Source organism: Ips typographus, linkage group LG7 (assembly GCF_016097725.1).
Source record: "Ips typographus isolate SLU linkage group LG7, UJ_Ityp_2.0, whole genome shotgun sequence".
Classification (NCBI taxonomy): Eukaryota; Metazoa; Arthropoda; class Insecta; order Coleoptera; family Curculionidae; genus Ips; species Ips typographus.
Genome location: NC_138428.1, coordinates 8,030,956 through 8,103,044, shown reverse-complemented (window position 1 = coordinate 8,103,044; position 72,089 = coordinate 8,030,956). Strand labels below are relative to the sequence as shown.

The 72,089-nt window shown below is 37.3% G+C and overlaps 2 protein-coding genes and 1 long non-coding RNA gene across 3 annotated transcripts; all 3 read right to left on the bottom strand.

The window, feature by feature from the left end:
• Nucleotides 1-37,806: 37,806 nt before the first annotated feature.
• On the bottom strand, nucleotides 37,807-40,196 carry LOC145731904 (uncharacterized). The gene is given in 3 exon segments (XM_081983898.1): nucleotides 37,807-37,991; nucleotides 39,259-39,964; nucleotides 39,966-40,196. Coding segments are annotated over 3 exon segments (1,122 nt in total).
• An 11,790-nt stretch (nucleotides 40,197-51,986) lies between these two features.
• Nucleotides 51,987-57,425, bottom strand: LOC145731960 (uncharacterized). Its single transcript, XM_081983954.1, has one exon. It carries the CDS (start codon nucleotides 57,423-57,425, stop codon nucleotides 51,987-51,989), a length of 5,439 nt encoding a protein of 1,812 aa, XP_081840080.1.
• An 8,959-nt stretch (nucleotides 57,426-66,384) lies between these two features.
• Nucleotides 66,385-67,002, bottom strand: LOC145731672 (uncharacterized). Its single transcript, XR_014178851.1, has 3 exons — nucleotides 66,824-67,002; nucleotides 66,602-66,768; nucleotides 66,385-66,545 (listed from the first exon to the last, which is right to left on the bottom strand). It is a non-coding gene; the product is annotated as an uncharacterized LOC145731672 (long non-coding RNA).
• Nucleotides 67,003-72,089: the final 5,087 nt, after the last annotated feature.

Genomic DNA, 72,089 nt, shown 5'->3' with positions numbered 1-72,089 from the left:
AGTTTTCTATTAAATACAGTATACACAAATGGGTCTGCACAATACGGTCATAAACACACTAACAATTAACAATTCAACAATGGTACTTACACAAATTCATACGCTAAGGACTTAGCATTTTCTGGCGGCTGGCTTGGTCACTTCCGTGTTGGAACAATTTTGAAGAATGGACTACTTAACTTGATCTTCTTGACCGAGGAGAGTCGACATCTCGACTTCCTGGTTCAGCTGGTCGCACTACTGTGGATTGGTTCACACTCTCAAAACCAAATTGATCCAAAGAACATAGAACAGGTTGCTCTGTGATGTAAAATAGGAACACAAAGTATACCAAAAACAGGCAACCAATCCACCCAAGCTCACACTTAAAATGGCTCCAGCAACGAACAAAAACTGCTGCCAATCCACAACACTCTCCAAGATGTTCCAAAAAACCATATATCCGTAGCATCTAGCACCAAAACAGGTGGTTGTTAAAATTATATCAGATGGATCACAGGCCTTAACATTAGGCAACAACCACACAGCGCCAACAGCGATCAAAACGCCGGCCACTATGTAAGCACCAGACAATACAGCTTGAAAGGCGAAGTACCCAAATACTAAGGCGATGACAATCGTCATCAGCCTAGATGTTACGAACCAAGACGATGTTACTTTCATGAATTCAGGCATGGCTTTCTGTACTGAATTCCACCATTCTCCTAATGTGGATGTAATGTTATTTCCAAAATTAATAGTATTCACGAACTTATTGAATACAGTGTAGTCAAGATCTCGACTGAATGATTCTTTAACCAATCTTGATGACAAGGTTTCTCCAACCAAATCAATCTTAGATGGTGTGGAAATTCCACACAACACAAAGAAAGAAACCACTTTTCCTTTAGAGATTGCAGCTTCCGCAGATCCTGACACTGAACACGGAGACACGATGATCTTGAATACACACTCTTCATCTGCTATTTGTCTCACTGTTACTACGGTGTGTTTGTAGTACGATCTTATTCCTGGAGTGTATTTCTCTATCAGTCCAGACATGTTCTTGCAATAGGTATGTTCTTTATTAACCTTTATCGGGACTGTAGCAGTTAGTGTTAGCAGTGCACTCTTCAAATTGTAAGTCGCTGTTAGTGACTCCTCCCATTCCAAAGGATTTACTATTTCCACATCAGCAGGACATTCAACGAAACTATTAGAAAAGTAGTCTTGCCCGTTATTTTCATAATTTTTGACTACATAATGTCCTTCTTGCCAATCAAATTCCGGTCTTAAACATTCCCTATTGAAAGGGACAAACTTGTCCTTCTCATAAGCTCCTGGGCAATATTTTTCGGGGTAAGTTCCAAGCATAGAACACCGCTCCCCATCGGTGTGAGTAATTACCTGTGAGTAAAAAGTTGGTAACACAGGTTGGATCTCGATTCCTCTTATATCAAGATCAGTGATAACATTTAACTCAGTTGAGAGTAACTCAGCTTGATATTCCTTTGCTCCACGTTTATAGGTCATTAAGATCTTAATTTTCCTTGATGTTTCTATTAAGGAGTAAAGTCCAAAATAATCAACGCTCTTTTTGCCGGTGCTTATGCAGGTGTCAACATGAGTCTCAGTAGCTCCACTACTGAAACAAGTATCCCCGGACCATGTCTTCTGCGACTCACACTTCTCAAAGAAGAAGTCACCATCCTTTTCACACTCCTTCTTACATGAAACTCGGGGCTGTGTGCATGCCAAAGAAGATGTCATTGGGCAATTCCAGTCGAACTGGACACAATCGACCCGCTTTCTCAATGGTATAACTCCCACTCTATCATATTGCCTTTCGACGACTATCTTATTAAAAGTGATCAAGGTGTGACCACCCAGTGATGTACAATACCCAGGTCTGACCAAGAAATTACCTCTGTAGATCTCATGAGTTCCATTTGTGGTAACGTGTGACATCACATCAACAAAGCCCTGCATAGAACAAGTATCGGCCATGATAGGTACATAGATAGCCATCAAGACGGTGATTATCAACCCCAAAAATCCATGACCCATTCTATCTACTATGATAAAGATAAGTAAACAGATAAACCAATCAATCACTCTAGCTGCATTGATGTTAGGCAAATTTGGCAGTCTAAATTGCGGAGTCGGCAAAGACAATCCTTTTTTACAAACAAACACCCCAATGGTCTCGGATCTCTCGTTTGGTGAGGCTAAACCCCAATTACATGGAGTGTTTCCGCTGAAATCATAAATTGTTGTCAATTTATAAGCCTTAGTTCTTACAACCATTTGATGTTTATATACGAGAACCTGCGGGTGTACAACTGAGTGTTTCTCTTCCAGATATTGAACATTCCCGGCAAAACTATAAAGCAAAGGGCATATGCACCTAACAAAGTCAGGCTGTTGCTCAATCATTACAAGTCTCCTCATCGGCGTCAAGCAAGCGATGGTGCAACGTTCCGTTCTTTCACTCATAGATGTTGTGATGGTACCGTCTTCAGATTCGTACATTAACGCCTTTCCAACAGCACACTGATCGGCCGGTGATCTTCCCAAGTAAAGTTCGTCAGTATTCCGCTCTATTAGAATGCCAAAACATGGCTGGTTCACTCCTGATCGAAAGCCGACGAGCGTTCAAGAGAGCATAGTGTAGACCTCCATCAATAACAGCAGAACAGGTGATCAAAGAGACCACCTGGTTCTGAAATAAGACAGGAGTCCCACTATGCAAATATCCGTCATAAAGAAAAGATGGCACCATCTCTCCATTGATGAAAATCGACTTGTCAGATAAGGCAAATTTCTTGTCATTGACGGCAATTTCATCAGGTAAGTTCTTCAACTCACCCACTCCCATAACGTCGTCTATGCCAATAAATACATCACTGAACTGAACCCGTGACGGACACCAGCCACCAGTTTCCCTTCGCTCCAACCAACTACCGTCTTCTTCTCTCGATCGTAACTAAAAACTGTTCTCTCTCCATTTAAGTAATGTTCTTGACGAGGAAACAGATGCCTTTCGTTGTCAACGATGGGACCAAGGTTTTCTTTTAAGGCATCAGAGAACGGTCTTCTGATGATTTCCTCACCACGCCTCACAACAGTGACATGATTTGTCTCCAGTTTCGTCTGCTCTTTCTCGATGACGAATTTGCCTCTTCTGGAATCTCTTCCTATTGCTCTTCTGGATCCGCTATACACATCAATCTCGATGTCACCAGCATGCAATTCAATCAAATTAGCAACAAGATTCCAAGACAATTTGTCTAATCCTGATCCTATCTTGGGCATGGAAATCTTCTTTATGCCAAGTTTCTTTGCTTTCTCTGCCATAGACTTCAAGGCAGCCGCCATTGTTCCTAGAGTCGGCTTCTGATAGTATTTTTCTTTTGTGACAAGGTTGAATATCATTCTGTTGCCATAAGCGACGGCAACCGCCTCGCCAACCTGCGGTGACTTCGCGAGGATTTGTGGTCTTTGTTTAAACCGTCTATATCACGTCTATATTTGGATTATAAGTGCAACAGCTATACGTCTCACTTACGACATCTTCTCCTATTTCGTCTTCTAAGGCGCTGTCGTTATTATTTTGGTTTTCTTCTCCCAATAACAAGAAAAATTTAAATTATAAGCGTTTGTAGTTTTACAACACACATCGCAATTCATATGAAAAAAGTCATGTTCATGCACTAGCAAAAAAGACACTCCCTTGTAGTGATAAGCAACTTTTTTGTAAAACTCATCAACAAAACCTTCATGACATTCAATGCAAATATTCATAATTAAATTTATATATCTTATCTGAAGAACATAATGAAAATTACAAAACACTATTGATTCATGATGTCGTACAGCACGATTCCATAACCCCCAATCCTTATCGCGTTGATTAACATCTCCAGTATTATTTTGGACACGCTTGTCAACTGGAGCTTCATAGAAATCATTCACTTCCTTTATTCTTAATATCACGTCAATATTTGGATTATAAGTGCAACAGCTATACGTCTCACTTACGACATCTTCTCCTATTTCGTCTTCTAAGGCGCTGTCGTTATTATTTTGGTTTTCTTCTCCCAATAACAAGAAAAATTTAAATTATAAGCGTTTGTAGCTTTACAACACACATCGCAATTCATATGAAAAAGTCATGTTCATGCACTAGCAAAAATAACACTCCCTTGTAGTGATAAGCAACTTTTTTGTAAAACTCATCAACAAAACCTTCATGACATTCAATGCAAATATTCATAATTAAATTTATATATCTTATCTGAAGAACATAATGGAAATTACAAAACACTATTGCTTCAAGAAGTCGTACCTCGCATTGAAATTACAAAACACTATTGATTCATGGTGTCGTACAGCACGATTCCATAACCACGAATCCTTATCGCGTTGATTAACAACTCCAGTAATATTTTGGACACGCTTGTCAACTGGAGCTTAATAGAAATCATTCACTTCCTTTATTCTTAATGTCACGTCAATATTTGTATATATATACAGGGTGGACCATAAGTAATGGGACATAGAGCTACAGCATATTCCTGACATCAAAATAATACGATTTAGCTGAATTGTCCTATACCGAAAGTTAATATTAAGAAAGATACAGGGTGTGAAAGTTGAAATTTTATTTTAGCTTTTTTGTCATATCTTCACGGTCTTTTGATATAAATTATTGAAAGTTGGTATAAAGGGGTTTTGGCAGGCGTAAAATACGATGCTTTTATTTGTTTTGTAGTAGCTGATAGGGGGCGCTAGCGGTAACCATCTCCGTCCCTTCAAGAGGTTCAAACTTTTTTTTACAGAACTGAAACGGCCATATGACTTCAAAATATGATTCTAAGATGTTTTCTACGTAAAAAAGGTATACTTGTTGTAAGTCTTAAAAGTCGACCGTTTTCGAGTTATTTAATCTTTTATTATTGCATGCATTTACATGTACAGCAGATTTTAATTACTATTTTTTTTTAATTCTAAGTAGGATTTGATACAAAAACAAAAAGGGCGTTCATAACAACTAGTTTTATTTTAAAGTTTACAAACATTTTTTAAACGGTCAAATTTACATACAGAAACTGTTATGTGTGTAACTTAAGGGTATACAGCACATATCGTATTAACATACGACAATGCATGCAATAATAAAACATTAAATAACTCGAAAACAGTCAACTTTTAAGACTTACAACAAGTATACCTTTTTTACATAGAAAACATCTTAGAATCATGTTTTGAGAGCATATGGTCGTTTCAGTTGCGTAAAAAAAAGTTAGAGTCTCTTGAAGGAACGGATATGGTTGCAGCTAGCGCCCCCTATCAGCTACTACAAAACAAATGAAAGCATCGTATTTAACGCCTGCCAAAACCCCTTTATACCAACTTTCAGTAATTTATATCAAACGACCGTGAAGATATGATAAAAAAACAAAAATAAAATTTCAACTTTCACACCCTGTATCTTCCTTAATATTAATTTTCGGTATAGAACAATTTCGCTAAATCGTTTTATTTTGATGTCAGGAATATGCTGTAGCTCTATGTCCCATTACTTATGGTCCACCCTGTATATAAACCATCTTTATTTCCGAGGAAAAAGGCTATCGACCTACCGGTCTTTCTGCCAAATATTTGTATTATAAGTGCAACAGCTATACGTCTCACTTACGACATCTTCTCCTATTTCGTCTTCTAAGGCGCTGTCGTTATTATTTTGGTTTTCTTCTCCCAATAACAAGAAAAATTTAAATTATAAGCCTTTGTAGTAGTTTTACAACACACATCGCAATTCATATGAAAAAAGTCATGTTCATGCACTAGCAAAAAAGACACTCCCTTGTAGTGATAAGCAACTTTTTTGTAAAACTCATCAACAAAACCTTCATGACATTCAATGCAAATATTCATAATTAAATTTATAGATCTTATCTGAAGAACATAATGGAAATTACAAAACACTATCGATTTATGGTGTCGTACAGCACGATTCTATAACCACCAATCCTTATCGCGTTGATTAACAACTCCAGTAATATTTTGGACACGCTTGTCAACTGGAGCTTCATAGAAATCATTCACTTCCTTTATTCTTAATGTCACGTCAATATTTGGATTATAAGTGCAACAGCTATACGTCTCACTTACGACATCTTCTCCTATTTCGTCTTCTAAGGCGCTGTCGTTATTATTTTGGTTTTCTTCTCCCAATAACAAGAAAAATTTAAATTATAAGCGTTTGTAGCTTTACAACACATCGCAATTCATATGAAAAAAGTCATGTTCATGCACTAGCAAAAAAGACACTCCCTTGTAGTGATAAGCAACTTTTTTGTAAAACTCATCAACAAAACCTTCATGACATTCAATGCAAATATTCATAATTAAATTTATACAGGGTGTCTATAAAAGAACTCCGGGGTTTTAAGACAAAATATTTTAATAAAGTAAAAAACGTACATACATGTTTTATACATGATTAGAAAGCTTACATTTTCAAGATTTTTTAACAACTTAGTAAAGTTCAATGTGAGCTCCGTTAGTGGCACGGCACACGTCGAAACGGTATTCTACCTCTTCCCATGTCCTGGCGAGCATGTCTGGGGGAACGGACGCCACGCAATTCACTATTCGTTCCCTGAGATGGATAACATCTCGAATGTTCTCTGCATACACAAGATTCTTGATATGCCCCCAGAAGAAAAAGTCCAACGGCGTCATATCAGGGCTCCTTGGTGGCCATGGAATAGGTCCTTCCCTTCCAATCCACCTGTTACCGAAACGAGCGTCCAGTGAGTCACGCACACGCAAACTGAAGTGTGTCGGCGCCCCATCTTGTTGAAAGTAAACTAAACCTTTCTCCGTCTCGATGTCATGCAACTGAGGATAAACATACTCCTCTAACATGTTACAATAGACATCACCATTGATAGTCCTTTCGGCAAAATTGAAGGGACCTATGACTCTGTCATGCATAAGAGCACACCAAACATTCACTTTGGTCGTGTCACGTTCGTACTCAATAAACTCATGGGGCGGCTGTGAACCCCAAATTCTGCAATTATGCCTGTTTACAGTTCCGTTCACATGAAAAGTAGCTTCATCACTAAAAACCACACTTTTTAAAAAATCATTATCTTCATCAATTTTATCCAGCATGGAAACAGAAAAGTCGAATCTCTTAACCTTGTCTGCCGGTTTGATATGGTGTAAAAGTTGAATCTTGTAGGCAGTTAAACGAAGTCTTTTACGAATTACCTTATGGACCGTTGATCTTGGTAACCCCAATTCCAGACTGCGCCTTGTTAATGATTTCTTAGGGCTTCGAGTGCATGAAGCTCGGATTCTGTCCACATTCTCTTCAGACACACGCGGCCTACCCGGCGACTTTTGCTTCAAAACACTTCCTGTTTCCTTGAACGCACTTAACCACTGACGAATTGTTTTGTCTGTAGGCGGGTCAACACCATAGCTACGTCGAAAGTTTATTTGTACAGTAACAACAGAATTAGTTTCTATGAGCCAAATAACACACTGAGCCTTTTGTTGAGGCGTCGCCATAGCGCGGCAGTCCAGACGACACTGACTGCCTGCCGCAGCCGCTACGTCATTTCAAGGTCAACGCTCCGCAGCGCTGCCAACTGTTGAGAGAAACATTCCCAATTCGTATGAGTAAAACTCTTTGAGCTGCTTGTTTCAAAGGAATTGATCAAATTTTGCTATCTTTTATAGTTTAAAAAATATTAATTTTTTAAACCCCGGAGTTCTTTTATAGACACTCTGTATATCTTATCTGAAGAACATAATGGAAATTACAAAACACTATTGATTCATGGTGTCGTACAGCACGATTCTATAACCACCAATCCTTATCGCGTTGATTAACAACTCCAGTAATATTTTGGACACGCTTGTCAATTGGAGCTTCATAGAAATCATTCACTTCCTTTATTCTTAATGTCACGTCAATATTTGGATTATAAGTGCAACAGCTATACGTCTCACTTACGGCATCTTCTCCTATTTCTTCTTCTAAGGCGCTGTCGTTATTATTTTGGTTTTCTTCTCCCAATAACAAGAAAAATTTAAATTATAAGTGTTTGTAGCTTTACAACACACATCGCAATTCATATGAAAAAAGTCATGTTCATGCACTAGCAGAAAAGACACTCCCTTGTAGTGATAAGCAACTTTTTTGTAAAACTCATCAACAAAACCTTCATGACATTCAATGCAAATATTCATAATTAAATGTATAGATCTTATCTCAAGAACATAATGGAAATTACAAAACACTATTGATACATGGTGTCGTACAGCACGATTCCATAACCACCAATCCTTATCGCGTTGATTAACATCTCCAGTATTATTTTGGACACGCTTGTCAACTGGAGCTTCATAGAAATCATTCACTTCCTTTATTCTTAATATCACGTCAATATTTGGATTATAAGTGCAACAGCTATACGTCTCACTTACGACATCTTCTCCTATTTCGTCTTCTAAGGCGCTGTCGTTATTATTTTGGTTTTCTTCTCCCAATAACAATAAAAATTTAACTTAAAAGCGTTTGTAGCTTTACAACACACATCGCAATTCATATTGTTGCGAAGCGAACTTTTGATTATTAGTTAGGATTTCTTTAGTTATTTGTTGTTACCCCTGTATGTTACGTTGCTTTGTTTACGTTCTACATTCTTTTGTCTGTGTTCTAGAAAATCCTGGCTCCGTTGCTTATATAGAGAGAGATTTATGTTATAGCTTAATGAGTGTGTGAGAGAAAGTCAATTTCATGAATATTTGGGAACTTTCTAGAAACCATGGAAGCCTATATAAGCAGCTGAACCAGGCCTAGTTGTTGTTGTTGAGTTGATGGTTGTAGTGAAGTTGAAGTTGTCAGATAACGAGGTTAAGTGTCAGTGTCAGTTTATTGTTTGTAAACAATATACAGTGTTGAACAAGAAGTGTGTCATTAAGGAGTACGACGGTACATTTGGTGTCAGAAGTGGGATAGGAGAATCGAAGAAGAGTTCCAGAGGAAGACAGAATAAACCGACAAAAGCAGAAGGTGTGTTGAATGCCTGTGAGTACACGACAACAAAGTGCCAAAATGGATGAAGGAATGAAACAACTTATGGAGATGATTCAAGCAATGACAGCAAGTCAGGACCAAAAGTTGGAGGAAATGAAAGCGAGCCAAGACCAACAGTTCGAAGAAATGAAAGCGAGCCAAGACCAAAAGTTCGAAGAAATGAAAGCAAGCCAAATAAGTCAAGAGCAGTTCAAAGCAAGCCAAGACCAAATTAAAGACCAGTTTCAACGACAAGATGAAAAACTAGACCGAGTAATAAATGAAATAAAAGGAGAAATGGACAACAGGATGGAAATTTTGGAAGAAAAGGTAAATGAGAGGATAAGCGGTATGGAGGAGACCGTTCAGACCTTGCGAGAGGAATTTGACAAACTACAGGAAAAGTCTTCAAAGCCAACCGTAGTCGCCAGTTCTAGTGTCTGCTCAAATATTAAGCCACCAGTTTTCGACGGTAAGACCTCATGGCAGGTTTACAAAAAACAGTTTGAGGCTGCCGCAGAGGCCAACAATTGGACATCAAGTGACAAAGCCACTGCCTTGGTTTTGTCACTTCGAGAAGAAGCACGGGAGGTTTTGCAGACTTTGGACGAGAGCCAGTACAAAAACTACGACGACTTAATCCAACATTTAGAGATGAGATTTGGAAATAAGCACCTAGAACAAGTATACGAAGCTCAGTTGTCTAGTAGGACCCAAAGAAGCACGGAAACACTTCAACAGTATGAAGCCGACATTGCTCGATTAGTTTGTCTGGCCTATCCAACGGCCTCTCACGACATTAGAGAGCGAATGGCAGTACGGGCTTTTGTACGAGGTCTTAAAGATTGTGACACAGAGCAAGCAATACGATTAGCGAGATGCCAAACATTGCATGATGCTCTTGCTTACGCTTTGGAGTTTGAGGCGGTCAAGCAAGTATCACGAGGACATACTCGAGTGCGTCAAGTCAGAAGCCTTACACCGGAACCGAGAAACCGATATTCCAATTCAGATCACACAATCACTCAGTCAGACTTGAATCGTCAGCTGGAGACATTTCGAAAAGAACTAATGGGAGCGTTAAATAGAAGAAGTCAGAACAACCGAAACGCTCAAACCACCACGTTTACTCGGTCATTGGAATGCTGGAACTGTGGAGAAAAGGGGCACATTCAATCGCAGTGTCGCAAACCAGGAAAACGAAGAGTAGCCAGTTTTCCGGGGCAAAAGCTGGCTACGCAACACTGTCAAGCCCCACCAACCATAATTAAAGTAGCCCGTCTTCAGCACGAAAACACCAGCTTAATAGTGACCGGTAAGATTTGCGGCCGGGATTGCCAAATGGTTGTTGATACCGGTTCTTGTCATACTATCGTAAGGCCGGACATAGTGAAACACTGCAGGATTAGCGACACTGGTACAAAGTTTATATTGGAAACTGCCGCTGGTGAGTCAATGCCTGTTCTGGGAATCCATGAAGCGGAAGTGAAGCTTGGGCGGCATGTCTTCAACCATACCGTTTTTGTGGCCAACATAACTGATGACGTCTTAATGGGCTTAGATCTTATGGAGCAACACAAGTTCCAGCTGGATTTGGAGAATAGACTGATCAAGACTGGACAAGACGAGATTGTTATGATGACACCCGAACAAGATATGCGTGTGAGGAAAGTCACGTTGGAAGAAGATGTCAACTTACCTGCAAGATCAGAGACCATCGTTAAAGTTAATTTGGATAGAAAAACGGAATTGAGCAAACTTCAGCTGATAGAACCGAGTTATGAAGAGGAAGATGATGCTGTGAGGAAGGGAGTTCTTGTAGCCCGCACCCTAGTCCAGCAGAAAAACGGTCAAGCATACGTAAAAGTCGCCAATTTGAAAGAATGTGGTCAAAGATTAAAAAAAGGCGATATAATAGCCAAATCCGAACCAGTACTTATGGTGACTAAGGAGTCGCACGAAACAAAACCAAACCCCGACAGTGACCTTCCTGAGTGTTTGGTGCACTTAATGAAAAAGACGAGCTCAATTTTGACTGATCAAGAAAAACAGACTTTTGGCCGTTTGCTTCACGACTACAAGGACGTGTTCGCCTTAAATGAAACGGATTTGGGAAGAACTCATTTAGTGAGGCATAAAATTGAAACAGGGGATTATTTGCCCATTAAGCAAAGACCCAGACGACTCCCATTGGCTAAGCAGGCAGAAGTGGAAAATCTTATACAGGACATGGCGGATCGCAGCGTCATTGAGCCATCCACCAGCCCTTGGAGTTCTCCTGTGGTACTTGTTACTAAGAAAGATGGGTCGACAAGATTCTGCGTGGACTATAGAAGACTAAATGAAGTTACTAAGAAAGACAGTTATCCCTTGCCCAGAATAGATGACACCATAGACACTCTGGCTAACGCAAAGTGGTTTACCACCTTGGATCTAAAAAGTGGATACTGGCAAGTGGAGATGGATCAACGGGACAAAGAGAAAACTGCCTTCTCAACTGGAAATGGCTTGTGGCATTTTAACGTCATGCCTTTTGGACTTTGCAATGCTCCGGCAACCTTCGAAAGATTAATGGAAACTGTTCTACGAGGATTGACTTGGAAAACCTGTCTTGTTTATTTAGACGACATCATTATTATGGGCAAAACATTTGAAGAACACCTGCAAAACGTTGAAGAAATCTTCAAGAAGTTCAGAGGGGCAAACCTGAAATTAAATCCGAAGAAGTGCAGCTTTTTCCAAGAAGAAGTCGAATACTTGGGACACGTTATATCGTCAAAAGGAGTAAAAACCGACCCGAAGAAAACTGAAGCTGTAAAAAATTGGCCTGTTCCGAAAGACAAGCATGAATTAAGAAGTTTTCTGGGATTGTGTTCCTATTACAGAAGGTTTGTTCGTGGATTTGCTGATATAGCCAGACCCCTACGCAAATTGACGGAGAATAACCAGCCCTTCGAATGGACTGCAACATGTCAGGAAGCCATGGAAGAACTGAAAGTAACCCTTTGTTCTCCACCAGTTTTGGCTTTTCCACGACCTGGGGAAGAGTTTATTGTGGACGCAGATGCTAGTAATATTGGTTTAGGCGGAGTTTTATCTCAAATCCAAGATGGTGAAGAACGAGTGATCGCCTATTTCAGCAAATCACTATCAAAGCCAGAGAGAAATTATTGCGTAACCAGGAAGGAGCTGTTAGCCGTAGTGAAAACAGTCGAGCAGTTTAACAAATACCTGTACGGACAACGATTCAGACTAAGGACGGACCATGCCTCTCTGAAATGGCTATTTCTATTCAAAAATCCAGAAGGACAAATAGCTCGATGGTTGCAAAGACTTCAAGAATATGACTTCCAGATTGAACACAGAAAAGGACGTTTGCACGGAAACGCGGACGCAGTGTCACGAAGACCTTGTGTGGAAGGTTGCAATCACTGTAAACGCCTGGAGATAGCTGAGTTTGGAAAGCCTTGTCGAAGGATCGCTCTGAAAAATGACATCGCATGGGATCGGGAAAACTTGGCTGCCGATCAACGAGAAGACCCCGATTTAGGACAGATACTTAACTGGAAAGAGCGTGGAGAAAGACCAAATTGGGAGGAGATTTCCGCTAAGTCTCCAACATTAAAGGGATATTGGGCATTATGGGAGTCCCTTATTATTGATGGAGATTTACTAAAAAGAAAATGGGAAAGTCCGGATGGGAAAGAAGAACGACTACAGGTAGTTCTGCCAAGAAACCGAGTTAGTGACGTACTGAAAGAAGCCCATAATGGAATTGGCGGAGGGCACTTTGGCATCAACAAAACGTTAAATAAAGTTAGGGAAAGGTTCTATTGGCTACAAAGCCGCTCAGATGTAGAAGATTGGTGTCGGCGTTGCGCGGACTGTTTCAGTAGCAAGGGTCCCAAAACTCGGAGCCGAGGATGTATGAAGCAGTATAATGTCGGAGCTCCGTTTGAGAGGATTGCCGTTGATGTAGCTGGACCTTTTCCCAAAACTAATTCCGGAAATCGCTATGTCTTGGTCGCAATGGACTACTTCAGTAAATGGCCAGAAGTGTACGCAATACCAAACCAGGAAGCCGCTACTGTAGCAGAAGTTCTGGTTGACAACTTCTTCTGCAGATTTGGAGTACCGAGGGAGCTGCATTCGGATCAAGGGCGTAATTTCGAATCGGCAGTATTCACGGAAGTGTGTGACCGATTGGGAATTAAGAAAACCAGAACTACTCCATTACACCCACAGTCAGACGGAATGGTGGAACGTTTCAACCGGACACTAGACAACTACCTAAGGACAGTCGTCGATAACAATCAGACAGATTGGGATCAGCACATTCCGTTGTTCCTGATGGCTTATCGATCGGCAGTACATGATTCCACTGGCAAAACACCAGCTAGTGTTGTCTTTGGAAGGGAGCTTCGTTTGCCAATGGATCTTCTTTTTGGACGACCGGAAGAACCCCCAGCCTCTTGTGATAGCTATTCAGAAAAATTGGCGCAACGCTTGCACGTGATCCATGAGGAAGTCCGGCAGAAGTTGAAATTTGCAAGCGACCGACTAAAGACAAGATATGACAAAAGGGCCAACAGCAGCGGATTCCAAGCCGGTGATCAGGTCTGGTTATACAATCCTGCTCGAAAGAAAGGAAAGTCACCGAAGCTACAGAGGTCATGGGAGGGACCCTACGACGTTATAAAGCGTCTGAACGACGTCGTCTACAGAATACAGCGAGGACATCGGGCGAAAATGAAAATAGTTCACCTGGATCGACTTGCACCTTACCGACCACCCAAAGCTGGTGAAGTTGATGATCGGGACGATCAACTCTAGGAGGGGGGCAGTGTTGCGAAGCGAACTTTTGATTATTAGTTAGGATTTCTTTAGTTATTTGTTGTTACCCCTGTATGTTACGTTGCTTTGTTTACGTTCTACATTCTTTTGTCTGTGTTCTAGAAAATCCTGGCTCCGTTGCTTATATAGAGAGAGATTTATGTTATAGCTTAATGAGTGTGAGAGAGAAAGTCAATTTCATGAATATTTGGGAACTTTCTAGAAACCATGGAAGCCTATATAAGCAGCTGAACCAGGCCTAGTTGTTGTTGTTGAGTTGATGGTTGTAGTGAAGTTGAAGTTGTCAGATAACGAGGTTAAGTGTCAGTGTCAGTTTATTGTTTGTAAACAATATACAGTGTTGAACAAGAAGTGTGTCATTAAGGAGTACGACGGTACAATATGAAAAAAGTCATGTTCATGCACTAGGAAAAAAGACACTCCCTTGTAGTGATAAGCAACTTTTTTGTAAAACTCATCAACAAAACCTTCATGACATTCAATGCAAATATTCATAATTAAATTTATATATCTTATCTGAAGAACATAATGGAAATTACAAAACACTATTGATTCATGGTGTCGTACAGCACGATTCCATAACGACCAATCCTTATCGCGTAGATTAACAACTCCAGTAATATTTTGGACACGCTTGTCAACTGGAGCTTCATAGAAATCATTCACTTCCTTTATTCTTAATATCACGTCAATATTTGGATTATAAGTGCAACAGCTATACGTCTCACTTACGACATCTTCTCCTATTTCGTCTTCTAAGGCGCTGTCGTTATTATTTTGGTTTTCTTCTCCCATTAACAAGAAAAATTTAAATTATAAGCGTTTGTAGCTTTACAACACACATCGCAATTCATATGAAAAAAGTCATGTTCATGCACTAGAAAAAAAGACACTCCCTTGTAGTGATAAGCAACTTTTTTGTAAAACTCATCAACAAAACCTTCATGACATTCAATGCAAATATTCATAATTAAATGTATAGATCTTATCTCAAGAACATAATGGAAATTACAAAACACTATTGATACATGGTGTCGTACAGCACGATTCTATAACCACCAATCCTTATCGCGTTGATTAACAACTCCAGTAATATTTTGGACACGCTTGTCAATTGGAGCTTCATAGAAATCATTCACTTCCTTTATTCTTAATGTCACGTCAATATTTGGATTATAAGTGCAACAGCTATACGTCTCACTTACGACATCTTCTCCTATTTCTTCTTCTAAGGCGCTGTCGTTATTATTTTGGTTTTCTTCTCCCAATAACAAGAAAAATTTAAATTATAAGCGTTTGTAGCTTTACAACACATCGCAATTCATATGAAAAAAGTCATGTTCATGCATTAGCAAAAAAGACACTCCCTTGTAGTGATAAGCAACTTTTTTGTAAAACTCATCAACAAAACCTTCATGACATTCAATGCAAATATTAATAATTAAATTTATATATCTTATCTGAAGAACATAATGGAAATTACAAAACACTATTGATTCATGAAGTCGTACCTCGCATTGAAATTGCAAAACACTATTGATTCATGGTGTCGTACAGCACGATTCCATAACCACGAATCCTTATCGCGTTGATTAACAACTCCAGTAATATTTTGGACACGCTTGTCAACTGGAGCTTAATTGAAATCATTCGCTTCCTTTATTCTTAATGTCACGTCAATATTTGGATTATAAGTGCAACAGCTATACGTCTCACTTACGACATCTTCTCCTATTTCGTCTTCTAAGGCGCTGTCGTTATTATTTTGGTTTTCTTCTCCCAATAACAATAAAAATTTAACTTAAAAGCGTTTGTAGCTTTACAACACATCGCAATTCATATGAAAAAAGTCATGTTCATGCACTAGCAAAAAAGACACTCCCTTGTAGTGATAAGCAACTTTTTTGTAAAACTCATCAACAAAACCTTCATGACATTCAATGCAAATATTCATAATTAAATTTATAGATCTTATCTGAAGAACATAATGGAAATTACAAAACACTATTGATTCATGGTGTCGTACAGCACGATTCCATAACCACGAATCCTTATCGCGTTGATTAACAACTCCAGTAATATTTTGGACACGCTTGTCAACTGGAGCTTCATAGAAATCATTCACTTCCTTTATTCTTAATATCACGTCAATATTTGGATTATAAGTGCAACAGCTATACGTCTCACTTACGACATCTTCTCCTATTTCGTCTTCTAAGGCGCTGTCGTTATTATTTTGGTTTTCTTCTCCCAATAACAAGAAAAATTTAAATTATAAGCGTTTGTAGCTTTACAACACATCGCAATTCATATGAAAAAAGTCATGTTCATGCATTAGCAAAAAAGACACTCCCTTGTAGTGATAAGCAACTTTTTTGTAAAACTCATCAACAAAACCTTCATGACATTCAATGCAAATATTAATAATTAAATTTATATATCTTATCTGAAGAACATAATGGAAATTACAAAACACTATTGATTCATGAAGTCGTACCTCGCATTGAAATTGCAAAACACTATTGATTCATGGTGTCGTACAGCACGATTCCATAACCACGAATCCTTATCGCGTTGATTAACAACTCCAGTAATATTTTGGACACGCTTGTCAACTGGAGCTTAATTGAAATCATTCGCTTCCTTTATTCTTAATGTCACGTCAATATTTGGATTATAAGTGCAACAGCTATACGTCTCACTTACGACATCTTCTCCTATTTCGTCTTCTAAGGCGCTGTCGTTATTATTTTGGTTTTCTTCTCCCAATAACAATAAAAATTTAACTTAAAAGCGTTTGTAGCTTTACAACACATCGCAATTCATATGAAAAAAGTCATGTTCATGCACTAGCAAAAAAGACACTCCCTTGTAGTGATAAGCAACTTTTTTGTAAAACTCATCAACAAAACCTTCATGACATTCAATGCAAATATTCATAATTAAATTTATAGATCTTATCTGAAGAACATAATGGAAATTACAAAACACTATTGATTCATGGTGTCGTACAGCACGATTCCATAACCACGAATCCTTATCGCGTTGATTAACAACTCCAGTAATATTTTGGACACGCTTGTCAACTGGAGCTTCATAGAAATCATTCACTTCCTTTATTCTTAATATCACGTCAATATTTGGATTATAAGTGCAACAGCTATACGTCTCACTTACGACATCTTCTCCTATTTCGTCTTCTAAGGCGCTGTCGTTATTATTTTGGTTTTCTTCTCCCAATAACAAGAAAAATTTAAATTATAAGCGTTTGTAGCTTTACAACACATCGCAATTCATATGAAAAAAGTCATGTTCATGCACTAGAAAAAAAGACACTCCCTTGTAGTGATAAGCAACTTTTTTGTAAAACTCATCAACAAAACCTTCATGACATTCAATGCAAATATTCATAATTAAATTTATATATCTTATCTGAAGAACATAATGGAAATTACAAAACACTATTGATTCATGGTGTCGTACAGCACGATTCCATAATCACCAATTCTTATCGCGTTGATTAACATCTCCAGTATTATTTTGGACACGCTTGTCAACTGGAGCTTCATAGAAATCATTCACTTCCTTTATTCTTAATATCACGTCAATATTTGGATTATAAGTGCAACAGCTATACGTCTCGCTTACGACATCTTCTCCTATTTCGTCTTCTAAGGCGCTGTCGTTATTATTTTGGTTTTCTTCTTCCAATAACAATAAAAATTTAACTTAAAAGCGTTTGTAGCTTTACAACACACATCGCAATTCATATGAAAAAAGTCATGTTCATGCACTAGCAAAAAAGACACTCCCTTGTAGTGATAAGCAACTTTTTTGTAAAACTCATCAACAAAACCTTCATGACATTCAATGCAAATATTCATAATTAAATTTATACAGGGTGTCTATAAAAGAACTCCGGGGTTTTAAGACAAAATATTTTAATAAAGTAAAAAACGTACATACATGTTTTATACATGATTAGAAAGCTTACATTTTCAAGATTTTTTAACAACTTAGTAAAGTTCAATGTGAGCTCCGTTAGTGGCACGGCACACGTCGAAACGGTATTCTACCTCTTCCCTTGTCCTGGCGAGCATGTCTGGGGGAACGGACGCCACGCAATTCACTATTCGTTCCCTGAGATGGATAACATCTCGAATGTTCTCTGCATACACAAGATTCTTGATATGCCCCCAGAAGAAAAAGTCCAACGGCGTCATATCAGGGCTCCTTGGTGGCCATGGAATAGGTCCTTCCCTTCCAATCCACCTGTTACCGAAACGAGCGTCCAGTGAGTCACGCACACGCAAACTGAAGTGTGGCGGCGCCCCACCTTGTTGAAAGTAAACTAAACCTTTCTCCGTCTCAATGTCATGCAACTGAGGATAAACATACTCCTCTAACATGTTACAATAGACATCACCATTGATGGTCCTTTCGGCAAAATTGAAGGGACCTATGACTCTGTCATGCATAAGAGCACACCAAACATTCACTTTGGTCGTGTCACGTTCGTACTCAATAAACTCATGGGGCGGCTGTGAACCCCAAATTCTGCAATTATGCCTGTTTACAGTTCCGTTCACATGAAAAGTAGCTTCATCACTAAAAACCACACTTTTTAAAAAATCATTATCTTCATCAATTTTATCCAGCATGGAAACAGAAAAGTCGAATCTCTTAACCTTGTCTGCCGGTTTGATATGGTGTAAAAGTTGAATCTTGTAGGCAGTTAAACGAAGTCTTTTACAAATTACCTTATGGACCGTTGATCTTGGTAACCCCAATTCCAGACTGCGTCTTGTTAATGATTTCTTAGGGCTTCGAGTGCATGAAGCTCGGATTCTGTCCACATTCTCTTCAGACACACGCGGCTTACCCGGCGACTTTTGCTTCAAAACACTTCCTGTTTCCTTGAACGCACTTAACCACTGACGAATTGTTTTGTCTGTAGGCGGGTCAACACCATAGCTACGTCGAAAGTTTATTTGTACAGTAACAACAGAATTAGTTTCTATGAGCCAAATAACACACTGAGCCTTTTGTTGAGGCGTCGCCATAGCGCGGCAGTCCAGACGACACTGACTGCCTGCCGCAGCCGCTACGTCATTTCAAGGTCAACGCTCCGCAGCGCTGCCAACTGTTGAGAGAAACATTCCCAATTCGTATGAGTAAAACTCTTTGAGCTGCTTGTTTCAAAGGAATTGATCAAATTTTGCTATCTTTTATAGTTTAAAAAATATTAATTTTTTAAACCCCGGAGTTCTTTTATAGACACTCTGTATATCTTATCTGAAGAACATAATGGAAATTACAAAACACTATTGATTCATGGTGTCGTACAGCACGATTCTATAACCACCAATCCTTATCGCGTTGATTAACAACTCCAGTAATATTTTGGACACGCTTGTCAATTGGAGCTTCATAGAAATCATTCACTTCCTTTATTCTTAATATCACGTCAATATTTGGATTATAAGTGCAACAGCTATACGTCTCACTTACGACATCTTCTCCTATTTCGTCTTCTAAGGCGCTGTCGTTATTATTTTGGTTTTCTTCTCCCAATAACAAGAAAAATTTAAATTATAAGCGTTTGTAGTTTTACAACACACATAGCAATTCATCTGAAAAAAGTCATGTTCATGCACTAGCAAAAAGGACACTCCCTTGTAGTGATAAGCAACTTTTTTGTAAAACTCATCAACAAAACCTTCATGACATTCAATGCAAATATTCATAATTAAATTTATATATCTTATCTGAAGAACATAATGAAAATTACAAAACACTATTGATTCATGATGTCGTACAGCACGATTTCATAACCCCCAATCCTTATCGCGTTGATTAACATCTCCAGTATTATTTTGGACACGCTTGTCAACTGGAGCTTCATAGAAATCATTCACTTCCTTTATTCTTAATATCACGTCAATATTTGGATTATAAGTGCAACAGCTATACGTCTCACTTACGACATCTTCTCCTATTTCGTCTTCTAAGGCGCTGTCGTTATTATTTTGGTTTTCTTCTCCCAATAACAATAAAAATTTAACTTAAAAGCGTTTGTAGCTTTACAACACACATCGCAATTCATATTGTTGCGAAGCGAACTTTTGATTATTAGTTAGGATTTCTTTAGTTATTTGTTGTTACCCCTGTATGTTACGTTGCTTTGTTTACGTTCTACATTCTTTTGTCTGTGTTCTAGAAAATCCTGGCTCCGTTGCTTATATAGAGAGAGATTTATGTTATAGCTTAATGAGTGTGAGAGAGAAAGTCAATTTCATGAATATTTGGGAACTTTCTAGAAACCATGGAAGCCTATATAAGCAGCTGAACCAGGCCTAGTTGTTGTTGTTGAGTTGATGGTTGTAGTGAAGTTGAAGTTGTCAGATAACGAGGTTAAGTGTCAGTGTCAGTTTATTGTTTGTAAACAATATACAGTGTTGAACAAGAAGTGTGTCATTAAGGCGTACGACGGTACATTTGGTGTCAGAAGTGGGATAGGAGAATCGAAGAAGAGTTCCAGAGGAAGACAGAATAAACCGACAAAAGCAGAAGGTGTGTTGAATGCCTGTGAGTACACGACAACAAAGTGCCAAAATGGATGAAGGAATGAAACAACTTATGGAGATGATTCAAGCAATGAAAGCAAGTCAGGACCAAAAGTTGGAGGAAATGAAAGCGAGCCAAGACCAACAGTTCGAAGAAATGAAAGCGAGCCAAGACCAAAAGTTCGAAGAAATGAAAGCGAGCCAAGACCAAAAGTTCGAAGAAATGAAAGCAAGCCAAATAAGTCAAGAGCAGTTCAAAGCAAGCCAAGACCAAATTAAAGACCAGTTTCAACGACAAGATGAAAAACTAGACCGAGTAATAAATGAAATAAAAGGAGAAATGGACAACAGGATGGAAATTTTGGAAGAAAAGGTAAATGAGAGGATAAGCGGTATGGAGGAGACCGTTCAGACCTTGCGAGAGGAATTTGACAAACTACAGGAAAAGTCTTCAAAGCCAACCGTAGTCGCCAGTTCTAGTGTCTGCTCAAATATTAAGCCACCAGTTTTCGACGGTAAGACCTCATGGCAGGTTTACAAAAAACAGTTTGAGGCTGCCGCAGAGGCCAACAATTGGACATCAAGTGACAAAGCCACTGCCTTGGTTTTGTCACTTCGAGAAGAAGCACGGGAGGTTTTGCAGACTTTGGACGAGAGCCAGTACAAAAACTACGACGACTTAATCCAACATTTAGAGATGAGATTTGGAAATAAGCACCTAGAACAAGTATACGAAGCTCAGTTGTCTAGTAGGACCCAAAGAAGCACGGAAACACTTCAACAGTATGAAGCCGACATTGCTCGATTAGTTTGTCTGGCCTATCCAACGGCCTCTCACGACATTAGAGAGCGAATGGCAGTACGGGCTTTTGTACGAGGTCTTAAAGATTGTGACACAGAGCAAGCAATACGATTAGCGAGATGCCAAACATTGCATGATGCTCTTGCTTACGCTTTGGAGTTTGAGGCGGTCAAGCAAGTATCACGAGGACATACTCGAGTGCGTCAAGTCAGAAGCCTTACACCGGAACCGAGAAACCGATATTCCAATTCAGATCACACAATCACTCAGTCAGACTTGAATCGTCAGCTGGAGACATTTCGAAAAGAACTAATGGGAGCGTTAAATAGAAGAAGTCAGAACAACCGAAACGCTCAAACCACCACGTTTACTCGGTCATTGGAATGCTGGAACTGTGGAGAAAAGGGGCACATTCAATCGCAGTGTCGCAAACCAGGAAAACGAAGAGTAGCCAGTTTTCCGGGGCAAAAGCTGGCTACGCAACACTGTCAAGCCCCACCAACCATAATTAAAGTAGCCCGTCTTCAGCACGAAAACACCAGCTTAATAGTGACCGGTAAGATTTGCGGCCGGGATTGCCAAATGGTTGTTGATACCGGTTCTTGTCATACTATCGTAAGGCCGGACATAGTGAAACACTGCAGGATTAGCGACACTGGTACAAAGTTTATATTGGAAACTGCCGCTGGTGAGTCAATGCCTGTTCTGGGAATCCATGAAGCGGAAGTGAAGCTTGGGCGGCATGTCTTCAACCATACCGTTTTTGTGGCCAACATAACTGATGACGTCTTAATGGGCTTAGATCTTATGGAGCAACACAAGTTCCAGCTGGATTTGGAGAATAGACTGATCAAGACTGGACAAGACGAGATTGTTATGATGACACCCGAACAAGATATGCGTGTGAGGAAAGTCACGTTGGAAGAAGATGTCAACTTACCTGCAAGATCAGAGACCATCGTTAAAGTTAATTTGGATAGAAAAACGGAATTGAGCAAACTTCAGCTGATAGAACCGAGTTATGAAGAGGAAGATGATGCTGTGAGGAAGGGAGTTCTTGTAGCCCGCACCCTAGTCCAGCAGAAAAAACGGTCAAGCATACGTAAAAGTCGCCAATTTGAAAGAATGTGGTCAAAGATTAAAAAAAGGCGATATAATAGCCAAATCCGAACCAGTACTTATGGTGACTAAGGAGTCGCACGAAACAAAACCAAACCCCGACAGTGACCTTCCTGAGTGTTTGGTGCACTTAATGAAAAAGACGAGCTCAATTTTGACTGATCAAGAAAAACAGACTTTTGGCCGTTTGCTTCACGACTACAAGGACGTGTTCGCCTTAAATGAAACGGATTTGGGAAGAACTCATTTAGTGAGGCATAAAATTGAAACAGGGGATTATTTGCCCATTAAGCAAAGACCCAGACGACTCCCATTGGCTAAGCAGGCAGAAGTGGAAAATCTTATACAGGACATGGCGGATCGCAGCGTCATTGAGCCATCCACCAGCCCTTGGAGTTCTCCTGTGGTACTTGTTACTAAGAAAGATGGGTCGACAAGATTCTGCGTGGACTATAGAAGACTAAATGAAGTTACTAAGAAAGACAGTTATCCCTTGCCCAGAATAGATGACACCATAGACACTCTGGCTAACGCAAAGTGGTTTACCACCTTGGATCTAAAAAGTGGATACTGGCAAGTGGAGATGGATCAACGGGACAAAGAGAAAACTGCCTTCTCAACTGGAAATGGCTTGTGGCATTTTAACGTCATGCCTTTTGGACTTTGCAATGCTCCGGCAACCTTCGAAAGATTAATGGAAACTGTTCTACGAGGATTGACTTGGAAAACCTGTCTTGTTTATTTAGACGACATCATTATTATGGGCAAAACATTTGAAGAACACCTGCAAAACGTTGAAGAAATCTTCAAGAAGTTCAGAGGGGCAAACCTGAAATTAAATCCGAAGAAGTGCAGCTTTTTCCAAGAAGAAGTCGAATACTTGGGACACGTTATATCGTCAAAAGGAGTAAAAACCGACCCGAAGAAAACTGAAGCTGTAAAAAATTGGCCTGTTCCGAAAGACAAGCATGAATTAAGAAGTTTTCTGGGATTGTGTTCCTATTACAGAAGGTTTGTTCGTGGATTTGCTGATATAGCCAGACCCCTACACAAATTGACGGAGAATAACCAGCCCTTCGAATGGACTGCAACATGTCAGGAAGCCATGGAAGAACTGAAAGTAACCCTTTGTTCTCCACCAGTTTTGGCTTTTCCACGACCTGGGGAAGAGTTTATTGTGGACGCAGATGCTAGTAATATTGGTTTAGGCGGAGTTTTATCTCAAATCCAAGATGGTGAAGAACGAGTGATCGCCTATTTCAGCAAATCACTATCAAAGCCAGAGAGAAATTATTGCGTAACCAGGAAGGAGCTGTTAGCCGTAGTGAAAACAGTCGAGCAGTTTCACAAATACCTGTACGGACAACGATTCAGACTAAGGACGGACCATGCCTCTCTGAAATGGCTATTTCAATTCAAAAATCCAGAAGGACAAATAGCTCGACGGTTGCAAAGACTTCAAGAATATGACTTCCAGATTGAACACAGAAAGGGACGTTTGCACGGAAACGCGGACGCAGTGTCACGAAGACCTTGTGTGGAAGGTTGCAATCACTGTAAACGCCTGGAGATAGCTGAATTTGGAAAGCCTTGTCGAAGGATCGCTCTGAAAAATGACATCGCATGGGATCGGGAAAACTTGGCTGCCGATCAACGAGAAGACCCCGATTTAGGACAGATAATTAACTGGAAAGAGCGTGGAGAAAGACCAAATTGGGAGGAGATTTCCGCTAAGTCTCCAACATTAAAGGGATATTGGGCATTATGGGAGTCCCTTATTATTGATGGAGATTTACTAAAAAGAAAATGGGAAAGTCCGGATGGGAAAGAAGAACGACTTCAGGTAGTTCTGCCAAGAAACCGAGTTAGTGACGTACTGAAAGAAGCCCATAATGGAATTGGTGGAGGGCACTTTGGCATCAACAAAACGTTAAATAAAGTTAGGGAAAGGTTCTATTGGCTACAAAGCCGCTCAGATGTAGAAGATTGGTGTCGGCGTTGCGCAGACTGTTTCAGTAGCAAGGGTCCCAAAACTCGGAGCCGAGGATGTATGAAGCAGTATAATGTCGGAGCTCCGTTTGAGAGGATTGCCGTTGATGTAGCTGGACCTTTTCCCAAAACTAATTCCTAATAATTTAATGGCCAGAAGTGTACGCAATACCAAACCAGGAAGCCGCTACTGTAGCAGAAGTTCTGGTTGACAACTTCTTCTGCAGATTTGGAGTACCGAGGGAGTTGCATTCGGATCAAGGGCGTAATTTCGAATCGGCAGTATTCACGGAAGTGTGTGACCGATTGGGAATTAAGAAAACCAGAACTACTCCATTACACCCACAGTCAGACGGAATGGTGGAACGTTTCAACCGGACACTAGACAACTACCTAAGGACAGTCGTTGATAACAATCAGACAGATTGGGATCAGCACATTCCGTTGTTCCTGATGGCTTATCGATCGGCAGTACATGATTCCACTGGCAAAACACCAGCTAGTGTTGTCTTTGGAAGGGAGCTTCGTTTGCCAATGGATCTTCTTTTTGGACGACCGGAAGAACCCCCAGCCTCTTGTGATAGCTATTCGGAAAAATTGTCGCAACGCTTGCACGTGATCCATGAGGAAGTCCGGCAGAAGTTGAAATTTGCAAGCGACCGACTAAAGACAAGATATGACAAAAGGGCCAACAGCAGCGGATTCCAAGCCGGTGATCAGGTCTGGTTATACAATCCTGCTCGAGAGAAAGGAAAGTCACCGAAGCTACAGAGGTCATGGGAGGGACCCTACGACGTTATAAAGCGTCTGAACGACGTCGTCTACAGAATACAGCGAGGACATCGGGCGAAAATGAAAATAGTTCACCTGGATCGACTTGCACCTTACCGACCACCCAAAGCTGGTGAAGTTGATGATCGGGACGATCAACTCTAGGAGGGGGGCAGTGTTGCAAAGCGAACTTTTGATTATTAGTTAGGATTTCTTTAGTTATTTGTTGTTACCCCTGTATGTTATGTTGCTTTGTTTACGTTATACATTCTTTTGTCTGTGTTCTAGAAAATCCTGGCTCCGTTGCTTATATAGAGAGAGATTTATGTTATAGCTTAATGAGTGTGAGAGAGAAAGTCAATTTCGTGAATATTTGGGAATTTTCTAGAAACCATGGAAGCCTATATAAGCAGCTGAACCAGGCCTGGTTAGTTAGTTGTTGAGTTGATGGTTGTAGTGAAGTCGAAGTTGTCAGATTACGAGGTTAAGTGTCAGTGTCAGTTTATTGTTTGTAAACAATATACAGTGTTGTACAAAAAGTGTGTCATTAAGGAGTACGACGGTACAATATAAATAGGATTATTAGGCCAAGAATAACGTTCTTTAATTTTAAATAAAGTCTCATCAATTCCTCGATGATTAGTCTTACCGCAATGATAGTTTTGTATTATTTCTTCTATGTCTGACTTATTTGTAACGTCAAGTAATTTTTTTAAACATCTCTTGAGATTTAGAGAAGGCCATCTAAAATACTTTCTCACTACTTCGCAAAATTGTTTGTATACGCCTGGTTCTTCGAAGTACAGATGATATTGTTTACCGGGGACAATGTTTTCTTTGATTAACTTTAAAACATCGTTTTCGAAATTACTTTTACTAAGTTGTACAGGGGTGGGCATAAGTCACCTGGCAAATTTGCAAAAATTCAAGAAATTTTATAAAACGGAAACACAAGTTTAAGAAACGTTCGTTTTATTTCATTATAACACAAAAATATTTATAATAGGTGTTGAAAATGGTCACCGTTCATCTCGATACACTTCAAATAACGTTTTTCGATCGAATTAACAATACGGGCGAGCATCGTGAGGTCTTCATTGATGATATCGAACTCGACTGTTATCCAATGTTTGAGATCTTCGACATTTGCTATCGGATGCGTATAAACCCGGTTCTTCATTAGGCCCCAAATTGAAAAGTCCATCGCTGTGAGGTCCGGAGACCTTGGGGGCCAACCAATGCAACCACCTCTACCAATCCATCCTGGGAAGTGCTCGTTGAGGAAAGCGCGAACCTCCAAGCTGAAATGCGGCGGGGCGCCATCCTGCTGCAAAATTATGTTCCGTCCTTCGAATCTGTCGTCCTCATCCAAGGTGACGCGTAATTCTTGTAAAAGCTCTAAGTAAGTTTCCGAATTAACGGACACGTCGAAGAAATAGGGGCCAACTATCCCTCGATAATTCATTCCGGCCCAAACCATAGCTCCAGGAGAATTCACTTCCTTTTCGAGGATCTCATGAGGATGAGCATCGGCCCAATAAACGCAGTTATGCCTATTTACCCTGCCATCAACCTTGAATTGTGCTTCATCACTCCACAAGATTTGTCTCTCGAAAAAAGGATCGGCTGCTTTCATAATTAGGTACCACTCGCAGAATTCCATGCGCGGCAGATGGTCTCGCGGTTTTAGCTGCTGCAGCAAATGAGGACGATAACAGTGCAAACCGATATCTTCCATGATTCTACGAAGTGTACGAGATGGTATTTCAAGCACCAACGATGTCCGTTTGGCAGAGCGGCGAGGATTTTCGACGAATCTTTGCGCTACCATCATGCTATTCTGTTCAGTGCGCACCGAACGTGGACGCCCAATACGCTTTGCATCTTCAACACTACCGGTCCTTTCAAACTTTTTGGCTAATTCAACCATGTAATTGCGGTTTGGGAAATGTGTATCAGGCCACTTTTCTCTAAAACCCTCTTCAATAGCTCCATAATCGCGATCCAGACAATAAAACTGTTTCAACAAAAACACACGCTGTTGTAATGAAAACTTGACTCGAACGTTTTGTGCCATTTTACTCAAAAATTACAATCTAACAACGCAAAAAACCGGTTTGATCTGTCTTGCTTCAGGTCGACAAGCATACTAACTTATGCCCACCCGGCCGCGTTGCTACGCGCACCTGAAATCCGAGCGAGAGTGGTGGGTCTGACGCATGATCTGTTTTCAAGGCTGCCAGGTGACTTATGCCCACCCCTGTACAACCAAGCTGCGTTTCTTTTCGAATATAATTGATAACTTTGGGTTTACCGGCGAGTGTAATGTTTGCGATCTTATGACTTGGTTAGCCCCATAATTTACAGGGATATCGGCTATCGGTATTCCAACTATTGGGTCTTGATCGTTGTTTGTATACTTTAATAGTATCATTGTCTTGTTCATCATTTTGATTATCTTGTCTTTCATCGTTTGTATCAAATTCTGATTGATGATTATCGATTTGGACTAACATTGACGCTTGATCTATTTCTTGTCTATTTGATGTTGATAGTTGGGGTGATGTCGGACGTTGTGCTGAAGTAGATGCTTGTTCTGTTTCTCTTTCTAACTGCTTGTTAAACTCTTCCATGTAGGATTTAAGAGAAAACGGTTCGTCTTCCTTTGCATGAATCTCGATTCTTGACAATGCGTCCGCGTTCGTATTAGATGTTCCTTTTTTGTACAATATTTTGTAATCATACTCCTCCAATTTAGTGCGCCAGCGTAGCAGTTTTGAACTGGGATCTTTGAGTGAAAACAACCGTTGTGATGGCTTGTGATCAGTTATGATGTTGAATTTTCGTCCAAACAAATAGGGACGGAAATACTTTGTAGCCCATACGAGACAAAGGCATTCCTTCTCTATAGCGGAATAATTTTGTTTGGAATTGTTTAAAGTACGTGAAGCGTACGCTACTGGAAGATCACGACCTGGTGGTCCCTGACTTAAAACTGCACCTAATGCAACATTGCTCGCATCGGTCGTTAAGTTGAAAGGCTTGGAAAAATCCGGATACTGCAAAATTGGCTCGTTTATCAAAAGATTTTTACAAATTCCGAAACAATCTAAAAATTCTTTATCATGTTGAATTTTGGCTGCTTTTTCAAGCATTTAGTGAGAGGTTTAGTAATTTTGGCGAAATTGTTAATGAATCTTCTATAGTATTCTAATAAACCAAGGAAACCTTTAATTTGTTTGGTGGTAGTTGGAATGGGGTACTTTTTGATTGCAGAAATCTTGTCTGGATTCGGCTTGACACCGTCGGGGGTAACTATATGACCTAAATATGCGACTTCTCGACGTACAAATTCGCTCTTATCGAGTTGGATCTTAAAATTTGAGTCGCGGAGTCGTTTAAATACAGCTTTTAAATTTGTAAGGTGTTCTTGTAATGACGTGGAGAAAATGATGATATCATCGAGATGAACCAAACATTTTTCGTTTTGAATACCTCGTAATATCGAATCCATTACGCGTTGAAAAGTGGCGGGGGCATTTTTCAAACCGAAAGGCATTCTCAAATACTCGAAATGTCCGTTTTCTGTACTAAACGCGGTCGTAGGGATGTCCTCCTCATTCATTTCAATTTGGTGAAATCCTGAAGCAAGGTCAAGGGTTGTGAAATAGTGACATTTTCCCAGCCCAGCCCCAGCTTGTCTAACAAATCGGTTATGTTTGGTAAAGGGAATTTGTCGTCGATAGTTTTTTCATTAAGCTTACGGTAGTCTATAACTACTCTCAATTTTTGAGTCCCAGATGCATCTATCTTTTTGGGTACCACCCAAATTGGACTTGACCATGGGCCGTTTGATGGTCTGATTATATTTTGATTCAACATTTTACCAATCTGATTTTCCACTTCTTTCTTATGAATGAAGGGGTACCTATAGGACTTGGTGTAAATAGGCACTTCATCAGTTGTTCTTATGTGATGCTTAATATTTGTAGTAAAAGTGAGTGATGTATTTTCCTGATAGAAAACGTCGGAAAATTCTTTACATAATTTCAATATTTCATCTTTTTCCTCTGAATTTAAGTGATCAAGTCTTAGTTTGTTTAAGTCTAATTTCGGTTTTGCTGTTTCATCAAAATTATTTAAATCGATATTTTCAATTTCTTTACGATTAAATTTTTTGACTAGTATTGGTTCCGAAAATCTAAAGTGACAGGCATACAAGAACTATTTAAAATTGTGGTCAATGCAAATCCATCTTTTGCAACAGTCAAACATTCAGGGATTTCGCAATTGTGTATTTTTTGATGAGGTATAATTATTTCACCTTTATTGATAGTAGTTTTTAGTTTTATTACTTGTTCGGTACGAGGAGAAATAGTTATACAATTCAGTTCAGGTTTTGTTTGGTAATACATAAGTTTGATTTTTGTATGTGGTGTAATAAGATAACCATTATTAAAATCAATATTTGCTTGTAGTAATTTCAAATTGTCGAGACCAATAAGACCGTCAAATACATTGTGAAACTTAAACAAATAAAATTTTAAATTTTGATTAGATGGTAATTTGAAAATGTTTGATGCAGGTATTGAAGCACTATATCGATGAGCTGATTTTTGGAATACAGTACTAACAATAAATGGGTCAGCTGCAATGCAGTTACTATAAAATTTGTTTGCTATTTCGGGATTCACAAAAGATTTTGTAGATCCTGAATCGATTAAAAGTTTAATGTTATGTTCCGGTAGAGTAATGTAAGACAGTTCACTGGTGTTTGTTAAATTTAGGGAAATTGCTATGTTTGATTGTGTATCTGAGGCGTTACTTGAAAATTTGTGGTGTTTTGTTCTCGGGGGTCGATGACATTGGTATTGTTGTCTAAGGTCGGATTTTCCAGAAAATTTTGCGAATACGTACATTCAGCATTTTCTCCGTCATTTTCACAAGAATTAGCAAGTGTGCTTGGATTTGCGTAATAATCAGTAACTCCTGATGAATACTGTTCCGATAACCCGTATTGATTAAATTGATCGTATTGATCATAGTCGAAATTAGGTTGCATTTCTGTATTATATAATTCTTCCACTAGATATTTTGGTTGATTGTTTTGAGGATTAGGCCTTTGGAATCTATTAGTTGGAACTAAAGGTCCTTTTGGCCCTGACGTACAGACACTCATAGGTTGTGGGTTGGAAAGTGGTCTATTCTGATTTGGTCTGGAAACGTTTGATTGGTTTGGTCGACCAAATACATGAGAATTAGTAGGAAATCGTTGGGTAATTTTATTAAAATTAGGGCGAATGTTTATAGGTTGTGAAGGAAATTGCGAAGTTTGCGCAATTTGAGGTCTGGGCGTAAATAGATTATGAGGGGTATGAGAATTAAATGAAGAAAAATGATGTTGAGGTTGGGTCAAGAAAGGAGTTCTAAACTGTTGAACCGGTTGTGGTCTTGAGTTTGACTTATTAAAATTTTGGGATTGATTTTTGGCAAAGTTTTGGAAATAATTATTGTTATGCTCCTGAGTGACATATTGAAGAGCTTCAGCTAGGCTATTAGGTTTCATACAGCGTATAGTAGTGCCTAATGGTTCTTTTAAACCAGACAGAAAGGTTTTTAAAGCTAAATCGTTGTATAAACCTTTTTTTAAAATTCTGCCAGCATCAGAGTTTTCATGACTATCTATGTACGAACAAAGCAAATTCAATAGATGTAATACTCTATCATAGAATTGATTCTGATTTTCATTCGAATTTTGTTTTAGCATTACTAGGTCTCTGTTTAAGCAAGATTTGTCACGTTGATCTGCAAAATTTCGATGCAATACTGCCTTTAAATCGTCCCATGTCGTGACATTTTGAATATTAACGATTATTTTAGCAGTTCCTGTTAGTTTACCTATTAAACTATTCAATAAAAAGACATTTTGAAAATCACGCTGATTAGCGGTATTATAAAAATTGTCTATTAAACTCTGACAAGTTGACAAATAACGGTTTAAATCGTTGGGGTTTCCATCAAATTCGGGTACGCATTTTAAATATTCAGGCTTAAAATGTGCCATATTAAAACTACTTAAAATTTTAATTGATAAACTATTTACTTCTTGCTTAGTTACTAATGGAACTTCAAGTAATTTTTTGGATCTTTGAGTAGAGTCGGTTAAAGGGTTCTCTTTGCCTTCAATTGACAAATTACTTAACTCTTCAATTATTGTTTCTAAATGCGACATGAAATAAATTGCACTTACATAAAAATTACGGCGAACTTGACCATATCAATACTATAAGGTCCCAAGTTTCTGGATGGCGATGTGGTCCATTCCAAAAATTGTAGTCCTTGCGAAAATGTCCAATTTGGTGACACTTTCCACGAATGGTTTTGTTAATCGATTAAACAAACCACTATTACGATTCACTGTCCAGTAATGTTTAAACCCGGTCGATATGCTCTCGAACAACAAGTTGTTAATTACCGAACTCGCGAACAAATCGATCTGCCAATAAATCGTTGAACGAAAAGTCACTCTTCGATAGATGGACCTTGACAGATTCTACCGACTGCGCCAGTACAAAACTGTGCCTAACTATTTCGATATGGCAAGGCCGTTTTTAAAAACAACTAAAATTTACTAATTACGTTTATTGTGGTTAATCTAACATCTAACTAGTCTTAGAGCTAAAAATGAAGTCCCTTAATAATTAACATAAAAATGGTTTTATTCAATATAACTGCATTGTCAGCATCTGGCTTATTCAGCGGAACTCGTACAGGACCGTCACATAACTTGCGCTTAATATTTCGCAATCCTCGAATATTCTTATGTTTTTAAGTCAATAAGTCCATCTTTTGAATTAATGGATTTTCCATTCGTGACATATGCCTCCGCCCCAGAAAAACTGGTCCCCAGTTTTATATGAACAATAATTAAAATTTTTAACAAAAATAAAAATATATCGTTTACCTAATAAATACGAAGACATTATAATAAATGGTTAGTAGGTTTACATATGAGTATTACATAGTACTCAGTTAAGTTTGTCCAAGGACACTGGTTACAATCATTTCTTAATAATAAGTTAGTTCTTATTCTAACAAGAAACCTAATAAAATCTTTCCTTTCCAGTAACTATACCTAAACAACATTATGCACTTTTATTTACCCTAAATCTATCCGATTCTGGCAATGGCAGAACAACAAAAATACTGCAACACTGAGAAAAGTTTAATAGCGGCTTAGTCCTATGAGCAAAACTTCGCATAAATGTTTGTGGTGTGGGTCGATTATTCAATCGATGATTCGGCTAGCTTGGACCTCAGCATCAACGTACAGGCCCATCGTGAATTCCAATAACGATAATAGCTCATCATAGTCTGCTTTGGCTTCCTTCTCATATAGTCCTCAGTGTTACATGAAATATAAGAACAAAGGTTAATATGTGCAACTTAAGGCTTAATATACAATATCATGTCTTATAACAAAATTATTTTTAGCATCATTTTTAACTCTTATTTATGTGTTAGTATGTACGATCCACATTCCATTCCTAAAAAATGAAAAATGGAACGTATGAAATTTATTTCTCTAATGCTGTAAAGCAAGGATTTCCGTGTATGCACTGCGCGAACAAAATTAGTCATGTAAACAACTTGAACGGTAATTTTATTTACTTTTCGGTAACTAGCGTTTTTAAAAAATAAAACTCGAAATTACGAAAAGCAATATGTGTATTACCGCACTGGTTAAGACAGAAATTATGACTAAAATGTAATGCTGCGCTGCATCATTTATATAGATTACAGTAAATGCTGACGGTGCAACGTCTGAAGAACAATATTATAATGATAAAATAATATAAATGGTCATATAATTCCTCCCTCCTTAAGACTGAGAAAATGGGGTTTCATTTTCGAGGGGTTTTAATTGTATGTCCACTTTTACATCCTTTTTAGGTTTTCTACAATAATAGTAAGTTAAAACTATAATTCCTAATATTACCAATATAATTAATAATGTAGTAAATACAGATACACTCGTTGTTTCAACATCAATGTTCTTTAAAGGGTGTACAATCAATTTTTTCGCTAATTCTATGTCATTGTGAATATTTTCCAAATTGATCTCTTTTAACAATAATGGTTCTGTATTTTTAATCAAATTTTTATCGATATTAATTGATGGCAATTTCAATCTTAGATTAACAGTATTTGGTCTCTGAGAATCGTAATGATTGTCCCAAAGTAGATATTTTCAGATGAGGTTGGAATTATTATCACTGAATTATCTCTTAATTGGGTAATTGATGTTTTTTCGTACTTTACGAACATCATTGAGGTGCGTACAGACTTAGCGAGACGCGCGCGAGACGCGCTCGTGACGAGCTTCGTACGATACTTTTGACTAAAGAGCACCTCGCGAGACTCTCGCGCGCTTTTTACAATTGCAAAACTTCGACGACACAAGGAGTTTATTTTCCATTTAGAAGTTGATTTATCCACATATATGTCTTACCCAGAGGAGCAAGTTGCGATTTCGGTTCTGTTGTGCGGTAGTGCAATGTTGGTAGATATGCAGAATGAAAAAAAGAAACGAAGATGGTGGCGAACCAAGTTTTACGAAAAGCAGGTTGGTCATGGATTAATGAACGATTTAAAGTTTCAACATATTAGCGGACATTATAAGAACTTTACGCGAATGACTCCAACTGACTTCGAAAACCTTCTTCTAAAGATTGGACCGAAAATTTCGAAGCAGGAAACGTGGTTAAGACAACCAATTTCGGCTCAAGATCGGTAAATATATAGTGGTGTCAAAAACAAAAGGAATACAAGTTGTAATATCAATAAAACAATTTTAGATTGGCTGTAACTTTGCGATTTTTGGCAACAGGAGATTCTTTCAGTAGTTTACAGTACCTTTTCAGAATATCCAAGCAAGCAATCTCTACCATTATTCCCGAAGTCTGCAGGGCACTTATAGAAGAACTGAAGGAATACATTAAGGTAAGAAATAAAGAATAAATAGAATTATTGTATAGTATATTGAAGAAGATATGTATCATTGTACCGATATGAGTAAAAGTAACTAAAAGTGCATGCACAGTGTGAAATTTTTATGGGAAACTAGGGAATTCTTGGGAAAACTCAAATGGCGAGGAAGATGGACGAGATGGAACAGAATTGTGAGGAGAATATCTGTCAGAACTTTGTGATCCGGTTTGGGATGATTGAGAGTTTGGAGAGGGTGATGGAATGCAAACCGTTCGCGTTAATTCATGTTGTTGTGCCTGATATGTGTTTGGGGAATTATGAACAAAGTTAGAATAGGAAGAAATTGAACTGACAGAAGAAGGAGAAGTCAAATGATTAATAGGAGCTTGTGGAGGATATGTATTGATAGGAATTTCTTGAGGAGGAGAGAACGAATGAATATTTGAATGAGGTAAACTTGTGGAAAGGTGAGGAAACGACGTTGACGTAGAAGATGATGCCTGACTGAAAGTGTTAGAATAGTTTTGCAAATCTGCCCTTTTAAATACATCAATAATTTCATATTCTAGCATTTTCCGAATGTTACTCGGGTATTGTATCATTTTTGAAGCAATAAAATTGGTAAATGCTGCTACTTCTGTTGATGCTGGGTTTTCAGTTTGTCGAGCTCTCAATACGTCAGTAGCGGTTTTCATCATTGTCAATGTCTCCGAAATGACTGCATTTTGGCATCTGGGTCTTTTTGATTTAGAACTGGATGGGCGGGGGGGTTGAACCGAAGTATTACGGATAACGGATTGTACTTCATTTGATTCCACGATGTTTTGTGAGCCAGCAATATTTTCCATCGAATGGACAGGTTCATCATTAGGAGGCGTACTTTCTTCCTGTGTACAGAAATAATTTCTTTGAACTGGAAAATGTTGATAAATTGCCTGCCAATACTACTCCTACTATGGCGAAAACAAAAGTAAAAGTAGATGATGTAATAATGTAAGAGAAAAGTAAATGTTTTGAATGTGACAAATAAAGAAACAACCTTGTTACGTCATCCCATTTTACTTTAATTTTGCCATATTTTCGTACGAGGTTTCGTATAAACTAGTTTGTTACATGTAATAAAATGTTTGCTAAGATATTGCGTCGATACTTCGCAAAAGTTATGTATCTATATACAGTGTGGAACAGCCAAATGGAATAAATTCGATAACGAATAAATGAGAGCGTGTTGGGAAAAACGCTTGGACACGTCGATTTGTATTTTTAGATGCGCATTTATTAAAAAAAATAAAAATTATATAGGGTGTGTCATGTGACAGTGGCCGATACCAACTTTCTTATTTTAAATACAACCCCCTGTATATTATTAGTTTTTTGGATTCTTCAGAAAATTCTAGACATAATTCATGTACAATGTCCCATACCTATCTTCAACTGTTTCGGAAATATTAAGTGTTTTCAGATGTATTACTAAAATTAATATTAAAAAAAAAAAATTATTTTATTTCACAAATAATGTAAAAAAAAACAAAAAAACATTAATTTCAATGTAAGAGATGTTCAAAATGTTCGTGAAAATAAGTATTGAGTGTAATGTAGCGAATTTGTGAAATAAAATAATTTTCTTTTTTTAATGTTAATTGTTGTAATACATCTGAAAACACTTAATATTTCCGAAACAGTTGAAGATAGGTATGGGACATTGTACATGAATTATGTCTAGAATTTTCTGAAGAATCCAAAAAACTAATAATATACAGGGGGTTGTATTTAAAATAAGAAAGTTGGTATCGGCCACTGTCACATGACACACCCTATATAATTTTTATTTTTTTTTATAAATGCGCATCTAAAAATACAAATCGACGTGTCCAAGCGTTTTTCCCAACACGCTCTCATTTATTCGTTATCGAATTTATTCCATTTGGCTGTTCCACACTGTATATATTATATTATTATTATTATTGCAGATACCCTCCTCACCGACTGCCTGGTTGGAAATAGCAGACACATTTGAAACACTATGGAATTTCCCACATTGTGTAGGAGCTATTGACGGAAAACATATTCTTATGCAGAACCCAATAAATTCAGGCAGTGATTTTTTTAACTACAAATCACAATTTAGTATTGTTTTGTTAGCTGTTGTTGAAGGAAATTATAATTTTCTTTTTGCTGACGTCGGATCCCAAGGTAGAATTTCTGATGGTGGAGTTTTTAAGGCTACTAAATTCTACGAAATGATGTCCACTAACATGCTCAATTTACCTCCTTCTAAAGAACTTCCTGGTCGTACAAAAAAAATTCCGTATTTTTTCGCAGCAGACAGTGCCTTTGCTTTACATGAAAATATAATGAAACCATACGGAGGAGATCATTTAAAAGAAAGTTCTAAAAGAATTTTTAATTACAGGCTCAGTCGGGCACGTAGAGTTGTTGAAAATGCATTTGGAATCGTAAGTTCTGTTTTTCGAGTAATGCGAAAGCCTATGCTTTTAGAGCCCAATAAAGCAGAGTTAGTGGTATCTTCCACTATCTATTTACATAATTACCTAAGGAAACATTCTCCTAATGTTTACTCTCCGCCTATGGCTTTAGATCATGAAAATAATGGAACTGTAGTGCCTGGTGCATGGAGAAATGAGAAAAATTGTACGTCTATGATTTCATTAAAAAACATACCTAAAAGATCTTCTGCTTGTCTAATGAAACTTAGAGACGAAATTGCAGATTACTGTATTAACGAAGGCGCAGTAGACTGGCAAACAATACACGCATAGTTGATATGAACAGGTTTTTGTTAATGTAATGTTTTAATTATGTAGTAGTTTGTACATTTTACTAGCATATACAGAACGTTCGTAGTTTTATATCAGATTTTTTATCATTATATACAAAAAAACAAACAAATATTATATTAATTATCAATTTAACAAATAACGCAGTAACAGGTACAGAAAAAAACTAAGGTCTGATATAAAAAATGAACATCCGGTATAAGTACTTGGTTGTTAGTATATATTTTATGTTTTTATATGTATATACTTTTCATGTGCAATAAACAGATTAAAAAAAAACATACCGTATTTATTCTATCCCTGGGTTGATCCCGATGCTCAATAAACGCAAATGCGTCATAAGCAAACCAGCGGCTTACGTATATGTCGTCTGCGCCTGAAATTAATAATGTAAAGTATATTAATAATGAATAATAATATTCTTGTTTAAACAGTGCTCAGATTAATAAGTGTTTGTTAAGAAATAATATCACTTACCTGATCCCGTTGTAATACGGTCCTTGACCTTTTTCCTCTCTTTGCGATAGGTTGCCAATAGCGAATTACACTTCTTTTTCACTTCTTCCCAAGTTTTATTTAAATTTAAAGCTTGGGTTATTTCAACCCAAGCGTCAATTTTTTTATTTTTTCTGAAATAGTTTGGATCGGTTGGGTTCCAGAGAATTGGTTTCGATTCATACAGCTCAATCATACGGAGCTGTAACTCATCATTCCAGTCATCCATGTTTTAATAAAATCCTTAACTTTCACACAACAACAACACAACTTCAAATTCACACAACGCTACCGCCGTTAAAACTAACCAAAAATGCAAACTTCCCGATTCCGTCTAGACTAAGCTCCTCCTTTCCTTTGATGTCTCGCGGAAAAACCGACACAAGACGGATAGCAACGCGCCTGCAACGCGACACTCGCGAGCTTCTCGCGAGCCCCGTCCACACATTGAGAATTGGCATGTCTCGCGCGCGTCTCGCTAAGTCTGTACGCACCTTTGGACAATGACTGGTAAGGTTCATGGTCTGTAAAAAGCATGGTTCATTTTTGTTTAATTGACTTGCTTGACATAAGGTTATTTCTTCAATCTTTTGGCAATTTTCCTTTGAATTGAAAAAATCGTTTAATGACTTTAAAAGATAACGATTCTTTAAGGTCATTAATTGATTATTAACTGGGATTGGATACAATTGATAGAATTCGTATGGATTTCCAGAAATTAAAGGAATTGCAATATAGAAAATAACTAAGTCTTTCTTTATTGTCACGTCTGTATAAGCAACTTCATAATACTTGATTATGTTATCAAAAGGGATACGATTTCTTTGTTCCAATTTTGAAATTATGCTTTGCAGTTCTTGATACTTGAATATACTGTGATGCATTATATTAATTTCTGCAAAACTGATCGCGGTCTGAACGTTGGATTTTATTTCATTTAGCACGTGAAGATTGTTTTCAATATTATCAAGTAACGTGATAACGTATAATGTTGTAGGGTAAAGTCGGGTGAGATGGCCACCGTTTTGCGTAGCAAAGGCCTGTAATTTTTTTGGTGGGGGTTAGGCGTTGCAACTTTTTTTTTGTCATTGCTTAACTATTATCCGAACAGGTGGGTAAATAAATACAGTCAAATTAATTTTAATTTTCGTAATTATTATTTACCAACCAAAAGCTGCACATGGCCATCTATCCCCGATCGGCTGGGTTAGTTGGCCAAAACATAAAAATAAGAAAATAATATTGAAAAATTTGAAAACACACAACTTCTTATAAAAACAAAATAAAAGATTAATCCTTAACATCACTTTTGCTTCTTTTTAAAAGCAGTTTTACCACAATTTTGACAAGTGTTTACGTAAGATGAGCAATTTTCGTGAAACCACTTCTGGCATATTATGCACTGCAACCAATCTTCTTTTTTTCTCGTGTTGTTGTAGCTTTCTCCACATCCTGCACATTCAGTGTTATCCACTTCGGAAAGGGTATCACTTTCCTCTTCATACGGAACTTGTATATTCTGCTCCTCATCTGAACTTGGTGAAGGTGAGCGTTTTCTTTATTGAATTTTTTTTTTTGGAATTTGCTTTTTTGTTGTGTTCTTAGTTTGTTTATTTTTCTTTTCGTGTCTTTCTTTCACGGTTGCAATATGTTCGGGAGAAGTTAATAGGGTAGCAACAGCCCTTGCTCGTTTTTTTGCAGAAACAACTAATTTGGGCGTGGGATTAATTTGTTCTAAAACTTTTTCAGGTGTCAGGTCTGGAATAGATTTCTCATTCACTGGGGTTGTACATCGAGGCTCTATAGGATCAGCATGGCTACAAGATGGCACTTCATCATCCATCGAATTACTTGAGTGAGTTATTTCTGGTGTTACTTTAGCATTGTTCACTTGAGAGCTGAAACTGTGACTGTTTGTTACTTCTGTGACTGTTCCCTGGCCTTCTCTGGTGTCACTGTTTTCTATTCGATCAGAAACTGTGTAAGCATGGTCGGGTACAGAATTTGGATTCCAGGGAAATATTCGAGTTGCTCTGAAGCCGGACATTGCATTTCCAGCGGTTGCTGACTTTCCCCAGCTTTTCATTAGAAGTTCTCCAAATTGGAGTCGTCCTAGTTTCCTTCCGGGGTGGCTCTGCATCCATTCTCTGCAAGATTGATAATAGAAGGTTTTAAGGGACTTAAAAAAAGCCCTATCTAATGGTTGCAAATAATGAGTAGTATGTGGAGGTAAACACAATAAAACGACATTATTTGTTTCAGCGGTTTCTAAAAGTTCAACAGAAGAACAGTGAGATGCATGCCCATCAAGAATTAATAGTGTTCTTCCTTCGCCTTTACGTGGTAAGAAGTGGTTTTTAAACCAATCCAAAAAAATTGTTGCAGTAAAATAGGCCGATTTTTGTGACATCACGATATGTGAACCGGGTGGCATTGAGTCAGTCCATTCGGTCTTTAAATTCTTCCCTTTAAATACGCAGACTGGCGGTAAAAAAAAAACCCTCGGCATTACAGCAAGCTATGCACGAGATCGTCTCACCCTTTTCCCCCGACGTCACTGTAACAACATCCTTCGCTCCTTTTTCGGCTAAAACATTGCCAGGTCGATTATTTAATTGCAGACCTGTTTCAGCAACATTATAGATGCACCCAGGTTTGTTGAAAAGCTCATTTTGTTCAAGTGTTTCTTGTAGCAGTTTAAAATAATTTCCCACATCTACACGGTTCATGCCCTCACCTCGGCCTAGAGATACACCCTCAGCTTTGCGAATAGACAAGTCTTCTCAAAAACGACCTAAACCAATCCGAACCAGCGTCTCCTTTTTCTTTGTTGAACTTGTGATTGATTTTTAGACATTCAGCAAAATTATAGGCAAGCTTTCGAACATCTGGTACCGTCATAGGAAACCCGTATTTTTGGGCCTTTATAATGTGTTGCACTAATTTATTTTCATTTGCTTCCCCCAACATACTATCAGGTCCCATTCTACCAATGGTAAAAATATTATTTTTTATTTTCCTTTCAAGGGTTTTCCTAGGAATGCCATAATTTTTTGAGGCGCCGTTCATAGAAGAATCGTTTCTAACAGCTTCAATTGCTAGCCTCAAATTTTCTTCAGTATAATTACCACGATTTGAGTTCTTTCTTTTATACTTTGTTGGCATTTTCCGCAGAAAATTGGAAAGGACATCAAACTGTAAAAAAATAGATGTTACAAACATCTGGCCATCTATCCCCACTATTTGGTGGCCATCTCGTGGCCATCTCTCCCAAAATGTTAGGGAAAGATGGCCAACGTGACAAACAAAACTCACAGCATGTTTTTAACTGGTTTTTGAGGTTAGAATTACTTAATACTTATTGTACTCACCTAATACGTTGATATTGGCAGTAGATTTCTTCCCATACACTCACAGTAGACCGCAGAAAAAACTATTCTAAAATTTTCGAACGACGTAATAACGTTTTTATTTTTTGAGCGCTTCAGTGTCACTTCGAGGTAAACGCAAACACATTGACCGTGCGCAAACATAAACGTTTATTGCTGGAGAATGCAGACCGCGCCCGCGCACGACGCCTTTTATTCGAATTTAGCCGTTGGCCGTCTCTCCCGGCTGGCCATCTCACCCTACTTTACCCTACCTGTAGACTGTGTCATACGTGATAATTCGTTAATCTTGATTTGTATATTTTGCTGATTTATTTTTGTCGCTTAACTTAGAGTCAACGTCTTCAGTCAGCTGCTTAACTATAGTTTGCGTGGCAGTTATGTCTTTATCAATTGTTAATTGATTTTCATGAAGAATGTTAATATATTTGTCATATCGGTCTCCATCATCTGCGTCTAATGTACCATACAGATATTTGTGAGCTTTTCCTAGGAAGTTGAATAAACCTCTTTTACTTCTATTACTAGGAGTAGTATAGTGATTTACAAATGATTTAATTGAATTCACTTGATCAAACAAATCGTTAATTCTAATCTTTAAAAGGTTGTACAAAGGTTTGTTTGAATTGTCTAAGGTTTTGTTGGTTTGTAAAAGTGTTTTTTCAGTTGTCCTTAAACATTCTTTAATGTTGGTGAGATTGATATGGTAATAAATATGGTAATTACTTATCACTATATAACTAGTTCCTTGCGAAATTGGTAGTAATGGATTATTTAATTCTTCAATCCGGTACTGAGCGTTGGTGAGTAACGGTAGAAATATGAAGAATAGTCCATTTTTCATTTCCTGAAATTACAATTTTCTTTTAGCATCTTTAGGATGCCTTTGATTTCTAAATTCTGTTAATGTATATTTAGGTTGTAACTTCTTTTTCAATTTTACTGGTTTAGATATTAGTTGTTTAGTACCTACGGGTATTTCAGGGTCATTTTCGCGTTTTTCATTTAATTTACTCAAAACGTTTGCCTTTTTTGCATTTAATTTTGACGTAATGTTTTCATTAAGTGTTTTAAATGTTTCCGCTAGTTCGTGAACATAGTCAGTTTGATTTGATTTAGGTTTTTCTCAAAATTCAATTGATAATTTAGATTTCCTTTAATTATTTGAAAGGGTGTATATTCTTGTGAAGAATGTATACTGTTGTTATAATTTAAAATAGCAATATCAACTAATTCTTGAATTGTTTTATTCCGATGATCATTTCTTAAGGCGACAAGACTTTCTTTAAGTGTCGAATGAAATCGTTCGATTGGTGAGTTAGAGTTTGGATTATAGGGTGTAGTAAAATGTAACTCAATTTGATATGTTTTACATAAGTCTTGTACTAAGTGACTTTTAAATGATTGTGCATTGTCAGTAGTTATCTTACTTGGTGTTCCATGATGTGAAAAGAACTTGATTAAGTTTTGACATATTTCTACAGGGTAATTCAAATTCGACCCTCACCATTGGGATCTCGGAAACTATAGGAGATACGAGAAAGTTTAAATTGGGGCAAAGTTGCGCAATGTAAAGCTCAACCAAATGCAGTTTTAAAAATTTCGATTTTCCGAGTACTTCCGAAGATATCCGAAAAAAACTGAAAATTTGATTTTTTGTTTTTATTTATTTCTAATCTTATTTGAAGAGATATTCCAAAACTAAAAGCACCTTTTCATTGCCACTTTTTCTCTGCTATTCGATGATGGATTCAAATTTGCCACACGACGTTTCGTTTTTTGGCAGCCATCATCAACTTTCTTTTTTCTTATGGGCGCCATATTGGATTTTTAGCCCACCAAATAGTACGTTTTATTCTGATTTTAGTGATGTATAATAACTTATGATTTGCTTCATAAATAACAAAATAATTCAATAAAAACTATTTTTACTTTAGTTATTGGCTTTGAGTTAATGGGCCGTTTCATAAAATGTCATTATTTGACAGTACTTGTCAAACACGATAATTCGGACGATCATTAGAGCTTTTAGAGATTTTACCTTAGTTAACTTTGAGTTAATGAGACGTTTTATGAAGATTACTTGGTAGTACTTGTCACACGCAATTGGCCTGAACATACTTAGTCACAAAGGTGTACACGTGACTTAAACCGGTTTATTCACTCGAAGAGCTTAGGCCACTCGCTACGCTTGTGGACCTAGTTGTTCTTTTCGTGAATAAAGAATGGTATAAGTCACTTGCTGCAAAGTAACTATTAAATCACTCTGAATGACATTCGCCTATTTACAGATGTAAACAAACAAACATCAATGTTACATCTACGGGGCGCTGTGCAAATTTAATAGAACTTTAATTTTAGTTTTTTTTTTAATATAAGAAGTCGAAATTTAATAAAATACTGTATAAGACACGTGAGTTAAACCGGTTTATTCACTCGAATAAATATGAATGAATAAAAAATGGTTTGTCACTTCCAAAATAAATAACTATAAACTTGCACTTAACATTATAAAAAATTGAAATTTGGCAAAAAATGAAGTTCCTAAAATGATGGAAACATAAATAAGCCTTTTAAGTTAGAGATAATGCTAACAAATCTCTTTTTCTGATTAACCTAAATAGTTCAGCAATGCTTGTATAATAATAACATTTTCTGCGGGGGTTTCTTTTCTAGATACATTTTTAACTATGATTGACGCTCTAATGATCGTCCGAATTATCGTGTTTGACAAGTACTGTCAAACAATGACATTTTTTAAAACGGCCCATTAACTCAAAGCCAATAACTAAAGTAAAAATAGTTTTTATTAAATTATTTTGTTATTTATGAAGCAAATCATAAGTTATTATACATCACTAAAATCAGAATAAAACGTACTATTTGGTGGGCTAAAAATCCAATATGGCGCCCATAAGAAAAAAGAAAGTTGATGATGACTGACAGAAAACGAAACGTCGTGTGGCAAATTTGAATCCATCATCGAATAGCTAGGAAAAAGTGGCAATGAAAAGATGCTTTTAGTTTTGGGATATCTCTTCAAATAAGGTTAGAAATAAATAAAAACAAAAAATCAAATTTTCAGTTTTTTTCGGATATCTTCGGAAGTACTCGGAAAATCAAAATTTTTAAAACAGCATTTGGTTGAGCTTTATATTGCGCAACTTTGCCCCAATTTAAACTTTCTCGTATCTCTTATGGTTTCTGAGATCCCAATGGTGAGGGTCGAATTTGAATTACCCTGTATAGCATTTTCATTTATTTGGTATGCCATAGCAAATTTAGAAAAGTTGTCAATTATCGTTAGGAACTTTTGTCCTGATACAGAATATGTATCCATGTAAATGTGTTCAAATGGTTTTGTTCCTGTCGGTGTTGGTTTAAAAATTACTTTGTAAGGGTGTCTTTCGTATTTTGTACGTTGACATACTTCACAAGTACTGACGTAATTTATTACATCTTTTTCTAAGCTAGGCCAATAATATGTTGGTTTTATGTTTTTAATGTTCTCTGTCATTCCTCGATGTGATGTTTTGGTTGTATGATACCTTTCGATTATTTCTTTTTGATCATTCGAATTTGTAACATCTTCGAGTAGAATGTTAGCAATGAATAGCTTGAACATATTATGTCTAAAAACCGCGTAAAACGTTATCCATTGCACGTTGGAATGTAGAGGGTGCATTTTTTAGTCCAAATGGCATTTGATTATATTCGTAATGTCCATGTTCTACGTTAAAGGCTGTTTTAGGGATACTTTTTAAGTCCATCTCAATCTGGTGGAATCCACTTGCTAAATCGATGGTGGTAAAGTATTGACATCTTCCTAATTTATCTAGTATGTCAGAAATATTAGGTAAGGGGTAGCGATCATCAATAGTTTTTTCGTTTAGCTTTCTGTAGTCAACTACTAATCTCCATTTTCTTTGATTAGAAGCGTCCAATTTCTTTGGTACGATCCAAACTGGTGAGCTCCAAGGTGAGTTAGATGGTCGTATGATTTCGTCATTTAACATTTGATTAATTTGTTTATTCACTTCGTCTTTATGTATATGTGGATATCTATAACTTTTGGCATGTACTGGTATTTCATCAGTAGTGTTAATTACATGTTTTACTTGATTTGAAAATGTTAATTTGTCTCCAGGTTTATGTAAAATTGATTCATAATTTTTCATTAATTTAAAAAGTTTAAATTTTTCTTCTTGATGTCATGTCTTATTAAATTATTAAAATCAATATTACAAGAAATGTTTTTTTGCTGTATTGATTGATTGAATATTTCAAAATTAAAAATTTCAAAATTTTCAAGATTAATAGGTTCTAAGGGCATGTTTTCATTTATATCGCAATTTATCGTAAGAATTTTATTCGTATAATTAAAAACATCTAGCGTATAGCTTTGGTTATTAATCGTCACTAAAGTAGGTTGAATTTCAATTTCATTGTCACGATAATAGGGCATAGTCCAAGTGGTGTCATTTGGTAACTTGGTTTTAAAGGTTGTCCGTTGAATAGTCTTAGGTGGAATTTCAATCATGTAATGATCAAAGTCTTTTCTATATTGAAACGGAATTTGCAAGTAGTGATTAATTAGTTGATTATTTTTTAAATCAATATTTAATTGCAACTTTCGCAAATCATTTAGTCCAAGAATTCCATCAAAGTATTCATGAAAGGGATAAAGAATAAATTCGATTGGTTCTGTTATACCGTAGCATAAGAATAATAGAATTTTTGCTTTTTGTGTAGCTTTTCTTGATCCTGCACAAGTTTGTAAAGTGCTCGTGTGAGTAACAATTGCTTCAGAAAAATGTTCTTCGGCTATTGAGGGTCTAAGAAGGGATGCATGTGAACCAGTATCAATCAATAATCGAATATTGTAACTAGGGATTTCGACATATGGTAGTTGATTGATTTGTAAGCTATTTAAGCTTAAACAACATTGGTTTCTTCCGAGGCTTGTAATTGAAAATTTTCCATCTGTTCTACAAGACTTTGTTCTTCTGATGATTCATCATCAAAATTTTCAGGGTAATAATTCTCATTAAATTCATCATTTGGATTAAATAACAAATTTTTACAATCACGGTTTTCCTCGCTTTCTACATGAGTTAGCTCTTGAAAAGTGAAGTTCGGATTTCCGGTTTTTTAGAAATGAGATTGAAAAGGTCTTTGGGGTGCAAAATTGGATTTTTGTGGCAAATTTCGATTAATCGTACTCACTCCAGACATTGGTTGTGGAAACGATTGTTTGAAAGGTGGTCTTTGCTGATTTGAAGTTGAAGGCTGATTTGGTGGTTTGAATGTTCGTTGAGGTTGCGATTGAAATCTGGGTTGAAACATTGGGGAATTGTGTAGATTTTCTCGCCCATTAAATGGTTTTGCAAAGTTTGAAACGTGTGGATGCTGCATTGGCTTTGTGAAAGGATTATGCGTTGTTTGATTAGAAGATTTATTATTAAATTTGGAATGATTTTGGATGTAATTGTTTTTGAAATTTGTTTGACTAGTTAACACTTCGTAATTATTAATTATCTCAATTGCGTTTTCCAAATTCTGAGGGTTTTGAACTATCAATAAGGTTCTCAGTTCACTGGAAATATTTGCTAACAAATTTTGAGTTGCTGTTAACTCATTTTGAGAAATTAAAATTGCTCGTGCTTCAGCATTCTGAACTTCGGTACAAATCTTAGTGTTTACTTTCGTGACTAAGGCTTTGAGTTTCTGAATGTAATCTTGAGTAGATTCATTCTTCCTTGACAAGAAAATTAATTGTTGCTGTAAGTTTGCTCTAGTGATCGGGTCACTGAACTTTTGTTGTAATGCTAACTTAATTTCAGGCCAGGTTTTTAAATCTGGTCGAGTTAGTAAAAAGTCTTCGGCTGATTGTACAATTTTGGATCTAATAGCGAGCATAACATACTCTTGCTGAGATAAATCATTATTAAAATATCTGCTATGAAAAGTGTCAATTTGATTTAAAAAGAACTCCAATCTGGAAGGTGTTCCGTCAAAGTTTTTTAATAGCGTAACAGTTGATCTCAAAGCGTCGGCCATGTTTGTTGGTCTTAAATTAGTTTGAGGACTACTGTCTAAATTAAAATCTACGTTAGTTATAGGTAATGGATAATTTATAGAAATATCCGAATAAATTTTCTCAATATCAGAACTTGAAGTTGAAGCTTCTGAATTGGAACTTAAATTATTACTTGTGTTTTTTGTATAAGAGATTTCCTCTAGAACTCTTTTAGTTTGAGCTTTAAATTTGCTCATTAAAACATTTAAATTCACTTCCTAAATAACAGGTTGTACAACTATAAGAAACAATCAACTCACGGATTGATTTCAAGTCTTCTTCCTGTGTCAAACGGGACGTCGCTAAGAAGATACACTCCCTAGGTTGGTTGCAGTGGACACTAGCATAGGCCAATTTGTCCAGGCTGGCTATCTCGTTATGGTTGACCAAGAGCGATGTTGCCAGGAGTCACAAGCTATCTCTCCGCAGGGGTTATCACAAGGGTGATTCCTTTCTTAACTGTTGAAACAGAAGGCACAGGTCACTCCGCAATCCAAGATGGATAATTCCGAACACAACACAGCACAAAACTATCGTTGCACTCCGACACAAAAAAACTATGAAATTATGACTAAAATGTAATGCTGTGCTGCATCATTTATATAGATTACAGTAAATGCTGACGGTGCAACGTCTGAAGAACAATATTATAATGATAAAATAATATAAATGGTCATATAATTCTTCCTTGCATACATTATCACGATTCACCAAATCAAAACTAGTATTGTATGCATTAAATTGCAAATGTAATACATGTTTAGAGATTTGTTTGTTTGTATGTATGTATACATACAATGTACACAATAACTAAAATATACATTTACAGAACACATTAGTAGACCCTCTAGTTAACGGTAAATACATGTTTTCTTAAAGTTCAAAAAAAATAAGTTTTTTCAGACTATTACTAAGAATTTTGTGAGACCAATGGGACATGTAAACTATCTAATACATATAGTACTAAATTTTATTTATTCTTATTTAAAATTAAACTGTAAGTACAAGTTTTAATTATTCAAAAGGGAGGATCATTCATTTTTAGTATCACCAAGAATCTTTTTAATTTTTAATTTTAGGTACATCATTTTGTTTTTTACTGTAGTTATTTAAAAAAGATATTGGTCAATGAATTTAATAAAATATTTAAATTATATTCACAATTATGTGTATTGCAGCTATGCCTCTCAAATATTCAAATATTTGATAAGTTTAACAAAGTATATGTAGTTCAAATGGATTTTTCAGAATTACAAGTAAAAAAAATATTCTGCTTCTACTTCTTCTACTAAACTTTTAAGGGTTAAATATGTAAAATCTGTATACAGTACTACATCTTTGTTGGGGTAGCAAAGCCCACTATTCATAAAATTAATGGAACAGTCCTCTTCTTTTTAAATTTAATAGACTTTGCAATACTCACATTTTGTTTTTTTTATTGCAGCGTGAGCAGCATAACCTGCTATGTATACTACAAAAGCTTACATTCTTTCATCAATGTCATCCAAATGATCTTGATCTATTTCTGTGACGGTAATATCTGGTGTAGTCCTGACCAAATTCAATGTAACTGTTGGAGGATCAATAAATTCCAATAAATCTTGTCTTGAAATTGGTATGGATCCAAACTTCCGTGACTTCCGCGGTATGTCACTTTGAACCCTTAATTGGCTCTCTGATTCTTAGATTTGTCATAGTGACACATGGTAGTTGGAACCAGATTGATACCTAATAGATAAGTAACATTGGAAGTAAAGCATATGATTTTGATTTTTCATCCAAACTTTGTCATTGATAAGTAATGCTTACTTACTGTTCTTGATACTTAATATACTATTACAAATTTAGTGAGATGTGTACAAGAAACTATTAAACTGTATTATTAAATTGACAGAAATGGTTTCAATAACCTTGATGTGCAGTATCTTATTTACTGTTAGGTCATCCACCTCATCAAATAATCGCGTGCAGTTTTGGATGACCCAGTTGTCTTATTTACGTCGTCAAAACCAAAAAAAAAAAATAAGTGTGGAGGATTTGTGAATAGCATAATGCAAAATGTAGTGTGGAATAATGTACAGGGTTACTGATTGAATATAGACCACCCCAATACAAGTTTTATTTTTAGTATTAGAGAAAAACTTTCAATACGAAAGTGATACAAAGGTCTACTACTACTGTCGGATGTGTTTTCTTCGCTAAACAAGAAGAAACATACATTAGCGATGTCTATGTCTAGATTTATCAAAAGCTTTCGATACCGTAAATCATAAAGAACTATTGGAAATATATGGGATTAGAGGTCGTGCACATGAGCTTATCAAGTCATACTTGACGTGTAGAACGCAGCAGATAGTAGAACGTGATCATGAAGGGCAATTATTAAAATCTAATAAAATTGGCATTAAAAGGGGGGTGCATACTGAGGCCACTCCTTTATATTATTTATACAAATGATCTAGTCGCTGTTTCTGGGGAAAACACAGACTTATATGCGGATAATACTACGCCAATTTTTAGCGAAAAAAAACGGTGAACTTATGTTGACTTCTGTTGAAACGGTTATAAACAGGTTGAATGACTATTTTTGCAATAATGACTTGGTCTTAAATATTCTTAAAACGCACGGCATTTTGTTTGGTAATCGAACGCACAATGAGTTCCATTTGACTTACAACTCGGAAAACATAACATCTGTAAAACATATTAATTTTTTGCGTATTAACATTGATGACAGCATGGACTGGGGAGTGCATGTTGGGGAGGTTGCTGCTAGCCTGAGTCGCTATTGTTATGCGCTAAGGATAGTGAGCGAAGGAGCGGGAATCGAAGCAGCGTTGACTGCTTATCATGACTACATCGACTCTAAAATCAGATATGACTTGATTTTCTGGGGTAACTTCAGAGATATAAAAAGGGTATTGATTTGGCAGAAGCGTTGTATTCGAAATATATTTTCTATGAGTCTGATAGAGTCATGTAAGCCTGTATTTGTATGTAACCAAATTTTGACTGTCACTTGTTTGTACATTATGGAGTGTGTTTTGTTTGTTTTTAGAAATAATAAGGATTTGTTTGAAGCATTTAGATGTGGACCATAGCTATAATACTAGATATGCGTCTAATCTTATTTGCGAAAGATATGTGTTTAGTTTTCTTCAGAGAAATGTTACATTTACAATGATAAAGATATATAATTTGCTTCCTGAAAAATAGCGCTTAATGACTTGGAATCGTCTGAAAAGTATTTTAAAACATTTTTTACAAAACAAAGAAATATGTTCAATATCATTCATTAACATAATAATTTGTCCAGTTTTACTGCTAACTTTTTTTTTCTGGAAATCCGCTATTTCTAAATACCTAACGACCAGGTCGCTGCGACCATAAAAATAAAAATAAATATCAATAAACATCATTATTGGTCGCAGTCGGTAAAACGTGTTGCACCATTTGCTATAATGATATTTATGGTCGCAGCGACCTGGCCGTTGCGACTTGGTCGCACAGTGCGCGCACGCCCTTAAAGTTGACTTCTAGAAACGGACAGTGTGAATAACTTCTTTCGTTTTGGCACATCAGATAATTCACTTTCTAAAAAAACTATCCTTTTAGAATGTCAAAGAAACATATTATTCAATATCATAATAATCTGTCCATTTTAAACGACTCTTGAAACGGCATTTGATTATACTCAACGCTTGCACGCTTTACAATTTTTCATGTATTTCTTTAGACACCGACCCATTTTCGACCGATAAAAGTCTTTCCGCATTTTCTAAATACAGTGCGTTTTTTTTAACGCGCAACATAGGATTTCACGTGTTAAATTTTTAAGCCCATGTTAGACCATGTTATTTTGGAACTACAAGTATAAAACTTGACGGGTGGTTGTTTCGTACCCTGAAGCTTAAGTAAGTTTACCAATTCGGCCTAAAAAGTGTTGAAAAGCTTGCAAAAAATCATCTTTTTTCGAAAAGGTTTTATCGTTTCATACTCCCTGTATGCATTGTTGTTCTTTGTTGTTTTTGATACTGGCACGGCAGGTAGCAGGTAAAATTTGGCGTAGAAAGTAAAACAGGGTGATCATTAACTTTATATCAAGAAAGTTACGAACAAAAGAAGTATTTTTATAAGTGAATTGTTCAAATTGACCTCCGTTTGAAGCCAAACAGTATATTCCAAACAATCATAAAATGCCCTTTTGACGTTCAAAAGATGTCGGGTCGTGATGCAGTCAAAATAAGTCACTTTACCTGCTACCTGCCCTGCCAGTATCAAAAACAACAAGGAACAACAATGCATACAGGGAGTATGAAAGGATAAAATCTTTTCGAAAAAAAATGATTTTTTTCCAGTTTTAAATCACTTTTTAGACCAAATTGGTAGACTTACTTAAGCTTCAGGGTACTAAAGACACACCCGTCAAGTTTTATACTTGTAGTTCCAAAATAACATGGTCTAACATGGGCTTAAAAATTTAACACGTAAAATCCTATGTTGCGCGTTAAAAAAAATGCACTGTATAGTGCTTTCAAATAGCTGTGACCAAAATTTCATGAAAATCCATTCATTAATAACAAAGTTATGACAAATTAAAATTCAAAAATCCTCTAAGCTAACGGTCACAAAAGAACACCCTGCATCAACTGTTGCCATAGAAATGGTGTTACTATTTATGTTGTGTCGTGCACCAAAGAAACTACCCGTTTCAAGGGCCGTCGACCGGTTCGTTAAATAAAATACGGAAGGTCTGTACAAAACACTTTAATTTCCTGACAAAACTAGCAAAATCTAATAAAGTTTCCCGCTATCTTTTTCCCTTCTACATCCATACAATAACAACCTTGCTTAACCACACTTTTTTAGGTTGTCTTCTACTTCTCTTCTTTTCCGCCCCATTCAACCGTCTCTTATACCCAACATTTCTGACATTCTCCCACCTAAGAAACATTGCTGACAAAAAAAATGTTTCTTAAAACTAAAATTAAGCTCGTAAAGCTAAACAAACCAAAGATGGTAACTACATCAAATTTCCTATAGAACAAACACTAGTCTAAATAACGACTTGGAATCTTACTAATGCGTCCACACCTAGTTGTTTTCTCGACTTCAATGCCAACATCTTCCATCTCAGGTTCACAACTCTCCTGAGAAAGCGGTATCTGTGGGTTTTCGCATTCTGTCGAAGTCACAGGCGAATCCCCTTCAGTCTCAGTTCGAACACGAAGCTTAAAATCGCCCAACTCTGAGAGTCTTTCAGGATCACGTCCACACTCCAATGGAAATAGTCGTTGTAGCGGACGAAGTAAGCACCCTTTGATAGTCTCCACCTTGACTAAACGAATCTGCCCATCTTTTCCTGGAAGTACGTCTACAACACGTCCGATAGGCCATTCCAAACGCTTCGTATTGTCGCTGCCGATGAGTACCAACTCACCAATGTCAACTGGGCGGGTCACTTTTCCATCGCAAAATAACTTCAACTGTCCCAAGTATTCTGAACGAAAACGTTTTCGCAACATTTCACGTAAAGTCTGAAGTTTCCGTATCTTACGGCTGAATGAAGTTTTGTCGATGACGTCACAATCGGGTAATCGGTCTTCTATCTGTTCTCTTAAAAACATGAGGGGAGTCAGTGCAGTCAGATCTTGGGGATCTTCTGACAAGTAGGTGAGAGGTCTGGAGTTGACTACTGACTCGCACTCACACAATAGCGTCGATAATTCTTCATAATTGAGGCTGGCTCGTCCCAACACTCGCCTTAATATCTGTTTTAGAACACCTATTAACCTTTCCCAAAATCCGCCCCACCAGGCTGCAGTAGGGGGGTTAAACTTCCAGGTAATACGCTGGATAGCGGTTTCTCGCGTAATTCTCTCCCAATCTAATGTCGCAAAAGCATTTGCTGCTCCTAGGAAATTCGTACCGTTGTCACTGTAAACAGTATTAGGTCTTCCTCTACGCGCTACAAATCGTCGAAGTGCCTGGAGGAAACTAGAAGTGGAGGGTGAAGTCGTAAGTTCTAAATGTACGGCTCGATACACGGCGCAAGTGAATAAACAGATCCAAGCCTTCTCTCCAGTTTTGAGATACAACGGTCCCGCAAAATCTACTCCGGTCACCTCAAAAACTGCCGCATCTCGTACACGATCCATAGGTAGCGGTGGCGTTTTCGCCGACAAGTTCTTGGAGTTAAACCGGTTACAAACCACACAGTGCTTTATTACGGATCTAATGGTACGCCTTCCGTTAAGCAACCAAAATCTCTCTCGAAGGAGTGAAAGTAGACCCTGGGTTCCGACATGACATGACTTAATATGGACTTCCATGATCATACTCTTCACTATAGGATGTTTAGATGGCAACACTATGGGAAAACGAAAGTCATCGTTATCTGACCTTGTAGATATTCTGGACATGAGACGAATTAATCCTTTTTCGTCACACATGGGGGAAAAACCAATTAGTCTTGAGTCATTCAATCCAGTGAAACAGTCAGCTTGCACTAGTTTCAGGATTTGTACCTCTGCCGCGTTATGCTCGTCCGCATCAAGTTCACCATACTTCTTTGTATCTGGGCGCTTGCAATTGTTAATAAATCTCTGGATCCACCCAAACATACGTACGGTTTTGGTGTACTTCTGAAAGTAATTAAAGTGCCAAATATCGGTTTTTTCCAAATGGTTCAATGTAGTGACAAGTTTCTTTTTCTTTTCCCCATTAATCTCTTCCTCATTGGGAACTTCAACGGCAGTTGGCCAAGTAACCGGGTCGTCGTAAAGCCATCGGGGTCCCTCCCACCATTTTAAGTCGAGTAACTGCTTCGGAGAGCACCCACGGGATGGTAAGTCAGCTGGATTACACACTCCAGGTAAATGTCGCCAGTCGTCTGCCGATGTCAGCTTTCTTATCTCGTTTACGCGGTTCCACACAAACACTCCCCATTCTTCCTTTCGTTGAATCCAATGTACCACAGTGGAAGAGTCGCTCCAAAAAAAACATGGAACTTCTTGTTCAAAATTTACCACCAAGGATGAGTAAAGACGAGCGCCTATGGTGGCCGCCAACAGTTCCAGTCGAGGTATGGTCATTTTTGTAGCTGCTTTACACAGAGGCGATATCCTTGCTTTTGCACCCAACAGAAATACCGACACTTTACCGCCTCGGACAGCTCGTAGAAAGACGACACAAGCATATGCTGATTGGCTGGCGTCACAAAACGTGTGCAAACTCAATTCCTCCGCTTCGTTGGTACCAGCCATTACCCAACGAGGTATTTTAATCTGTTGCAGGTAATGCAACTCATTAATCCAACTCATAAACTTGTGAGCTAAGTCTTCAGTCACTGGTTGATCCCAGGTCAGGTCGTCCTTCCATAATTGTTGAAGCATCAGCTTCGGTATGAGCGTAGTGGGACTGACAAAACCAATTGGGTCAAAAACTTTCTGTGTCAAAGCAAGTATCTGTCGTTTAGTAAGGGCGTTCATCTCCAAAGTAACGTCTTTCATGAAACTATAATTCAAAGTAAGATAATCTCCTTTGGGGTGCCAATTCAGTCCGAGCACTGCGCAGGTTTCTTCAAAATCACCAAAATCCATTCCTCCAGTGCGCTCCCACCCTCTTAGATCAAACAGTCCTTGTTTCATGACGATTGTTGATTCTCTGATGAACTTTTCAACTCCTGCTTCTGTGGATAAGCTAACCATACAATTATCCACATAAAAACTTCGTTTCAATTTTTCCACCGTCTCACGGGTATACAGCAGATTACTACTCGACTTAGTGGAACAGCATAAATTTAAACATTGGGACAGGTGATGATCCAAAGTGGCCCCAAGAAGGAAAGGACTGCTATTCAAACCAAAAACTACTCTTCGGTGGTTGTATACGACTTCGCGTCCTTGAGAGTCTAGCCATAAAAATTTTAAGAAGTCGCGATCTGCAGTATGTACACTTATTTGCAGGAAAGCCTTACGAATGTCCGCCACTACCCCAATCCTTTTTTCTCTGAATCTCAATAACATGGAAGGGATTTGTTCTATCAGATTGGGTCCTTTTTCAAGGCAGTGGTTTAGAGCAGGTTTCTCTTTCTCATGGGCCGAAGCGTCAAAAACCGGCCTTATTTTTGTAGTTAGACTGCTCTCTTTGATGACGGGCCTGTGGGGCAGGTAATGTCCCAGAAGATGATTAACTTTGTCTGGACTAACTTTCTCGATAATTCCTTCTGCTTCCCACTCGGCAAAAATCTGTTCGTATTGATCACATAAACCGGTGGATTTCAACCTTCGAACAACAGACTCTAATCTCTTCTGTGTTAAGCTATAATTGCTGGAAAGTGGAGCATGGTCTTCTATCCATGGTAACCTGACTTCATATCGCCCTTCTGAATCGATGTGGATTGTCTGATTAAAAAGTTCCCTGGCAGCAATGGCAGCTTCTTCTTTGCTGCGTTTATCCGAGGGTTCCTTAATCCCAAGAGCTTCCAGTTCCCACAGTTGAGTAAGGGACGCGTTTTGCACGAACAAATTTAACGTCGTCATGACGGTAGTTGAACGAGCGCCATTTTTGCTTGAAACTTTTCCCATAAGTGTCCAGCCTAGTTGAGTCTCCATGGCGATCAATCCACAGGGTAACTGTTCTCGTCGTCCGGTGTACAACATGCCTATAACATCAGCCCCTAACAACAATTCTATGGGACCAGACTGCCCACTATCTGATACTTGGACGCCCAAAATGTCTAACTCATTGGTCCAAGGTCCGTAAAACACCGGTGGTACAGTTCCACAAATAGTAAGTTGATCCAGGGCTTCAAAAGTATGGGAAAATAGACCTCTACAAACAGTAATATCAAAACACTCATGTGTCACCCACATCTCTGATCCCCCAAAAAGGCAATGTACAACCTTTTCCACTCTTTTGGGTTGACAGTAAAGCTGTGTGGCAGTATCTTTCAGTATATACGACCGTTGTGAGCCAGTATCCACCAGAGCCCTAACTACTTTTGACCCTCTATCTCCTTTTATTGTCACACGCAGCGTTTGCAAAAATACTTGAGTAGACGTGTGATTAGCTAGCGTATGTTCACGAAAATGACTACCACTTGGTTCCTCCGTCGTAGTTGGTTCGCACTGCTTGTCATTTCCACCATCCTGTTTAGTAGTGGCGAGTAACTCTGAGCACATTAAAGAAACGTGTGAACGACCACATAACAAACATCTCATTCTGCCCCTACATTGTCTCGACTGGTGACCAATTTTCAAACAACGAAAACAGGCTTTATACTTAGCGGCCACTTCTTTCCGTTGTTCTAGACTCATTTTTTGGGCTTTAAAACAGGCTTCGGACAAGTGAGTACCTGAACAAAACAAACAGCGATTAATGCGACCAACCTCTGCATTTACAAGACCCAAAGCAGTTGGTTCGTTATGAAGTCTGTCTTTTCCCCGTCTTTGACCGGCATTGTCTCCTCCAGACGACCTCATACCACTTCCTAAACCAAAGCCTTCAGCTGCTAGACTAATGCGCTGCTCATTTTCCACTTCTTGCTTAAGGAAAAGCATAAGTCGCTTTAGCCGAATTTCCAACGAAAAGTCGGTTGGGTCGTCACCACTAGCAGGGCTATTAAAAATAGCTGAACGTTGCCAAACCCTAAGTAAATCCTGGGGTAAACAAGACTCTATCAATGGATACAACATGGCGGAACATTTATCAGTTGTTATCCCAAGTGTCTCTAAAGCTCGCAACTGAGTTTCAATTTGGTCATATAGACTGCTTATCTCCATCTTTTGTTTAGAGGTTGTGTTGGTTAAAATCAACTTTAATAACTCCCTAACATATACCTCTATTTGGAGATCCTCCCTGCCAAATCTACTTTGCATGCTTTCTATAATTTTATAATAGTTCTCACTCATGGCCGGATAGCTCTCAACAAGTTGTCGTGCTCGACTTCCAGCTAAAGTTGCCTGGATTAAATATTCAATTTTATCATGGTTATCGATACTCTCGTCTTGGTGAACCTTTTTAAATTGAGCCCAAAAAGCCAACCAGTCTTTGATGCTACCGTCATAGTGTTTGAACTCAATACGAGGAAGTCTAAATTTACGCATACCTGTGTGGTTATCTTCAATACTCACAGTGCTTCTTCCATCAGCCCCCCTGTTATCACTACTTCCAGTTAGGGTACTAGATTCAATAACCTTGTTACATTTCAGCCTCAGTATAGTAAATTTCTTGGCATAAACATCACAGCTTTCTATATCAGCTTCCAGTTCAGCGGCTGTCGACGTTTCCAACAAAAGATCATATAGTTCACAGTCAATTTTGCTCAGACACTCGAATTTTGACTGTAACATTTCGAGGGAAGCTTGTATTAAGTCTTTGTCAGGATTTTCCGACTGTAACCCCACTTCTAGTTCATTCGCGGCTCGTGTAAACGCACTCCGGTACACGGTACGGCTTTTCTTTGTAATTTCAAGTCCCGTAGCCATAATAAACGATTTGCAAACCCGATTCAAAATCACTCAAAGTTTCGAGGTTAAAACGACAAAGTTCGAAACCCGGTAAAAGTTTACAAAACTCGACTGCAATGGTACGGATTTTCCACGCACTTTCCAGAGTAACACGGGGGTTTTCCAGCTTATTTACAGACCGAAAAAGAGTTCCACTATTTTCCACAATAAGTCCTGTCACGGTCGCCAAATGTTGTGTCGTGCACCAAAGAAACTACCCGTTTCAAGGGCCGTCGACCGGTTCGTTAAATAAAATACGGAAGGTCTGTACAAAACACTTTAATTTCCTGACAAAACTAGCAAAATCTAATAAAGTTTCCCGCTATCTTTTTCCCTTCTACATCCATACAATAACAACCTTGCTTAACCACACTTTTTTAGGTTGTCTTCTACTTCTCTTCTTTTCCGCCCCATTCAACCGTCTCTTATACCCAACATTTCTGACAATTTACTTGTTTATTATTACTTATTAATTGATTAATTTCTAAAAAAAAATCAAAAAAAAAAATTAAATAAATTTTGGTCACAGCTATTTGAAAGCACTATAGATCCAGTGGCGTAGTAATTTTTTCAATAAAAAAATCGTTTATAAAAATTCTCCATTTTCTATCAAGAAAAAGTATCGTAATATGACCTGAAAACTGAAATAAATATTTAAAATTTTCTCCCGTAATAGACATTTCATTCCTAATTATTTCAAAAAAAAAATCATTGAAATCGGTTAATAACCTAAAATTGTATAGGGGTGTTTCCATTCTAAATGGGTCACATTGTAGATAAACTGGTTCTCTTTCAAAATATGAAAAAAACTTTTTAGTTTATTATGGGAAATTTAGAGAAAATGCGATTTTAAAATTTAAGATGGCAGTTACGCCCTCTGGTGGTTATTTTTAGAACTAGAAAATATTTTCCAGCGATTCTTCATGGCCCAATAATTTTTTTTACACCAAAGTCCTACGACGAACGGCTCCCGAGATATGGCCGAGAAACAGTCTTATTGGGTCAACCGGTACATACTTAAATTTGTCTTGGAAGTGTGGGGGAAACAGGCATTAGGCCCACAGAGCCCTTTGTCGGAAAAATCTGACAAAGGAAGAAAACATTAATCAAGATAAGATGTAATTGACATTTGTCATTTGTCCAAATCCTATTCAGGCTATGTGCTATAAGCAAATAATAATAATAAGTAATATTAAGTTAAGAAAGTTAAAAGTTGACCAACTTCTTAATTTAACTTAACTAAACTTAATAGAAAATTCAGTTGCATAAATGCATGTTGCAATTACACATGTTGATGTTTCTTAGTACTAAATTAGTTTATCTTAATTCTATTTTAATGTCCTGCATAAATTCACCTTAACATTAAAATTTTTACAGTATTGCTGTTTTCATTATTGTTTTACATTTAACACAATAATCATCATTATACACTTTAGTAAACCGAATTGCTCAACATTGAATTAATATGTATTATACAGGGTGTTACAAATTCGATGCATTAGCATTGTTATCTCAGAAACTATAGTTGATAGAGCTTTAGTTAAATTGAGGCAAAGTTGCGCATTTTATTGCTAAATAATTTGGTGAAAAAATTTAAAAAATTTTCATTACTTTGGGAGATATCCGACAAAAACCGAAAAAGTTTTGGGAAATCAATGGCACCTTCTGGAGTAACTTTTTAATGCTCCTCAAGAAAATAGTTTTAGTTTTCAGCTCCGACGTTTTGTTTTTTAGATACCATCATCAACTTTGATTTTTCAAATACGGACCTGAACTTTTTATTTCATTTTTTAGGAGCTACAGACCTCCCAAAACTAATGATGTGCCACACTTGTCAAAAAATTATACCTAGTGTACTTAGGTACTTGTTTTTTTTTTTTAAATCCATTTGTAATTCATATGTTGTCATAATGAGTAGATAATTTAGATTGATATGATTTAAGATTTAGGAGACATGTGAGTATTTGAAAAATAAATAATTCACCAAAAAACCAACCAGCAATGAACCTAATTATTAAATTATATCAAACTAAATTATTAGACATTTTACATCAATTAGGCCTAGAACTTGATGTAGAATTTAAATATCGATTAAAAAGTCGGTCATTGCATTTAAAAAAAAACATAAGTTCGTTTGTTACTCAAATTTGGGACACCCTGTATATTAACTGTTCATCTAAGAATAAAGTAGACCTAAATATCTACTAGTTTTGTATTTAACGTTTTTTGCTAAAATCAAAATTAAGGAAGTTAAGGGGGTGGTCAAAATTCAATCAATCACCCTGTACATTGGTATAAACAACTTTTGATGTACTAATTTGTTTTCACAGGTTTTTTTTTACCTTGTGCTTAATTGTTTGATTACAGTTTTGGTTTTGTGTTTTGTTATTTGCTCAATTCACTTATGTCAGTTTCCCCAACTTTGGCTAAGTAGATTATAAGGACATCTTAGATAAGTTTACTTTAGACTGTTGTTGCATAGTTATTTTGCATCGGATCTGTCACATTCAAACTTGAACTTAGCTAGTTGTACTGGGTGACCCAATGAGACTGTTTCTCGACCATATCTCGGGAACCGTTCGTTGTATAACTTTGGTGTAAAAAAAATTATTGGGTAAATCGGCCATGAAGAATCGCTGGAAAATATTTTCAAGATCTAAAAATAACCACCAGACGGCATAACTGCCATTTAAATTTTAAAATCGCATTTTCTCTAAATTTCTCATAATAAACTAAAAAGTTTTTTCATATTTTGAAAGAGAACCAGTTTATCTATAATTTTGGTTAAATAAAATGTTCAGTTATTTCAAAAACAAAGATGGTGTGGGGTGTTTAATTGTTTTTGCAATAACCTGCTTTAACTTTTTAACGGTTTGACCGATTTTAACAAATTTGGTATCGTCGAAAAGAGCATTCTTTGGGCAATAAGAATCAACCAAAATATAGTTATTTTAGTTGAACCTTTCTCCGCCAGGGGGCTAGTTATGACACCATGACCCAAATACTAAAAAAAAATCAGAAAAGTCAAATGAAATGATATGACTTTTTCTTTATGAAAAAGTAGCCAAATAACATCCAAATAGGCTAGGGAAAACCGTTTTTCAAAATCTCGATCTTAACCTCAAATATTGGAAAAATTAGATTAATGGATCTTTGAAGGCTAAGGATCGCACGGTAAATGTTCTAAAACTATTAAATATTTAGCTACAAAATGAATAAGATGTTAAAGAGGCAATTGTGAGTTTAAATATAATTCATTTAGGCATTATTTAAAAAAATATATACAGTGCGTTTTTTTTAATGCGCAACATAGGATTTTACGTGTTAAATTTTTAAGCCCATGTTAGACCATGTTATTTTGGAACTGCAAGTATAAAACTTGACGGGTGTGTCTTTAGTACCCTGAAGCTTAAGTAAGTCTACCAATTTGGTCTAAAAAGTGATTTAAAACTGGAAAAAAATCATTTTTTTTCGAAAAGATTTTATCGTTAGCTGGGTAATGGGTTGCCCTAGGACCTTGTCATCTAAGCAGTATGTGCAGTTGAGACTTAGGTATAAGGAATATTCTGTCGATAAAAAGGCCTACAAAAGAAGATTGGCGTCTCAGTCTCTTTTTCGGGGTAAGTTAGCAATAATTCGTTAATTAGAAAAGGGTAAAATACATGAGGATGCTCTCTAAAATCATACCTTGGATGGAATGTGGCCTTCTCGAACCTCTCTTAGAGGTCACTTCAATTTGTCAAGTGAATAGCAAAGATTAAGTGGAAAACAAGAAAATTCTATTTTAATGACAAGGTAAGGCATCAAAATTTAAAGCATTGGAAGTTAGACTAAGCAATATACATTTTTCCCATAATAGTCCAATTAATATCGCTAAACAACAACTTGTGGCAATTATCAACCCAATCAACTGACCATCAACCAGGAAAATGCTTATGAGAAAGTCCTGCGAATAAATTTTGTAACAACACCACCCCTTCCTAAATAAGGGTTTCCAAGGGAAAACCGACATAACTTAAAATTGAACCAGAATCAAATAGCCGAAGTAAAGCAACAATAAAGCTTTCAGTCAGATCGGTCGGAATCATCTGGAGGATGTGCCTTTAAATCTTTCGCGAGCCAGACGCCGCGAATACGACCACTTGAGTCTGACAGTTGATATGACCAGGGCGACAGGATTTTCGAAACGATGAAAGGGCCGATATACTTGGGTGCAAATTTGGCCGTAAACTGTTGCGCTGCGTTGGATAAAGCGTAATTTTTATGCCAGACGGCTTGATTCAGGGTGAATCGGTCATCACGTCTTCGCAAGTTATACCGAACCTTCGTTTTTTCGTAGGCTTTCTTCAGACGTTGGTGGACTTCACGGAAGACGTGACTCAGCTCTCGAGCTCGAACCTCCGGGTCGAACGTCGTGGGACCCACATCTTGGATACACAAGCCTGAAGTAGGCTGCGTGAACCTAGGTTCCCGTCCGAAGACAATAAAGTTCGGGGTAAAATCGGTGACCTCATGCTTAGCAGAACGAATCGCACATCCAGCTTTTGCCAAAAGTTTCTCCCATATCCGATGATCATCCTCAATATAGCTGGAAATAATAGATTTCAGAACGCGATGCACTCGCTCAACAGGATTTGCCTGTGGGTGATAGTTCGATGTATACTGAACATTTATATGGTAAAGTCGCATAAAATCCCGAAACTGATGACTAGAAAACTGTTTACCGTTGTCCACAATTATCTTTCTTGGAATCCCATATATTAGAAGAACATAATCTTCCAACCACTTGAGAATAGCTTTGGTCGTGGCTGTTCTTAAAGGGAAAAATAGTACATATTTACTAAAACAGTCAAGGACAGAGAGCACATAACAATAACCCGAATTCGATCGCGGCAGGGGTCCCACCAGATCCAAACTAATAATTTCAAAGGGTCGTGTTGCGGTTGGTTGTTGACTCAACATTTGACCAGCAGGAGCCTTCTGAAGGGGCTTGGTTTTTAAACATACTAAACATCGCGCAATAAAACGAGCTACATCGCATTTGGCACCCGGCCAATAGTACTTTTGTAGAATCCTAGCCGTCGTTTTGAAAACTCCCAAATGGCCACAGATCGGCGGATCGTGATGACTTTTCATTATGGCCTCCCGTCGTTGTTTTGGGACTACTAGGAGCCATCTATCTTGTTCCTCTAGCAACTCGTCATATTTGATATGCACCCGTCGGTATAGTAAGCCATGTTCAATTCGCCACAGAGGGTATTTCATAGGATCGGCCTTGACTCGGTCTAACATATTTACGTACCACCGATCCTTACTGCAGTCCTCGGTGGTGAATTCGACCGGCAACATGTCTGTGACCGCGTCAACTATGGGAACGGACCGCGAGAGAGCGTCCGGGACAACATTATCTTTACCTTTTCTATGAACAATCTCGAAATCATATTGCTGTAACCGAATTGCCCACCGCGCAATTCGTCCCACCGGATCTTTTATGTTATTTAACCACTTAAGGCAGTAGTAGTAGTAGTAGAGTCCGACGCGGTTGTTCACCAAAACGGTTTTATTTTTAAAACAACGTCCCGACCGGATCACAACTTGTCGACACCAACGAAAATTGCCAGCTCCGAAACACACGGTTAAAAGTCGTCCTTGGAAGGCTATCGGAACGAGAACGACGAAATTTAACTTTTGCTCACCCTGAACAAGCTGCAACTTGTTCAAGTTTCAGACAAGAATTACACGCTTGTCTATGGCAAAATGGAAAAATATCAATACACGGCTACAACCGTTATTGAATCCAAAAAGAAGGCGACGACCACTTTTTATTTTGCCCACCTCTTTTTCCGCTATTTTTCCTAACCCGACTGACTCGCTAAGAACCCCGCATGTCACGCCATCGCTCGGTTGCCTACCGCCGCACCGCCGCGTATCGGGCCAATCAGATTGCCGGGATTTTCTGTCTCTAGGACGTGGTGACCTCGAAGAGAGTGCGTTCCACGACAATTTTCATTAAGTCTTTGTTCGTTAATTGGAGAGTAGATGCAGTTTTATTATAATCACTAATGGCGTCAGACATTACGTGAGCTTGTTGTTTCATCAATAACTGCATGTCGTGATTTTGTTGAGCTACGGTTTTAATGGTTTCTGTGTAAAATATTGCATCATCGGCATCAGGAATTCCAAAAAGCCATTTGATAGCATATGAAACACCGTCGAATAATTCGCGTCTAAACCTTTTGACGTCATCGTGACCAGTAAGGTGGCAAATCGAATCAAATTTATCATTTAATTTATCAATATAATGTTCTATAAGTTCTAATGATTATTTACAAGCGAATTTTAGATTACTGCTTTGGTCTTTAGTTTTATTACTTCTTTTACTATCAATTTTCGAAACACACGTATACATCAGGATTCTTTTTAGGTTGATACACGTATAGAACATTGTTGATTATTGCAGTGAGAATTAAAAAAGTTGGATGTAACAGAGCCATGTTACTAGAACGAATGGGAAATGTAATTAACATCGCACTATTTATATGTTTATACACTATATTTATCAAATATTTCAGAGACACATTAGCGTTAAATTCATGTGACGATAAAAGGTTTTGTGGAAAATAAAGAACCAAAAGTATAAAAAACACATTTATTCTTCTCGTGCTCCCCATAATTTTATCATTTCTAAACGTTTATGTATATTGTTGCCCCAATTACAAGAAAAATTTAAATTATAAGCGTTTGTAGCTTTACAACACACATCGCAAATCATACGGAAAAAGTCATGTTCATGCACTAACAAAAAAGACACTCCCTTGTAGTGATAAGCAACTTTTTTGTAAAACTCATCAACAAAACCTTCATGGCATTCAATGCAAATATTCATAATTAAATTTATAGATCTTATCTCAAGAACATAATGGAAATTACAAAACACTATTGATTCATGGTGTAGTACAGCACGATTCCATAACCACCAATACTTATCGCGTTAATTAACAACTCCAGTAATATTTTGGACACGCTTGTCAACTGGAGCTTCATAGAAATCATTCACATCCTTTATTTTTAATGTCACGTCAATATTTGGATTATAAGTGCAACAGCTATACGTCTCACTTACGACATCTTCTCCTATTTCGTCTTCTAAGGCGCTGTCGTTATTATTTTGGTTTTCTTCTCCCAATAACAAGAAAAATTTAAATTATAAGCGTTTGTAGCTTTACAACACACATCGCAATTCATATGAAAAAAGTCATGTTTATGCACTAGCAAAAAAGACACTCCCTTGTAGTGATAAGCAACTTTTTTGTAAAACTCATCAACAAAACCTTCATCACATTCAATGCAAATATTCATAATTAAATTTTTAGATCTTATCTCAAGAACATAATGGAAATTACAGAACACTATTGATTCATGGTGTCGTACAGCATGATTCCATAACCACCAATCCTTATCGCGTTGATTAACAACTCCAGTAATATTTTGGACACGCTTGTCAACTGGAGCTTCATAGAAATCATTCACATCCTTTATTTTTAATGTCACGTCAATATTTGGATTATAAGTGCAACACCTATACGTCTCACTTACGACATCTTCTCCTATTTCGTCTTTTAAGGCGCTGTCGTTATTATTTTGGTTTTCTTCTCCCAATAACAAGAACAATTTAAATTATAAACGTTTGTAGCTTTACAACACACATCGCAATTCATATGAAAAAAGTCATGTTCATGCACTAGCAAAAAAGACACTCCCTTGTAGTGATAAGCAACTTTTTTGTAAAACTCATCAACAAAACCTTCATGACATTCAATGCAAATATTCATAATTAAATTTATAGATCTTATCTCAAGAACATAATGGAAATTACAGAACACTATTGATTCATGGTGTCGTACAGCATGATTCCATAACCACCAATCCTTATCGCGTTGATTAACAACTCCAGTAATATTTTGGACACGCTTGTCAACTGGAGCTTCATAGAAATCATTCACTTCCTTTATTCTTAATGTCACGTCAATATTTGGATTATTAGTGCAACAGCTATACGTCTCACTTACGACATCTTGTCCTATTTCGTCTTCTAAGGCGCTGTCGTTATTATTTTGGTTTTCTTCTCCCAATAACAAGAAAAAATTATATTATAAGCGTTTGTAGCTTTACAACACACATCGCAATTCATATTTTCACGTTTAATTTATGAGCCCTTCTGGGTTCATCAATTAAACTGACTCACGACGTTAAACGTCGCGCCGGGATCTCAGTTTTAAGGATGGAATCAAACACTATCGAGTTTTCTATTAAACACTTAAGTCTATTGACCAAACATTTATAAGTGGATCCGTATAATACAGCCATAATCCAACACACTAAAAGTTAATAATTCAACTTATTAGGTATTTCTCTTACTAATTGTACTTACATGAATACATAAGCTAAGGACTTGTCGCACTACTGTCGATTGGTTCACACTCATCCAATACTGCTGAAATCGGCGTATTTTATACCCGATTGATCGGCTGACGTAGTTTGTTATTGTTCCTCGCCTGTTTTTCATATTTCTGTAAAGCAGGTGGTGGTGACTCATCGACGATACGATGCACTAGGTGCATCCTGGTGCGACCTTGCATGCCTCGTGCGCTTAATATTTCGCTAAATTTTTAACAAAAATAAAAATATATCGTTTAGCCTAATACAAATTTTAAAGTTACATGTGTACATACGAAGACATTATAATAAATGGTTAGTAGGTTTACATATGAAGACCACAGGGGAAAAAGGCGCTTTGTCAAAAAAATCGATTTCGAGAAAAACCAGTTTAAAGGTTTTAATTCCTTACAGTCTTGTTTAAATTTTAACTAGATTTTTGAACTAGGGTAGAAATGACGACTCAGCATTTGTAGTAGCACCTATTAGGTGGATTTTAATGTAGCATGTAGCGTGGTTTACAAAAACAACATTCTTTCACTTGACGTCATAAAAAAAATGGAAAAACGCGCCATGTCCATGCGCGACATTCTAAGAAGGCGCCATGTCATTAAGTGAACACTCAAGTAATGGTGTTTTCAGCAAAATACTTGCATGCTTCATCTATTAAAAAACAGGATTTTTTATTATTTTTTTTTGTTTTTAAATAGAAAACTTACCCTGCATGATACTATAAACTAATTTCGAGTCAGAGAGGCTTCAGGTATTTTAATTTATTGAATGTGGAATATTGGAAAAATAATTCTGCGCCTCGGGCCCACAAAATTTTTTCAAATCTTGCAGATTTTTCCACTTAATGTGACTTATTGGTAAATGCTCTAAAATTCTTAAATAAATTATGATTATACCATTGTAATATTATCAGTAGAAAACTTACGTACCATTGTATAAATAATCGGGCAGTTCAAATTCTCCGTTTCTGCACTTTTGAGTAGGTTTAAATTTTGGGTTTGTTACAGGGCTGGATTCCCACATCCCATTATATGTCGTCCTGTAGTAAATTAGGCGAGGATGCTCTAACTATTTTTAGTTCTCGAATCGGTCGAGTTGGAAAGGGACATTTTCTTCTGTACCTCTCTCTTACCGGCGCAGAAAATAAACCAAAAATATATACTAACTGGAGCAACAACTTTTCTTCTACAAATCAGAAGAAACATTATGATATATTAGGTCCTTGTTATATGTAAACAAGGTAATTGATGCATTTTTTGAAACACACATTGTAATTTTTTCAAATTTAGGTGGTTCATATTTTAGTCCACCGCGACGGTTGAACAAAAAAAACAAAAATATTGTATTTGCTCTTTAATGAAAAAATAGGTCTTGCTTATTTGTTATTCTTATTAATTACCATTAACATTATGAAAAATTTGAAAACACTGTTTTTCTTTACCTAAACAAAGTGGAACTTGACAGGTTGAGCATTGCCAGTCAGTACGGACAGGCTTGGCTTTCGAACTGCATAATCCACACCGTCTTCGGGAACTTCTGACTGGTTGATGAGCAACTGAACATAGTCGTATCTCATCCGGAACAAAGGGTTTGGACTTCTTAATTTGGATAGCAGGACCAATATTTTTTCTTCTTGAATGAAGTGACACCAAAGTATGTGCAACTAATCCATCTATAATATTCCGTCTAAAGTCTTTCGCCGAAGCTTTATTATCAAGTGGTAACATTTTATAAAGACAGTAGGCATTTACAACAGAGGCGTCCAAGAAATAGAAAAATATTCGGTGCCACCACTTATTACTCTGACGATTAATTTTATAATTTGAAAGTAGCTGATCGAATTTATCAACACCGTTCATATTGCTATTATACTCTCGCAATGCCATTGGACATTGTATTGTAATAACACTGCCATCTTTATTACGCCGGTTTACTTCAGTGCAGTCTTCTGGGTTGTGATAAGTTGACAATAAATGTACAGCTCTTTTGTCCTTTCATTTTAGAGCGAAAATGTTTTTGTTGCTTGTGTACCAGTCAAAATCGCCTCTTCGAAGCTCTTTATCACTTTTGAAAGAAGGAACATGTTTTCTATTTGGGTTTATTGTACCTACAGAATATATGTTTCTTTGTTTCAAACTGTGCATAAGCTCTACGGTTGTGAAATAATTGTCAAAAAAAAGTTTGTGGTTTTTTCCCTCGAAACCCTTTGTAAGATTGGTTACCACTCTGAAAGCTAGGCCCTTTTCTGCGGTTTGAACGCTTGACTTGCCTGTATAGATATCAAACTTTAGACAATATCCTGATTTGTCGCAAAGCATCCACACCTTATAACCTCTTTATAGGTTTTTTGGGCATGTATTGCTTGAGAGTACTTCTGCCTTTAAATTTGATCATACTCTCGTCAAGAGCCAGAACCTCGCTTGGTAGTAGAGACTTTGCAAAGGCCTTTCCTAAATGATCTAAAACTGGCCGAACTTTATAAAGTCGGTCAAAATCGGGAGAATTACGATTAGCCATAAGTGAGTTGTCGTTAATGTGGAAGTGTCCTAAAAGCCACCCAAATCTTTTCTGACTCATCAGCGAACTTATGTAGCTGTCATGAAGGTCTGGTGAGCTGGACCAATAGTCTTTATAACTTGGCATTCGTTTGATTCCTATTAGCAAATTTATGCCTAAGAATGCGGACATTTCGTTGAATGTGGTTTTGGAAAAGGGTTTACCGGTTTGGATTTGTTCCTGTTGTGCATATAAGTTTGTCTCAAATACCAGTTTTTCAATAATATTTTTGTCAAAAAATAAACTAAAAAGTGACATAGGGCTCGGATTTGATGAAAGGATTTGATCTGGAATACCAGTTTTCTCATTGAACACTGCAGGACTATCAAAACGTACATGTTTTCCCCAATCTGGAGAAAATTCTTGAGAATCGCATTCAACAGTATTACCTTTTAGCCTTTGTTGTAAAATAGATAAGGGTTCGTTTTCTGAATCACTTTCACTTTCACCGTCGGACATAACAATGCTAATGTCTTGTTCACCATCTGGAATTTGTTCTCCATCAAGTTGGCCTTCAAGGTTAGCATCCTCATCAATGGACTTGTCTCCTGATGGAATTGACTCTGCATCAAAATTTTCAATCTCTCTTCTAGTTCTTGTCGGGTCATCCCAACTAAATGGAATGGAAGATATCCGTTTTCCATGATATATCGGTTTCCGCTCGCAGCTGAAATAGTCTGAATTAAATTTGGCAACTGACGCGGTGGTTCAAAATAAGAACCACCAGTTTTAACGGAAATCCGATAAAACAAAAAAGTGAATCAACAAAATATCTTGTTATACTTACTTATTTCCAAGTACTAAGTCGAATTGACATAAATATAATGAGAAAAAATACGTTATTTTATATAAACAACGTCGACCATGTGAAACACGTGCTAACAGTGCAGAAGTAAACAAAACACTGGCGCCAAAGAGAGCAAAGTGACAAAAAATTATCTCATATTCACTCTTACGCTTTACTATACCAAAGTAACGCCTGGCCGAGCGGTGGTTTAAATATTGAGCGGCTGCTCTACTTGCAAAATGAGTTTGAATAGGTGGTCCATAAATAAGACCACTAACTCGGTTGGGTTGTATTTATCGTGGTATAAATTTTAAACCACTACCTCGGTAAGAGTTAAAAAAGAACGTCCAGTTCTTAAAATTGCTTTGTTACACTTCAACCACTTCAAAGGGCATTGGTTTAACTCTAGCTGATTTGAATACTTCAATCCAATCTTCCGGTACTTCAGCTCGGCTCTTTTGATTAATCAAACCAAAGTCTTTGTCGCACTCCAAATAGGAATGCCCTCTTATTGGAAAAGTAAGTTTTATCGATTGTAGCCTCTTTTCAACGTGGACTATATAGTGAAGAAGTCGGAACACAGTATAGTTCTTATTTTGCCCCCCACACGAGTCGCAAAATATTTCTAAATGTTGAACTTCTTCGTTGAGATAGTTGAATATAAAGTGATGAAGCAAGGAACTGACCGAATCACTTCCCTTATTTCCAACAGTTTCTGGAAATGTATAAAATATTGCTTGAGAAGTCGAAAGTAGTAGCCATGTTTTCATCTGATTTTCTGGCTCACTAATATAATTACCAAACCATGTATGGGCTGGACCTTCCAAAAAATTAGCTAAATAAGATATTTTGTGATTTTCTGACCAGCTATTTACAATCGCTGCTTTTTCGTATTTATTCACAAAAATAATGGGAGAGTCAATAGAAGGGTTAAATGTAGGTGGACATGTAAACTTTGGGGTGGCTGGAGTTTTTGGCTCAGCCAAAGCTGCCTGTAGGGTCATGTTAGCCATTACTGAAGTATCGTTAGGGCGTATCACACGGTTTCTCTCCCGAATTACAGGGGGTGGGCAAGGATTATTACAACCTTGTAATAAGTCTGTGGGGCGGGATGAGGTAAGCTTTGGTGGCACTACCACTTCTAAGGGACTTTCTTGCCAAGGACCTTCTGTTTCTCGCGTTTTAGGCGGAGTTCTACTCAATGAAGCTCTTGGTTTGAAATAAACTTCCGTGGATTGGGGCTTAGAAGTTGAAGTCGAGGCTTGGGGAGTTTGAGCTTGAACGCTCACGACAGTTTTGTCAAGAGTATTTTCTTCGTCCTCACTGCTTGTCAAACAAACAACTGAACTGGGTTTGTCAAGCTTTTGTTTTTGTGAAGAAGTTGCCGTTTGTGTCGAAGCAGGAGAACACACAGTCGAACTATGATGCGCTCGGGTTTGAAATCTTTTAATTCTTTTATCACTTTTTCTGGGTTTCGACCTTTAGCGATAGCTTCACGTAACACGAATTTTTCTTTTTCCGACAAACTTTGAGCCATACTGCGAGTTTGACTCGATCTTTGTCACTCGATTCACTCATGGACAATTTTTATTATGCCAATGACTATTTAAACTCATGTATGTGTTATGTTTATTTATTTATTTACGTATTTTATCTATTTTTTTTAATTTTTTTTTAATATTATTAAATTTATTTTTTAAACAAGTTGATTATTCCTAGCAATTTCTTTGCGATTTTGCTTATTCATCAAACTAATAATTTTTTTAACGCTAAAATACACAAGCATTAATACCCCCATGCACAAAAAAATAATAATTAAAATTTCCTTAGCTGACCATGAATTATCTTTTCCCGAATTATTTGATAATCCTTTACTGTTTCCTGCTTGAGGGATAATAATTTCTTCCTCTTTTGAAGATGTACCACCCATATTAAACCAAAATTTTATCAAATGAGCGCTTCAATAGCAAAGGTAACCCCCAAAATATCACTAAATACATTAACGTTACTATCATAATAAAGAAATAAGTAAGTAATAATATAAAGATAATAATACCTAAAATTTCTTTTATAGCCCACACATTATTTTCCTCAATCTGTATCATACCCCAAAAGATAAAATAAAAATAAAAAACTCAACTATTGTTTTTCATCCATCTCAAAACAGACCGGCGTCTCCACCAAATGTCACCTTTAATTTATGAGCCCTTCTGTGTTTATCAATTAAACTGACTCACGACGTTAAACGTCGCGCCGGGATCTCAGTTTTAAGGATGGAATCAAACACTGAGTTTTCTATTAAACACCTAAGTCTATTGTCACGATCTAGTTTTTAGTCGTAACGCGGGGACGTGTAGGCTGGGGTCGTAGTCAAGTTAAACTCAAAGATTGGATAACAAAAACAACAACGTTTATTCATAGAGAAAGATTAAATGAATACTGAATTTATAAGACGCATTGTCAGACATAAGTTGGTTTAATAGAGTTTGTACTTACATGTTAATTACTTCACAAACCATTTTGGACGAGGGTAAGTGTCAGGGTAGAGTTCCCTCAACTTTCGCGACCGAACCGTTTAGTTTTCGCGGATAATTTCTGACTAACCCTCCTTCCCAATTTCTCGGCTATTTATTGTAAGGTATTGCGATCCCTTAGTCAGTTCAATTTCTTAATTGCGTGTCTAAGCACTTGGATCATTGTCCGAACAATTGATGACTTATTGCTGACTGGTGATTGCAACACCTTAGCTAGCTTCCGTTCTAAAAAGGTTCGATTGCTTATTTTGCAACTCAAGTGGTCGACGACTTGTTTCGGTCAGTGGCCGATTATTTGCTGAATAAGTAATTAACGAA

What these genes read in the sequence shown, in the direction of transcription:
- LOC145731960 (XM_081983954.1), bottom strand. Translation starts at nt 57,425, where the DNA reads ATGGCTACGGGACTTGAAATTACAAAGAAAAGCCGTACCGTGTACCGG.